Source organism: Agelaius phoeniceus, assembly GCF_051311805.1.
Source record: "Agelaius phoeniceus isolate bAgePho1 chromosome W unlocalized genomic scaffold, bAgePho1.hap1 SUPER_W_unloc_1, whole genome shotgun sequence".
In the NCBI taxonomy this organism is placed as follows: Eukaryota; Metazoa; Chordata; class Aves; order Passeriformes; family Icteridae; genus Agelaius; species Agelaius phoeniceus.
Genome location: NW_027509866.1, coordinates 8658850 through 8729185, shown reverse-complemented (window position 1 = coordinate 8729185; position 70336 = coordinate 8658850). Strand labels below are relative to the sequence as shown.

General features: G+C 50.2%; 1 protein-coding gene across 1 annotated transcript; it reads left to right on the top strand.

The window, feature by feature from the left end:
* The first annotated feature begins 39259 nt into the window (after nucleotides 1-39259).
* Nucleotides 39260-69925, top strand: LOC129133776 (TOG array regulator of axonemal microtubules protein 2-like). The gene is made up of 17 exons (XM_077172728.1): nucleotides 39260-39315; nucleotides 48291-48337; nucleotides 52172-52260; nucleotides 53197-53374; nucleotides 54496-54657; nucleotides 55280-55412; nucleotides 57084-57189; nucleotides 57925-58160; nucleotides 59672-59824; nucleotides 61021-61138; nucleotides 62091-62194; nucleotides 63949-64153; nucleotides 65329-65545; nucleotides 66628-66714; nucleotides 68925-69120; nucleotides 69262-69337; nucleotides 69878-69925. Exons 1-17 carry the CDS (start codon nucleotides 39260-39262, stop codon nucleotides 69923-69925), a joined length of 2211 nt encoding a protein of 736 aa, XP_077028843.1.
* The last annotated feature ends 411 nt before the right edge of the window (nucleotides 69926-70336 follow it).

The window sequence follows — 70336 nt, the reverse complement described above, 5'->3', positions numbered from 1 at the left end:
TGGAAACTGAGCATAGCAACAGGGGGCTGGGGATGGTTGCCATGGAAACTGACCATAGCAACAGTGAATTTGTGATGGTTTCCGGCTAAGCATCAGATTTGTCACAGGCCTAAGAGTGGACTTTCCCTCATGGGGACTTTCCAAGAGTCTCCAGGCTGTTCCAGAGCTGGAATGTCACACTCACAAACAGGGGCTCCATGGAGACCTCCCAGGGCTTTCTGGGGGTGGTAAAGAGCCCTGTGGTCAGAGGCAGTCACAGCCATTCCATGGTGACATCCCAGGGCACCTTGGGTTGCATAGGCACCGATCTCTCCCAGGCACTCACGGGGGCTCCACGGTGACATCCCAGGAGTCCCCAGGCTGCCAAAGAGCTGGGATGTCCCAGACACTCACAGGGGTTCCTGTCATGGGCACAGTGGGAGCTTCAGGCAAAAGCTTTATTTCTTTATTGGAGAAACTCCTGCTGAGATGTGAGATGGAAAAATGACACCCAACAGCCACCATCGATCCTCAAACTCCTGCAGGGCCCCTCGATTTCTAAATTCCTCCTAAGAGCAGAGACTGGGAATGGCTATTCCAGTCCCAGCTCCAGAATTTGTCAAAGGTTTATGTGTAAAAGATTGGACAGGTGGAATTGAACATTAACCCAATTTTCCCACAGGACTAATGATCGATAAATTTATATGAATTCAGCTCTGATTGATTCGGATCATGATCGAACAGAAAGATCTTAACCAGAGTTATTTACTCCACAGTTCAGGAGCCATACCAATTATTAGAATATAGTACTGTAGGCAGCTATTTTGAAGTCAACAGGGCCTTGCTGGAGTTGTTGGAGCCCATTGCAGGCAGAGCCTCCTGCTCCAGCAGGAACTGCCTTTCCTGTGCCATCAGCAGGGCAGGTCCCGCTGCAGGAAAAGCCCCAGGCCAGCCCCAGCACAGGGAAGGCCTCAGGCACAAGGGCAGAGTGCCGTGCTGGGAGCTGTGCCAGGGAGAGCCTGAGGCACCAAAGGCACCTTGGCAGCAGCAGCTGCTTGCAGGCCATGGCCAGAAGCCTCCTTTGGCAGCCCGGCCTGGTGGCCACCACTGCAGAGCTGCTGTCTCAGGGCTCATTCCTGGCTGGCCTCTGAAAAGCCACTTGTGCTCCAGGAGCCTGACTGGGAAGCCATTGGCCCCAGTACCTTGGGGACAAGATATCAATGACAAAACTCTCCATGCCAGCAGAGCCAAGGCAGGGGCAGAGCAAAGGGCAGAGCCAGGCCCAGGGGACAGGGCTGCCATGGTGATGGCTGTGAGGTCACTGCCCCTGCAGCAGCCTGGCTGCCCTCGGCAGACATTCTGGCAAGAAGCGTTGTGAGGGCACCCAGCACATCAGAGAACCCACACTACAGGAATTCTGTCCTTGGGGATGAGAGGGTTTCACTGGGTCAGGTTGCACAAAGCTCCTACTCTTGGACAATTCCTGGGATGGGCAATCCACTTCTCTGGAAATACAGTTGCAGTTTTGTGCCACTCTCATCCTTGAAAAATATTTTCTCTTCTAACAAATGTAAATTCTCCCTCATTCAGTTTAAAGGTATTGACCCTTTTATCACTGCAAGATTTGGGAGAAAATAACTTTGATCACTATTTTTCCATTTTCACAGACCTTGGAGAGGACGAAAAATCTCGCAATATGAGCTTTGGAGGCCTCATCACAAAATCAGGAGGTAGAGGCTGAGGGCTCCGTGCTCAGTGGTGTGGAGACTGAGGACAGAACAGGAATAGCCTGGGAGGGATGGAAGGGTGGTTTCAGAGAGGCTGGAGCTTTTCTTCCTAGAGCATATAAGCATGAGAAGTAAATAATGGCAGCAAGGGCAGCTGGGGAGGCCCAGAGTGGACACCAGGAGAAAGGAATTTCCCTGCCAGGGCAGGGCTGTGGTGCAGCACGTCCCCCAGCAGGAGCCTGGAGCAGCCCAAGGCTTTGTGTGGGCAGGCAGAGGCAGGCAGGAGGCAGAGCTGTCAGCAAAGGAAGGGGCCAGCCAGGTGGGGCAGCCGGGGGATGCCCACAGCCTGCAGGGACAGAGGCGCAGGTTTGCTCAGCACCAGAGACACCTTTGCCTTGCTTGTCCCCACCTGTCATCACTGCCACCAGTGTTCTGCTCGACCTGGAACCTGGGGACGCTTTCTCAGTCCTGTCCCTCAGATGGATCTATTTAAAATTTGAGAAACCTCAGTGTTTCACCCTATTTCTGAGTCCCTGAGAAGTTCTTTGAGCTCACTCTGAGAGACTGAGTCTGATGCAAAGAGCACCAAAGCTCCAGAGGGTCATTACAGTCCTTGTGCTGTGTCTGTGCTGCTGAGCTGGGCCAGGCTCCTGGCCCAGAGGCAGCTCCTGGCAAGGGCAGCAGAGCTGCAGAGATACAGCTCTGGCCAGGAGCAGCTCCTGTGCACAGCCCAGCAGGGCTGGGGCACTGCCAGGGCCCCTCAGGGACACCAGCAGGGCACAGACAGAGCTCCCAGGGGCTCAGCACTGGCAGGGGCTGTGGCATGTCCCAGAGGGGGCTGTGTCCCAGCAGCTCCTCTGGGGCTGTGTCATGGAGGCACAGAGCAGCTGTGATGTCAGCAAGGGGCTGTGTGACAGCACAGAGTGGGCTGTGTGAGGTCACAGATTGGGCCGTGACATCACTGTGTTTGTTTTGTGAGGTCATTGTGGTGACTGAGCATCATAGAGGGGACTGTGTGACATCACAGAGCAGATTGTTACATCAAGGCATGGCTGTATGACATCATAGAGCTGGCTGTGAGGTCAAAGTGTGTGCTGTGACATTTCAGAGTGGCAGTATGACATCACAGAGAGGGATTTGTGGCATCACTGAGGGGGTTGTGACATCACACAGCTGTCTGTGACATCACAGAGTAGGGTGTGTGGCCATAGAGCAGATCTTGCCATCATAGAGGGTGGCTCTGTGACATGAGGGAGTGGGTTGTGACATCACTAGGTGGCTGTGTAACATCACAGAAGAGGCTGTGACATCACAGAACAAACTGTGACATTGCAGTGTCACTCTTTGACATGAGAGTCTTCTGTGACATCACAGAGCAGCTGTGTAACATCACAGCTGACTGTGTGACATCACAGGGGCTGTGTGACATCACAGGGGCTGTGTGAGGTCACTGGGGAGGTCACTCTGCCCCGGCCCCCCTCACAGTTCCCCCCAGAGCAGTCCAACCCTGCTCGTGCACAGCAGGGTCCCCTGTCTCCTCGGGTCCCCCCGCCCCTGGCGCCGCAGCCTCCCCCAGAGGATGTTCCACGAGATCGACCCCAGAGCCTGACACGGGGACGGGGGGCCGGGGCCCTGGGGGTGGCCCTGGGGGACAGGGACCCCCCGGCAGCGTCCCTGTGTCCCCCAGGGCCAGAGCCTGGGCCAGGGCTCCTTCACCCTGGTACCAACGAGGCCTTGAGAGTGCTGAAAAAATCCCCAGCAAGGGATCAGCAAAAACCAGATTTAATATCAAGGGACAGCAGCACAAAGTTCCTTGGCAAGAGTCACTCTGCTCCTGACTGGACACTTCAGGCACAGCAGGGAAACAAAGCAACAACAATACCAAACCAAATCCAGGCAAGGAAACCAGAAATGAACTGAGAACTGTCCCTGTGTGTGTGTGTGACACAAGGACAGTGAGAGCAAGGATAAAAGGAATACAGCCCAAAAGCTTAAACAGAGCTCAATCTTAACAGGACTTAAGTTAAACCTTATCTTTAACTGATACCATCTACTTCATAATTTAGCAAAAGAACAGCACTTAAGAGTATTTAACCTAACTTATAACCTATCACATTGCAATTTAAAAAATCTAATAAACTTAAATAATAATTTAAATTAAACTTAACAACTTAGAAAAAGAACAACTCTTAGGAGCATTTAACTTAGTTTAGACCTTGTGTTTTAACCTTACTTACTGATGTTTGGATATCTGACTGACTCAGCTATCCAAGGCACTCAAACCCCTCAGAGAGCAGCATTTCTGCCACATTTCCCCAGCACAGGCACTCCTGTGTGCACACAGACACAAAGAGTCAGTGCAAGGCACCTGGGAGAAATTCCCCTGAGGGCAGGAAATGCTCCCTGAGGATCCTTTGGCATCTCCCCAGAGGGTGAAGGGTTGAGCCTGGAGGAGTGGGGGGATCGGCCCAGGCTCCATCATTGTTGGGGATCCCCGAGTGCAGCAAACGGGAGAGTTCCCGGCTGGGAGAGGCCCCACTCAGAGGGAGTCGCTGGCCCAGGAGAGCTCCAAGGGCTCCTTTTGGAGCGCTGTTTGCAGGGCCCCAAGAGAGGGGCTTCAGTCCCAGCAATGGTTCATCCTGGCCACACTTGGCACCAACAGCTTTCTTTGGCAGTGTGAGAACAGGGATGTTGTGCCATGGAGGGAACAAAACCAGTTCCCAGGGCTGCTCCTCCAGAAAGCAGGAGCTGGTTGGGCAGCAGCAGTGCCTGGAGCAGACAGTGTTTGTGATGAGCTGCAGAGGAGCTGAGCCCTGGGGCTGTTGGCCAAGGCTGAGCCCCAAGGAGCATTTCTCAGCTGGCAGGGCGGCCTGAGAAGGGGAGGGGGGAATGCAGCAGCACAGGGCCCATGGAACCAAGGGACCACTGTGACACTGTGGGGCCCTGTGAGACCAAGGGACCATTGTGACAGTGTGGGGACTCATGGAATCATGGAGTCCACTGTGACATTGCTGGGCCTCATGGAACCATGGGGACCATACTGACACTGTGTGGCTCCATGGAATGTAGGGATCATTGTGACACTGAGAGGCCCCATCAAACCAAGGGTCCATTGTGACACCACAGGGCCTCATGGAACTGTGGAGACCATTATGAGACTTTGGGGTGTCATGGGACCAAGGGGCCATTGTGACACTGCGAGACCCCATGGAGCCAAAGGTTCATGGTGACATTGCAAGGCCTCATGGAATAATGGAGACACCATTTAGACACTTGACAGCCTCATGGAACCAAGGAGCCATTGTGACACGCGAGGGCAGCATGGAACCAAAGGTCCAGGGTTATATTGCAGGGCCTTGTGTCATCAGTGGTCCATTGTGACACTGTGGAGCCAAAGGAGACCATTGTGACACTGCAGAGCTGCATAGAACCGAGGGGCCATGGTGACACAGGAGAACCCCATAGAACCAAGGGTTCATTGTGGCACTGCAGGGCTGCATGGAACCAAAGGTCCAGGGTGACACAGAGGGGCCTCCTGTCATCAATGGTCCATTGTGACACTGTGGAGCCAAAGGACACCATTGTGACACTGCAAACGCCCAGGGTCCAAAAGTCCATTGTGACATTGAAGGGCTCATGGAACAGAGGAGTCCCATGACACTGTGGGGCCTGGGGAACCATGGAGACCACTGTGACACTGCAAGGCCTCATTAAACCAAGGTGTCATTGTGACACTATAGGGCACCATAAAATTAAGGGAATATGGAAGAGGTCGGGCTACTTTGGCCTCCTGGGCTCCCTTACGGATCCAGCTATCCATGACATAGTGAGGGTCTCTTCTCATCTGCTGCTGAAACACTGGGGCTCAATGCTTTCCTTCCTATGGAAAAAAAGTGTCCTTTTCGGACAGATGCCCATGGCCAAATTTGGGTTCCACCTCCAACATTCCCTGTTGTGACAGACTTGAGGAGATTCTTGGCTCAAAACATTTCATGTATGGGGTATGAAAGGGCAGGTCCAGCCTTGCCCTGCCCTGGAACCCCAGCCCTGCCCTGCCCTGGAACCCCAATCCCCCCAGAGCCTCTATCCCAGCCCAGCAGTGGCTGCCAGTCCCTGGCACAGCACAGGCAATGCTCCACAGCCACCTCTGCAGCCCCAGCCCAGCTCCTGAGGGACCAAATGAGCCCAAGCCCCACCTGGGGGAAGGGCCCAGGGAGACCAAGGGGTATTGAAGGCTGAGCACAAGGCAAGCACACATCTTGCCCCTACATCCTCTTGGAATTTCCATCTGAACACCACTGGAATCCAGGAGTTGGTAGCTGTGTGTGTGCTTCTCTATATCACATTTCTCTCTCTTCCTGCATCTTCTTCTATTTTTGTCCCCTTGCAAATTTTGATTATTTTAAAATTGAACAAGCTATGAGTTTGTGAAGTTGAATGGGCCAAGTCAATGCTTTGAGAAGTGTTTTGTGTTGATTGAATGTTGTATTAAACCTTTTGCCAAAGTTTCTCTGATTTTCTAAATTTGCCAGTAAAGTCCGTTTTGTTGCTTTGAGCTCCTGACAATCCCTTGTTGGCATTTCTCCAGCACATCCAACTGAGAGGACACAAACAACTGTAAATTCCTTTCAAGTGTCTCATTGAGAGAGTTGTTTGGGGGATGAGAGTCAGGGCTTGTGTGTCCTGCTTGGCCCAGCCCAGGCAGGGCTTTCCCAGCCACATTCCACACTCCATTGCCCAGCTGGAGCCGCTGGTGCCTCTGAGTTGTGCTGCCCCAGCCCCAGGGACGCTCTCCTTGTCTGCCCATTCCCCCACGGTCTCTGGGCAGGGATGGCCTCACTGGGGGCTGCTGACATCCTCAGCAACTTGGAGGCTGCTGCTGAATTTCCCTGCTCCAGAGGCTTGTTCAGCCTTCAGCTCTTCAGTGCAGGAATTCAGTGTCCCAGGGCTCATGAACATTCAGAACACCTGAACAAGCCAAGCCTCTGGGAATCATTTGATTTCAGTTTCCATATCTTGTGTAGTTAATTCAACAGATTTCAAAAGCCTATTAAAAGTGAATGCATTATATTTAAAAAGACAGCAAGTAAATATTTTTAGATCCTGCAATTTATTTTTTTTTTCCTCTTAATTCATTGACATGTGCAATCTCCAATTGACACTGAATCCAAGTACCTCCTCATGAAGTTGGAATAGATATGAAAATCAAGACCCTTCCTGGCTGACAATCAATCAGACTCTGTCCCTACCCCCAGCCCACCATTTCCCCCATCCAAGCCCTGGCACTCAGAGCAGCCTTGGGCAAATCTGAGCTCCCTCCAGCCCAGGCTGCACCTGCAGCTTTCAGCTCCTTGGCTCCCACTCCCACCTGCTTTCCTTGGAGGAGAAGGAGCTGCCCGAGACACACAGGGATGTTCATTTCTTGTCAGCCAACAAAGCCAAGGGAAGGCACAGCTCCATCCAATGCCAAAGTCATTTTCCTCTGTGGCCCTGCCCTGCCCCTGATCCCCCCAGCCTGTCCTGTTTCCTTCATCCCTGCATTGCCAGGGACTCTCTGGGACAAGGGAGCTCTGCTCTGGGGATGGAGGGAGGTGCAAGTGCATCCACTGGAGTGGGAACCACAACTCATCAGGTTTGTGTCCTTTGGGGGTCAGGAACTGGTGAGACTCAGAGGCACAGAAAGTTTCTCTTCATGGCCAACAGACCATGGTTGAAGAGGACACAATTTAATAACAATCATACTCTTCCCAGAGCTAAGTGCAATGTCCCAGCAGCATCTGAGGAGTCCACCATCCACAAGTGATTTCCATACTAGAATTAATTTTAGACAAACGTGATCCTGTAGTAGATATAAACACAATTACATACTTGTATCAGGATGCTCATCCTGGAGTGGGTACAAAACAGCTCGAACAATTCCTGATTTGCAAAGCTGTCAGTGGTGGATGGAGAAGGGAGGTCAGGCTGCTCTTGGTGCTGAGGAAATGCTGAAACCAGCCTGACTCATTTCATCTCCTCCTGTCCTGGCTGATCTGCCCTCTTTCCCCTTCCACCCATTGGCTTTTGTCTCCCACCAGGCCCCCGGTGAAGAGCCTGGCTCTGTGTTCTCCATCCCCTCCTCGCTGGCACTGCCAGGCTGGGATGAGGAGCCCCTCAGCCTTCCCTGCTCTGGGCTGGACAAGCCCAGCTCCCTCAGCCTCTGCTCACAGCCCAAGGGCTCCAGCCCCACCTTGGAGGCCCTTCCCAGACCCTGCTCCAGCTGCCAGACATCTTTCCTGCCCTGGGCAACCCAACCCAGGCCACAGTGACCTGGATAATCCCCGTCCTTGATGTCCTGGGCACACAGCCCTGGCCCCTTGTCCCCATGTCAGGCTCTGGGGTGGATCCTGTGGAACATCCTTTGGTGGAGGCTGTGGCTCCAGGTGGGCCGGGGGGATCCTGGGGAACAGGGACCCCGCTGGGCATGGACAGCATTGGACTTGTTGGGAGAAACTGTGAGGGGGAGCTGGGGCCGAGTGACCAACCCAGTGACCTGACACAGCCCCTCTGGGATGTCACACAGCCCCTCTGGGATGTCACACAGCCCCTCTGGGATGTCACAGCCTGCTCTGTGAGGTCCCAGCCCCTTCTCTAAAGTCACACAGCTGGTCTCTGATGTCAGAGCTAACTCTGTGAGGTCATAGTCTGTTCTGTGATGTCACAGAGGCAGTCTATGATGTCATAGGTGATCAATGACCTCACATGACCCACTCTGTGATGTCATAGCCCACTCTGTGACCTCATGTTCCCAGATGATCAATTGCCTACACCAGGTGAGCTGACACCTGGAGCTTGTTCTCCACATCCCCAGGCCTATGGAAACCACACAAGGCCCATTGTGTGAGAAGGGGAACTGGAAGTTCAGCAGCCTCAGTGTCCTGCCAGCTCAGCCAGGCCCACTGGAACATTGGGGTCCACGACCACCAGGGACCACCAGAGAGACCCCCAGGACAGAAGAACACATGGGTAAAGGGAAGGGGAAATCTGTCAATGATTTTGGGGAAATGATTATCATATGTGTGTTTAGTCCAAGACAATCAATGAATGTGTGTGCAAAATACAGAAAATAAACACAAACTCTCCTGTACTCAGCATGCACAGCTTGGGGAGGAGCTCTCCCCCGTGCATCCAGCTGAATAAAGAATGCTGCTTCTTAATGCTACATTGGGGCTAAAAAGAGTTTTCTGTTTTACCGAATCTTTGGTAACGCTCCCACTGCCAATGAAAGCTCTGTCTGCTGCTGTTCACACACAGAGAAGGGCTGGGGGCAGATGTGGGGCTCAGAGGCTGCCTGGGGCACAGTGACCATGAAATAATCTAGTTTTCAATGTTCTGTGAAAGAAGGAGGGGCAGCAACAAAACCTCTACACTGGAATTAGGAAGGGCAGACTTTGGCCTGTTCAGGAAGCTGATTTGGGGAATATAAATCAGATACTGATTTTTTTAAAGAGAAGCAGCCCTTTAAATCAAAGGGGTCCAGGAAGGATGGACACATTTCAAGAAAGTAATCTTAAGGGAGAAGAGCAGAATGTCCCAGTGTGGCAAAAGATGAGCTGGTGATGAAAGTGACTGGCCTGGCTGCCCATGGAGCTTTGGTGGGAAGTCAAGGGAAGGAAGAGTGAGCATCACCTTTGGACAAAAAGTCAGGACACTTAGGCAGTGTTTAAGGATGTTATTAGGTTATGCAGAAAGAAAAGGAAATACTTCAAAGCTCAATTACAGCTTAACCTGTCCACTTGTGTGAAAAGTAATAGAAAATGTGTCTATAAATAAATTAAAAGCGAAACATGGGATAAGGAGTACCTCTACTCTTTATTGGATAAAGTGGAGAATAGAGTAATTAAGATAAAGAAAAGGCTGAGCTACTTAACACCTTGTTTGTCTCAATTTTCAATATTCGGACAGGTTTCCTTTCAGGACAAGTGCTCTCCTGAGCTGGTAGATGGGCACAGGGAGCAGAACAGCCCCCTGGAATCCAGGAGGAAGCAGCTGCTGACCTGCTGAGCCACTCAGATGCTCACAGGTGTATGGGATCAGATGGGATCCATCCCAGGGGGATGAGGGAGCTGTGGATGAGCTCCCCAGGCTGCTCTCCATCATTTACCATCAGTCCTGGCTCAGCAGGGAGGTCCCAGAGCACTGGAGGTGCCAGTGTGAGCCCATCCCCAGGAAGGGCTGGAAGGAGGAGCTGGGGAACTCCAGGCCTGTCAGCCTGACCTGGGTGCCTGGCAAGGTTATGGAACAGATCACCTTGAGTGCCATCACAGGGCACCCACAGGATGGCCCAGGGATCAGAGCCAGCCAGCGTGGATTTAGGGCTGGCAGGTCCTGCCTGACCAACCTGGTCTCCTTTTATGCCCAGGTGACCCACCTGTGGATGGGGGAAAGGCTGTGGATGTTGTGTGCCTGGACTCCAGCAGAGCCTTTGACTCTGTCTCTGACAGCATTCCCTGGAAAAGCTGCAGCCCACGGCTTGGGCAGGTTCCCTCCTGGCTGGGAGATTTAAGAGCTGGCTGGAGGCTGGGCCCAGAGAGTGGTGGGGATGGTGCTGCACCCAGCTGGTGTCCAGGCACTGGTGCTGTCCCCAGGGATCTGTGCTGGGCCCAGTCCTGTTTAATATCTTCACTGATGATCTGGGTGAGGGGATCGAGTCCAGCATTCACAAACTGCAGATGGCACCAAGCTGGGTGTGAGTGTGGATCTGCTGGAGGGCAGGACAAGAAGACCCAGCCTTAAGCTGCACCAGGGGAGGCACAGGCTGGACAATAGGAAGGAGTTCTTCACAGAAAGGGTGAGTGGGAACTGGAATGGGCTGGCCAGGGGGGAGGTGGCAGAGTCACTGTCCCTCTCCAGTGGCACTCAGTGGCATGGTCTGGGTGACAAGGCAGTATTAGGGCATGGGTTGGACTTGATGATCCCAAAGGTCTTTTCCAGCCTATTTGATTCTGTCATTCTCTGATGATTGGGACACTCTGGGGCCATTGTGACACTGCAGGGCCTCCTGGAACTAAGAGGACCATGGTGACACTGTGCAGCCCCACAGAACCAGGGCTCCATTGTGGTGCCGTGGGGCCAAATGGAACCAGGGAGTGCCCCGTGACACCCTGGGCCCTTGTGGAAACACAGAGGCTATTGTGACACTGCAGGGCCTCGTGTAACCAAGGGGTTTCACCATTTTGACACTGCAAAACCAAGGACACCATTGGGAGACTGCAGGGCCCAGTGGAACCAAGGGGCCGTTCTGACACTGCGAGGCCTCATGGAACCAAGGGGACATTGTGACACTGCAGGATCCTGTGTAACCAAGGGGCCACTGCGACACGATGGGGCCTCAAGGAATCTGGAAGAATGCTGTGACACTGTGTGGCCTTGTGGAAACAAGGAGTCCGTTGTGACACTGAGGGGACTTGTGGAACGACAGAGACCATGGTGACAGGGTGGGACCTCCTGTGACCATGGAGCCATTGTGACACCCTGGGGCCCAATGGAATCAAGGGGACCATTGTCACATTTTGAGGCACCATGGAACCAAGGAGACCAGTGTGACAGTGCAGGGCCTGGTGTAACCAAGAGGCCATTGTGACACTGAGGGGGCCCAAAGAACCAAGGAGATCTTTGCAGATGACACCAAGCTGGATATATCTGCTGGAGAGTTGGAGGGCTCTGCACAGTGACTTAGACAGGCTGGATCCAGGGGATGAATCCAACAAGGTGAGGTTTAACAAATCCAAGGGCCAGGCCCTCATACTTGGCCCCAGTGCTACAGGCTGGGGACAGAGTGGCTGGAGAGCAGCCAGGCAGAAAGGGACCTGCAGGGACTGATGGACAGCGGGCTGGACATGAGGCAGCAGTGTGCCCAGGTGGCCAAGAAGGCCAAAGGCTCCTGGCCTGGATCAGGAATGGTGTGGCCAGCAGGAGCAGAGCTGCTGTGCTCAGCACTGATCTGCCCCAGCTCTGCACACAGACATTGCTGCTGCAGCTCTAGAGAAGGGAACGCAAGGGCATCTCTGGAAAAAAACTTTCCTGGGAGATGCTTTAGTTCCTTTAAAGCCACACGGAGTGCAGCCCCTCATTGACACAGTCTGTGGCCACAGGGAAGATGGAGAGAAAGAAAATGAGAAATGGCAAAGCCAATGGCTCTTCTTTGTGCACAATATTAAAAAACTGAAACATTTGGAAAAAAAGAACAAACCCACAACCAAACCCAAAGGAATCATCAAAGGTGATTTATATTACATGGCCTGTCCCTGCTGCAGCCCCGGCACTGCCACCCCCAGGGCTGTGCCCGGCCCCGAGAGCACTCAGGCCCTGCAGCAACACCAGGGCCACCAGGGCAGCGGGGCAGGGCCACGGCAGCAGCACTGGCAACACCAAGTGCTGCTGCTGCTGCTGCTGCTGGGCACAGCTGCTGGGCCAGCACTGATCTGCCCCAGCTCTGCACACAGACATTGCTGCTGCAGCTCCAGAGAAGGCAACACAAGGGCATCTCTGCAGAAAACTCTGCTGGGACATCCTTTAGTTCCTTTAAAGCCACCAAGAGCACAACCCCTCACTGACACAGTGTGTGGCCACAGGGAAGGTGGAGAGAAACAAAATGAGAAATAGCACAAAAAATGACATTTCTTTGTGGACAATATGAAAAACCTAAAAAAAAAAGGGGAAAAAAACCAACAACCAAACCAACAAGAAATATCAAAAATTACTTTTATTACAAGTGATTTGCAAACACTGGCCAGCAGTTTAATGTTTCTGAAAGCATCCAGTCATCAGTCTCCACACTTCAGCCTTGAGCTCCTGGTTCCTCAGGCTGTAGATGAGGGCGTTCAGGGCTGGAGACACCACCGAGTACAGAACTGACACTGATAGATCCAGGGACGGGGAGGACATGGAGGGGGGCTTGAAGTAGGCAAATGTGCCAGTAGTGAGAAACAGGGAGACCACAGCCAGGTGAGGGAGGCAGGTGGAAAAGGCTTTGTGCTGCCCCTGCTCAGAGGGGATCCTCAGCACAGCCCTGAAGATCTGCACATAGGAGAAAACAATGAACACAAAACAACCAAGTGCTAAACAGGCACTGACAGCAATGAGCCCAAGTTCCCTAAGGAGGGATTTGGAGCAGGAGAGTTTGAGGATCTGTGGGATTTCACAGAAGAACTGGCCCAGGGCATTGCCATGGCACGGGGGCAGGGAAAATGTATTGGCTGTGTGCAGCAATTAATAGAGAAAGGCACTGGCCCAGGCAGCTGCTGCCATGTGGGCACAAGCTCTGCTGCCCAGGAGGGTCCCGTAGTGCAGGGGTTTGCAGATGGACACGCAGTGGTCATAGCTCATGATGGTCAGGAGGGAAAGCTCTGCTGAGAGGAAGAACATAAAGAAAAAGAGCAGCACATGCAGTGTAGGAGATGTTGCTGGTGTCCCAGAGGGAATTGTGCATGGCTTTGGGGACAGTGGTGCAGATGGAGCCCAGGTCAGCGAGGGCCAGGTTGAGCAGGAAGAAGAACATGGGCGTGTGCAGGTGGTGGCCGCAGGCTACGGCGCTGATGATGAGGCCGTTGCCCAGGAGGGCAGCCAGGGAGATGCCCAGCAAGAGGCAGAAGTGCAGGAGCTGCAGCTGCCGCGTGTCTGCCAATGCCAGCAGGAGGAACTGCCTGATGGAGCTGCTGTTGGACATTTGCTGGGGCTGCACATGGGCACCTGTTCATGGAGAAAAGGAAAGTGACGTGTTAGAGGAGATAGCTGCACCCAAAATCAAAGCCATTTCCCATATACCATCCCTATAACATACATGGACATGCTTTTGTGTTTAAGAGTTCTGAGGTTTTCTTTTTAATCTCCCGCCATGACTTTCCTCGTATTCTTGGATAGCAGAAACCCTCAGCAATTCCTCTGCCCTCTGGTAGAACAGAGTGGGTTCCCTGATGTAAGATGATGAGTGGAGAGTGAGGGGAGATGCTCTGTCCCTTTATTCTCTTTGGAGTTTCTGTGGGCTTTCACTTTTCTGAAATGGAGAATGTGCACACTCACATGTTTCTCTTAAAAACCCCCAAGCACTGCTGAGAGCAGATGTTCACCACAGCCCAGCTCCACATTTGTAGCCAAGGACTCACATAGCTCATTTCACCAAACAAACAGCATTTTCAGGGTCACAACACCAATGCTTATTCACATCAATCTTATAACTCAGAGATTCTCTGGGACAGGTTTGCACCCTGGATTGAAGCTCCCAGCTTGGACTGAAATCTCAGGGAGACTCCCAAGTGTCCTTCTGATGGCATTGGATTGAGGGAGATGCAGCTCCTTCCCTGGCTGCCCTGACAGCATTGCCCAGAGCCGGGCCCTGGGGACAGCGTCACCCTGAGCCAGCTGTGCCCCCTGCCAGAGCCCCCAGGGCCGGGCAGCTGCTCCCAGCCCTGTGCTCTGCAGAGGGAACTGGGCCCGGGGCTGCAGAGCTGCCCCACGGCTCTGCTGCAGCTCTGCCTGCACAGGAGGGGCTGCACGCCTTGGAGCCCCGGCCCTGAGGGCAGAGGCTTGGCTGGGGCACAGGAGGGAGGGGGCTTGTTCAGAGGGAGGGGCTGCACTGCAGGGGCTCCTGTGGGCATCTCTCAACTCTCCCTGCCACAGCATTGCTGAGTTTGTTTTCTCTCATTGCCTGATCTTCTCTCTGCTTCCTGCAGATTTCGCTCCTGCAGGTGTTTCCCTGTGCCTGATCTCTCCCTGCCAGCACTCACAGACCCCAAATCTCTGTGCACTCTCCTTGGCCTGACAGAACCCTGCCTGTTTGCAGGGCACTGGCTGGGGGCAGGTTCTGTTTGCAGCTTGGAGAAAGGACAGCTCAGACTGAGCCTGATGGCTCCAGCAAAGGTGATGCTGCTGCTGTCCATGGGCAGAGTGGCAGAAAGCACATTAGGGATCTCCTACCGTTCACTAAAAGAAACATTTGGATGTCTCAGGCACTTGTCAAAATTAATAATTATAATTCATAATCAACCTTTATACTTATCCCCCCTTCTCTGCCATTGTCCAATAGTAGGAAACTGAATACAAAGTCTTTAAAAGTTTCCTCATTTTTTACAAAGTCCTTGTCTTGGAAATATTCTGTGAATGATCAGAACCCCTCAGCATGTCAGATCTTCATGATCATTTCACCTCCCCTGCACCAGAAATACCCAGAGTTGTACTCACAGGCTCTGCAGGCATTGGGATGTTCCAGCTGCAGGAGATGGCTCCAGGAGCTGCAGCTGCATTGTCCTGCAGCCAGAGGTTCCTGTGCCAAGGGCTGGCAGTGATTGTGCCCCAGGCACTTCTCAGCCCCTTCCCAGCCCTGACTGATTGAAGCTCTCTGTGCCTCTGGGCTGTGCCCAGGCTGGCTGCAGGCAGTGCCCCAGCCCTGCTGGGCTGGCACAAGAGCTGTTCATCAAGAGAAATGTGCTTTTGAAGCTCTTCTTGGTGAGCAGGAGCTGCCTCTGTGCCAGGAGCCCAGCCCAGCTCAGCAGCACAGACACAGCACAAGGACTTTAATCAGCCTCTGGGGCTTTGTGCTCAGGTCCTGAACATCAGTCCCTGAGAGGGAGCTGAAGAAACCTCTCCAGAACTCCAAGGCAGAATCCAACTCCAAACTTTCTTGAACTTTTAATGGGTCCCAGAGAGGGACACGACTGAGCAAGTGTCCCCAGGCCCCAGGCAGAGCAGAGAACTGCAGGCAGTGATGACAGGTGGGGACAAAGAGAAGCCAAGTCTTGGTGCCCTGGGGCACAGCAGGGTCTGTGCCAGCAAGGGCTGGGAGGAGACACCTTGTCCTGAGGCCCTGGGGCCTCCTGGCACAGCCCCAGCCAGGCTGGGCACTGTCAGCCCCTTGTGCTGCCCTCAGCATCCCCCCCTAGCCCACATCCCAGTGGCCTCAAGGATCTGCTGCAAGGAGTCCCTGGGGAGCCTTGCTCAGCAATGGCCCTGGGGGCTCCTGAATGCTCCCTGCAGGGACTGCAGCTTTTTCAAAGGACTTTGGGCTTGGCTTTTGCCTTGGAGTCTCTGAGAGGTTTGTGCAATCATGGCCTCCAATTATCTGCTGTAATTAGTCCCTGGAGAGTCTTTGTCAGTAACAACACTCAGTGGGGATCATTAATACTTCAAGGTACTTCAGTTATTTTAAGGTACTTGGTGTTTCCATTTTGATACAGACTGTGTGAGAGGTTTGTGCAATCATGGCCCCAATTATCTGCTTTAATGAGTCCCTGGAGATCTTTGTACTGACACTCAGTGGGGCTCATTAATGCCTTTAGATACTCAAGGTTTTTAAGGTACTTTGGATGTTCCTTTCCACTCTGAATCTCTGAGAGGTTTTTGTCCAATTCTGGCCTCCAATTCTCTCTTCCAGGAGTCCATGAGGATCCTGTGTTGGGGATGGACCTCAGTGGGACCCACTCATTCCTGGAGACACTTTGGGTGTTTCCTCTGACTTTGATTCCTGGAAAGGTTTGTGCAATCCCCTTTTAGGCCCTGAGGTTCCAGGGCTCAGTTCCAAATGCACCTCAGGGCTCATTAGGATCAAGCAAGTTCTGACAAACCATGGCTCTGCCTTGATTTCCCTCTGCTTTTGTGCAGTTCATCGGGAAGTTTTCCTTTTACAGTTATGGAGAAATATTTCAAAGAGCTTCTAAGAAATATGTATTCCTATCTTAATGGGTGCCTTTATTGCTGTTCATATTATCAAAGAGCTGATTGCAGCATTCTGTGATTGATATTGATCCAGGGTCTCTCCTAAGGAGGTCTGGCCAGGTCAGAGAAGTTGTACTTTGAGAGCTGATATAGCATAGACAACCTTATCCCACATTCCCCAACCCCATGGGAGAAATTATTTCTGGTTTCAAAAATTTAAATGGTTTATTAAGACCTTATCAAAATACAACAGAAGACTGAATCAAGAAAAGAATACAGCACTTGGAGCAAAGAATTCAGTCACTCTGTGCTCATCTACAAAATGGATGTTCTGTCTTTTACACCTCTAGCCCCTCCCAAAGTCTTGTCAATCTACTCCTTCTTCTCTGTCCAGTGGTGGAGATCACTGTCTCACACCTTGATTGGAGGTCAGGTGCTGCCATAGGAACAAGCCAACCCTCCCAAATGCCCCAACTACTGAGGCCCTCCTGTGATAGCAATGCAAGGGGGAGGGGAAGGATAACTGTACATCTACAAAACTTCTCTTAACATAGATTTAATATGCACCCCTTAATTGTGAGAGTCAACCATAGGATTACTCATCTATAATAAACCCCCCTTTTCTTTATCTATAAGTAATTTTGCTTGAACAATTGAGTAAAAACATTTTTCTCTCTCTCTTGAATGAGTCATACCAGCATCTGTTGATGTGGGCAAGGACAGTGGGAACAGGAGAAAAAATCTCAGGTTTTCCTTAGACACACTTATTTGGAATGGACAAAAGGGCATCCCAGAGGTCCAGTGTGGCTTTGACTCCCATCTACCGTGCCTGTGTGGCTGCTACCCATAGTTAGTGCATCTTAGGGGTGAGTACAGAGGCCAACTCAGTCCTGCCCTCCAGTCCCTGTTGAATTAAAAGACAACTGAGGAATTACAGAGGTCTGGAATGGCCTTTTGTCCCTACCTTACCATGCCTACAGGGTTGCTACCCACAGCAGGGCTATGGAGACTTCTTGGTAGCAAACAAAGGGGCCAACCTGGTCTTGCCCTCCTTCCTTTGTCTTATTTTCTTGAAGAAGCTGCCCCATTACCTTTTACAGTCCCTTGTGTACTCCAGATGCTGGTAATTCTCTCCCATGAAAACGGGAAGACAGTTCTTGAGCTGGTTGGTGGAAGCTTGACTCTGCTTTTTGGGCATCTTGGTGTTTTTCTGGTTGTCTCTCAGTCTGTTTTAGAGTCAATCTTGTTTCACCCAGCCTGGATGTTACAGTCCACTCTTTGGGTTCTTCTCCTGGGCCTTTGACTCTGTTGCCATGAGTCCATCCCCGCTCTGCAGCTCACACGGCCGATTCGGTGGTGAGCAGTGCCTGAAAGGGACCTTCCCACTGAGGAGTTAGAGGCTGATCTCTCCATGGCTTAATCATCACCCAATCCCCGGGATTAATATTATGGATTCTGAAATCCAGGGTGGTAGCTTGAGGAATTGCCCCTTTATGTCTTAGCCCTTCTAAGGTTTGTGCTATAGACATCACTTATTTCTTGGCATTGGCTTCCCCTTCCTCATAGGTGGCAACCTTCTGGGGTGAGGTCAGGAAGGGAAACCCAAACATCATTTCATAGGGTGACAGCCCCAGATCTGACTGGGGTTGGGTTCTAATTCTTGATAAGGCCAAAGGGAGACATTTTATCCATGACATTTGGGTTTCAATCATTAGCTTCACTAGAGCTCTTTAGAGAGTTTGATTCATTCTCTCAACCTGACCAGAACTCTGTGGATGCCATGGAGTGTGTAATTCCCATTTTACTCCTGGGCGTGAACAACTTTCTGCAATATCTTTGATGTGAAGTGAGTTCCCCAGTCTGAATCAATCCTTTTGTCATCCCATATTGGGGAATGATTGATTCTAGAAGTGTTTTACTCACAACATTGTCATTGGCTTTCACAGTGGGTACCACCTCTACCCAATGAGTCACGTGATCTACTATCACTGGCAAAACTTCCACTGTTGTACCTGGGGAAGCTCAGTAAAGTCTACTTGGATGTTTTGGAAGGGCTGTAAGGCCAGTTCTTGCCCTCCTCTGGGTGTTCTCCTCATGATTTTCTTATTCAGTTGTTGACATATCACATGCTGTTCAGTTACTTGCTTAGCTATTTTGAAAATTCCTGTGCATCCCCAATTCCTTAGAAATTGGTCACTGAGCACTTCTGTACCCAAGTGTGTTGTTCCATGTATGCCTTCTAGCATTTTCCTGGCAAAGGGTTTATTCAACATTTGCCTCCCATCTGCTCATCTCCACTTCCCTTCATTATCTTTCTTGGCTCCTGTTTTGAGGAGTTCTTTGTCTTCTGTCCCACTGAATACGGGGACTTTTTGCATATCTCTCATGGGTGTTAATACTATTATTAGTTATTCTGTCTCTGATTCAGTTGCATTTTTAGCTTCTAAATTGACTAAATTGTTCTCTTGCTCCCTTCTTGATGTCCTTCAACATATACCACCACTACTTCCTCTGGTAATTGTAAGGTTTCTAACTCTTCTAAGACAAATTATTCATGAATCAGTCACTTTCCCTTTGAATTTAATAGTCCCCTCTCTTCCCAAATTTTTCCAAAGATATGCACTGTTTCAAAAGCATATTTTCAGTCTGTATATTTTGTTCCCCTTTTCTGTTCTAATATTTCAAGAGCTCACTTTAGGGCATACAACTCACACCTTGGGCTGACCAGTTGGAAGGTAACTTTCCCTTTTCTATGGCCACCAACCCTTCATGCACTGTAGCGTACCCCGATACCCTGTGCCCCTTTATTACCCATAAAGATCCATCGATGTACAATCGTTTTCCACCCTGGAGTGGTTGATCTGTTAGGTCCTCTCTTCCTTTAGTTTGATAGTTTATAACCTCTAGGCAATTATGTATTAGTTCCTCATGTGGTTCTCCATATAAAAACTGGGCAGGGTTGAGTTGGTTACTCAGAATTAGCTCTAAATCATTAGCTATTAAGATCGCTTCATAATTTAACATACAGGAATCAGTGAGCCATTTCTCAGCCTTTTGGCTTAGGATACTTCTAACTGAGTGTGGGGTATATATTTTCAATTTTCCCGTAAAGGTTAATGTCTTGGTTTGAAAAGACAAGTGTCCACTAAGGAAGGCAGGAGCTTCCCTTGAAATGGAAAATGTAAACCCCCTCCCTCTGAATTATTATAATTTTGAAATTAAGAGGCTCTCAGGCAAAGATATTGGAATATGACTAACAGTTCTTTACTAGGAAAACTAAAAATACAAATGTAATAGTACAAATAAAAAAATAACAACCTACTGACAGAGTCAGAATACGTGTTGGTCGGGTGTTGGTAGCAGTCCCATTCAATGGTGGCTGCAGTGCTCCTGCAGTGACAGGTGTGGTTCTGTTGGAGCAGGGATCCTGCAGAAGGGTGGAGTTTTCCTCTGAAGGTCGAGTGGTGGTGTAGATGGGCCTGGTCTTCCTCTGGGAATCCAGTGGGGAAGAAAGCTGCTCCTCTGGGAATCCGGTGGGGAAAAGGCTGCTCCTCTGAGAATCCAGTGGAAAAGCTGTACTGGTGTCCCAAAATCTCAGATTATATCTCAGTAGGAATGCTTGGCTCCTCACTCTGGGCAGAGCATCTCACGATGAGATGATGTAATTTTTATCAGTCATACAGTGAGACTCAATGGCCCATTGACAGAAGATACCTCCCCAGAGGGGGATTGATTGAGGCAAAGATAAAAAAAAACTGCCCAATTAACAGAAAAACTGCCCCATCTCTAAGAGGTAGGAATAGGATATACACCCAGCTACATCTTTCAACTTAAGACATTTACAAAAGTTGCCATTTTAAGTACTAACTGAGTTTGGCCTCCCTAGGTTTTTTCCTTCATGCTCTCGCAGCCCCCTTAAAAACTACCTGAGAAACCTGACCCTCCTTCCAAAGATGATACATCCTCTTTTTATTCTTAAGTTCCTCCAAAACCTCCTTGCCCATCCAGGCTGGGCATTTGCCTCATCGACTTGTCTTTTGGCACACAGGGACAGTCTGTTCCTGTGCCCTCAAGATCTCTGTTTTGAAGCATGCCCACCCTTCCTGAACTCCTTTGTTTTTAAGGAACTCTCTGAATAAGTCTCCCAAACAGGCCAAAGTCTGTCCTCTGGAAATCCAATGTAAAAGCCTTATTGATGTTCCTCCTGACTTCACCGAATATTTAGAACTCTGTGATTTCATGATAGCTATCCCCCAAGCAGCCTCCGACCACCACATCTCCCACCAGCTCATCTCTACTTGCAAACAACAGATCTAACACAGTCCCTTCCATGGTGGGTTTACCCATCAGCTGCAACAAAAAGTTGTCCTCCACAAACTCAAAAAATTTTTTGGACTGCCTTTTTTCAGCTGTATGAATAACATATGTATATGTATATATATATATATATAATAATAATGTATATGTATATATATATATATATAATATGTATAACAAATGTCTGGCAGGTTGAAATCACCAACAAGAACAAGAGCTGATGATCCAGAAACTTTCTCTAGCTGTTTATAGAATAAGTTGTCCATCTCTTCTTCCTGGTTGGGTGGACAATAACAGACTCCCAGTAGGATGCCAGCCTTGTTGGCCTTCCCCCTAATTCTCACCCACAGGCATTCAACTTCATCATCATTAGTTTCAATACCTATGGTGTCCAAAGCCTCCCTAATATAAAGGGCCACCCTTCCACCTCTTCTCCCTTTCCTGTCTCTCCTGAAGAGCTTGTAGCCATCCAGTGCAGCGCTCCAGCCATGTGAGTCATCCCACCACGTTTCCCTGATGCCAATTACATCACAGCTTTGCTGCTGCACCATGGCCTCCAGCACTTCTTGTTTGTTACCCATGCTGCATGTGCTGGTATACATGCACCTCAGCTGATTTCAGCCCTAACTCAGGCTTGCCACCCTTGGGCCTGCTTCCAGACAGCCAGATGCATCCCCTTCCCCCTTCAAACCTAATTTAAAGCCCTCTCAACGAGTTCTGCCGTTCATGAGCAAAAAATTTTCTGCCCTTAACAGAGAGATGGATCCCATCTGGTTCCAGTAGAGCAGGTGCTGTAAAAGTTGCCCCGTGATCAATGAATCCAAAATTCTGCTGATGACACCAACCATTGAGCCACTTGTTAATAATGTGAGCTCTCCTATTCCTTTCACCGTTTTTCTCAGCCACCAAAGGGCCTGAGGAAAAGGCTACCTGTGTCCCTGTCCTATCAACCACTTGTCCCAGCGCCCTAAAGTCCCTTTTAACTGTCCTGACATTCCCCTTTTCAATCTCATCACTGCCAGCCTGGAATATCAGTAGTGGGTAATAATCAGAGGGCTGAATCACCCCAGGCAGTCTCTCAGTAATATCCCGTAACCAGGCCCCAGGGAGGCAGCAGACCTCTCTGTGGGGTGGGTCTGGTCGACACATGGGGCCCTCTGTTCCCCTCAGAAGGGAGTCACCCACCATGATTACCCTTCTTTCCTTTTGGATGTTAGAGGTGGCAATCCCTCTCACAGATCAATCATAATTGGGATGCTCAATGGGCAGATACTTTTCTTCTAAATAATTTGGCTGATGCTCCAGATCCAGGGGCTCGTACCTATTCTGAAGTGGACCTGGCTAGGGGATGGGGGTTGGGAGGAGTTTTTATTAATACTTATTGATAAAAGGAGTTTTTTGTTAATACTATAATTATTAAGGGCCCCTTTCCTCAAGCAGGGACCCAGTTCCAGTCCTCTTCATCTACCAAGCGTTCTTCTGTTGCCTGACAGTGGAAGGCAGAGGAGTCCTCTGACCCTTGGTGGGCCTCCCTCAAGGCTGGAAGGGCAATCCACTGATCTATTTCCCTTTCACTTTCCCTGATACTTTCAACTTCCTCTCTACGGTCAGCCACCAATGTGAGAAGATCATCCACCTATTCACACATCAGGCAAGTTCTGTCCTCAACCTCCCTGAAACCACAGAGAAGCTCAAACACTCCGCACAGGAATGAGTCTGTGCAGACACATCCTTTTTGGAGGGTTCCATTTGGTTACACAGATTTGCACCAACTAGGGGTTTTGATCATGTGAGGACCATTACTAACAGAAACCCTGGAACCAAACAACAAAAACACCAACAGCAACACACAGCAAACCTTTTGAACAGGGGACTCCTGGAAACCTGCAACCCTGCCGGTGTGAACTGCTGCACAAATACCATGCCACACCCTCAGAGCCGTGCCAGGCCCCTGTTTGCCCACAAACTGCTGTGCCACACCCTCAGAGCCGTGCCAGGCCCCTGTTTGCCCACAAACTGCCCTGCCACGCCCGCAGAGCTGTGCCACGCCCCTGTTTGCCCACAAACTGCCCTGCCACGCCCTCAGAGCTGTGCCACACCCCTGTTTGCCCACAAACTGCCCTGCCACGCCCTCAGAGCTGTGCCACGCCCCTGTTTGCCCACAAACTGCCCTGCCATGCCCCTGTTTGCCCACTCTGGGTCACCCTGCTCCCCAGAGGCCTCTTTTAAAGCCCCCATCTCATGCTGCAGCCAAGAAAAACGCCTCTGAGCACCTGTGTGGACTAACAAGCACAACCCAACCCACCTGCTAAGTGACACTATGGGGGTGCAGCCCCATCCTGCCCCCAGGGAGGGGGGTTTAGGAGCTTAGAAATGCTCCTTGGGCCTCAGCATTGCAGGTAAATTAAGGCAAACCCATTCTCTCTTCACATGGCAAAGAGGAAAACAGTTCCCTGGATACCCACAGCATGGACCAGAGAAAGATGTTAACCCCAGGTGAATGACCTTGTTTCCCCACCTCCACAAGAACCAGCGGGACCCCATTGCAGAGAAGCACAGGGTCACCAAGGACAGATGGGACACTGCTGGAGCCAAGAGTCTTGTACTCTGTTTGGTCTCTTTCCCACCCCAGTCCTGATCTTCCCCACACCCGTGCACCCCTACTCTTTCCTTCCCCACCCCATCCTCCATCTTCCCCTTTTTCCTTCTCACTCTCCTGTTTCCTATCCCTTTCTATCTGTCTCCTGCCCATTTATTGTTCAATAAATTCCTTGTTGTTGACATGAGCTCCTGGATTGCTCATCATTCTCAAAGGAGAACCCAAAATACACATCAACCACAGCTTGAATCACATGCTGAGGAGCCTCACTTTATTTATGCCAACTGATAAGCATAAATCATAATAAATAGAACTTTAGTTAAATTCTACACCATGCACCACATGTCTTTCTCAGATGTGGTTGCAATCTGCTGTAATAGCAATTAAAAGGGAAAGCAATGAGGGCACCTTGACCACTGATAAACAAAAGGTAATTTGGGATTATCACACTCTCTTGGAAAGTGTTTCCAATCTTGGTGACATCTTGTTAATGACACTTCTTATCCCATTGATGGTAAAGCCACAGCTTTTCTTTTAACAATACTCTATGCCTTATACCTAATTATAGTGCTGATTAAATCCCAATGGAACTGTCCTCTATCTGTTAGAACATACAAGTGTGAGCCCCAAATGGGAGCAAATGGCCAGCTGTGGATGTTGATGCCTGATTGACAGGAACAGCAAGGATTTAGTTGTGAAAATAATACTATTAACAACTAAGACATTTGCCTTGACTCTTAAGAAAACGTCAAGATCCTGTTGAAACCCCAGTGACTGTACTTGCATATGCTGGAAATGGATGTATCTGTATGAGAACTTGGTGTGATTCTATGTTTACAGAAAACACCACCTGAGAGACATCTGATCGCTCTAATAGCGATCTGTAGTTTTAGCAAAATGATGGGATGCAGCTCCCTCACAACTCAGCAATTGCTACAATCCAACTGCACACTGTGTCAAGTTTCATTGCCTGGAGTGAATCTGGCATTAGCAAGAACCTATTGCAATATGATGATATGAGTCCACGCTGAAATGGATTACAGCATAACAAAGAAACTGCATTACCACCCATCGTCAGGCAGAGAAGATGCACCATGTCCTAGAAAGAGGGAAGAAAGATAGAGAGCATTGCTGGTGGGAAACCAGTTTTGGATGGCCACCTAGAGCAACTGGAATTTTGAATTTAATGTTGCATCCAACTGTAGTTTTGTTAGTTTTGGCTTTATTGTGTTCACTGCTTATAATCATCCTGTATACCCTGACAGAAGATAAACCAAAGTATATCTATCAAACATGTAAACCACCTACAATGAACTCACCACATGTAATGTTACATAATTTCACTACTTCTGACCCATAAATGAGAAAACCTATCAATTAATTGTACCCTTACCTCTAACCTGCAATATGCCACATAGTTATGACAAAGACACAAGAGTTTCTTACCACTCAAGGAGATGGTAATGTTTATTAAATGTAGGCACAGGGTAAAGAGACTCAAAGCTGGGCACAGGATATGAGGTGTGACCTCACCACTGCCCAGCACAGAGGGACAGTCAGAGCCCTGGTCCTGCTGGCCACACTATGGCTGACACAGAACACCAGGATGCCCCTGGCATATGCCTGACCATAATTCCACCCTTTCCCACCCACCCTATGAAATAAAGAATGGGCATTTTCCTTGGCCCTCCTTCGTTATTAATATTTTTTAAAAAACACACTTTCTATAGTCTTTTCTTTCCTTTCTATAGTACCATCCAGATTTCCTTTCCTTTCTATAGTACCCTCCAGATTAAGTTCAAATGGAGCTTTTGCCTTCCTGATGGTCTTTCTACAGGAGGTCAGGGCTGAGGGCTGGGACCCAGGGTGGGCTGGGTGGGAAAAGCCCTTTGGCACTTTGGCTCAGGGCTTCCTTGGGGATGTTAAGGGGAGGAACACAAGGTGGGACAAGAGAGAGCTGCAGAACATTGAGAGAGGAACAAGAGCAGGCAAAGTTGAGGGGCAAAGTCATTAAAAAAGCCTTTGTGCCCAGGGGCATCAGCATGGAAACCACCAGGCCTCTGGGAGAAAGGGTGGCCATGCCCACCAGGCCTTTGTGACCTGCGGTGACATCGGGCCCAGAGGCCATTGTGACCCGGGTGCATGTCATGGGCCTTGGGGCTGCCAATCCCTGCAGCGGCCACTCCCAGGAGAGCAGCTCTCTGAGGAGGCAGCAGCTTCTCTGGAGGCAGCAGCTCCCCTGGGTGGTTGTGGCCAGTGTTCACCACAATGTGGAAGAAGGAGGAGATGAATGCCCATGGCCAGCCCCGTGAGGGGCAGCCACTGCTGTACCGGCGGCGACAGGTGAGGGACAGGGATGGAGGGAGAGTCTGCAGTGGGACCTGGGGGAAGCCCTGGGACAGAGACAGCCAGGCCTGGCACCAGGCCATGCTCTGCGGAGGGGACAGCGCTGGGATGGCCCAGGCACAGCAATGCCCAGAGGCAGCGAGCCCAGCTGGGAACCTGGCCTGGCCTGGCTGCGGTGGCCAGCACCTGCCTTGGGGCCAGGCCTGGGCTTGATGAGGGACACCGTGCCCACACAGCCAACTCCATCCTGTGCCTCCTCCTGCTTCCCACAGGTGACCCACAGGCAGCCACAGGCGGCACCTCAGGTCACCTGGACGACCATCACGCCCATCCCTGGGCCCACTCTGTTCCCCAAACCCATCCGGTCACGGAGCCCCACCTGGTCCTGCACACGCAGGGGCAGCCAGGAGGGCAGGCGCTCAGTGCCCCACAGCCGTGTCACAGGGCCACAGAGATTGTCCGTGTTGGACTTGCCACCTCTCCACGGCCCTAAGGTGACACTGGCACCTCCAGGCCAGCTCAGTGGTCAAATGTCCAGCGTGTCCACTGGCAGTGCCAAGCTGCCCACTCTGCCAGCAGCACCTGCAGCAGCAGCCTCTGGATCCTCTCCCAGAGGCACAGCCCATGCTGTGGGCCCCATGGCCTGGGGCCAGCCAGAGTGTGTGCCACCTTCTCCATGGGGCACTCTGGCTGCAGGCAGAGCCCAGGGAACGCCTTCCCTGGGGAGCAGAACGGAAGGGCTCTGGCAGGGGTCAGCGGCAAGGCAGGGCCACCGCCTGCCCCCCGTGACACCTGCACGTGGCGCGCCGCTCCGCACTGGGGCCCGGCCGGCCTGGAAGCACCTGGGGCGCTCTGGGAAAGAGGGGGGCATTGAGGTGCAGGAAGGGCATGGTGGCCACATCTACAAAGACCTTTTTGGAGGCCTCAGCCCACACCCATCAGAAGACAGGTCCATTGTGTCCACCTGCAGTCACAAACAGTCAAGCGCCCACCAAGAGGTGGATGCAGAGCCCCAGGAGCTGCCCAGTGCTTCCAGCTCAACCAAAGGCTCCGCAGAAGAGGCAGCAAAGTGCTCTGAGCTCCCTTCCCCTGCCCAGTTGGCAGAGCAGAGCTCTGTCTCTGGAAACTCACAGCCCTGGGACACTCCTGTCAAGGGGCTGGAGGAAAAGCGAGAGGAGGAAGAGCTCCCAGAAGCACAGGCAGCAGGACAGTGGGACAGCGACCTGCAGAGTTTGTGGCTGGCCCTGTTCTTGAAGGAGAATGAGGTAGAGGCAGAAGCTCCTGCCCTGGCTGGAGATCCCTGGGACGGGGGCCACAGCAAGCTCCTCCTCACATCAGTGCCTGAGGAAAGCTCAGGCTTCTCAGCTTCTCCTTTCTCTGGAGGCTCCTGTGAGCACAGGGCAACTCGTCGGCCAGCCAAGCATGCTGCACTTCGCAAGCAGCTGTGCATGGGGCCTGAGGATTTGCTACAACTTAGGAGCAAAAAGAGAGAGGAGCTGGAGAAGCTGGAGGAAGAGAAAATGCATGCAGAGCTCTTTGGAGACATCTCCTCCTCCATGAGCAATGAAGAAAGCCCCATGACATCCAGCTACAGCCTCAGGGATCCATCAGGTGCCACCTTGGAACCAGTTGCAGACTCCTTGGTGCCACTCAGCTCTTGCTGTGTGACCAGAGATGTCACAGCAGAGACACAAAACTGCTCAGAGCCTGTGTCTCCTGAGCTGTTTGCAGACTTGGGCTCTGACTCTGAGGACTCACTGTGCCTGGAAACTCTGCTGAAAGAGCTCCTGGAGAAGAGGGAGCAAGAAGTGGCAAGAGAGAGGGCCAGAGAGGTAGAGAGCCCGTTGTCACTCCCACCGCGAGACCGAGAGTTAGAGCCAGTGCCTACGTCTCCAGACAGTGACCTCAGCGACCAGGGGCACGGCGAGCCTCTCCGCAGGGCTTTGCTCAAAGACCCGAATGTGTCTGTGGGTTGTGCCCTGCCTGCTGACCCTGCGGAGGAGGCAGAAGAAGCAGGCATGGAGGCCGGCCGTGCCCAGGCCGCCCCTGCCCAGGCAAAGCCCTGCGGGCAGGAGCCGCCGGCAGGAGCTTGCCCGGAGCCTGCCCAGCCCCTGGCACGCAGCGTTCCTGCCCGCCCCGCTGGCAGCGCAGCCGCCCCGCAGCCCCCGGCCCCGCGGCCACGGCGCTCCATGGCCAGGACGGCCCGGCGGGCTCTGCGCCGCCTTTTCTCCTTCAGCTGCCTCAGGGGGCAGCCAGAGCAGTGAGCCCGGGGCCCGCACCAGGACGATGCCCAGAGACGCCGGCTCCCCTGAGCACGCCCAGCTCCCGGGGGCAGCGGCCGGTCCCAGAGCCGCCGGCAGCAGGGACAGACCAACCCTGGGCACACAGCCATGGATGGGTGGGTGGTGGCCAAGGCAAACACTTGCCAAAGGTAGGTCCTGCTGCCGGCCCCAGCCCCTCAGCCCCAAGCCAACAGCAAGGCAGCCTGGTCAGGCAGAGCCGGCTGAGGAAGGATGACAGCGCTGCCTCGTGCACTCCACAGAAGCTGACTTTAGGCCTGGGCTGCATTGTGGGGGTGCATCCCCACCCTGCCCCCAGGGAGGGGGGTTTGGGAGCTGAGAAATGCTCCTTGGGCCTCAGCATTGCAGGTAAATGAAGGCAAACCCATTCTCCTTTCACAGGGCAACTAGGAAAGTGCCTCCCTGGGTACCCTTAAAATAGAGTGGAGAAAGGTGTAAACCCTGGATGGATGGCCTGGGGTCCTCACCTCCACAAGAACCACCGGGACCCCAGTGCAGAGAAGCAAAGGGTGAGGAGGGACTGACGGGACACTGCTGGAGACAAGTCTTGTACTGTCCACTGTTTGATCTCTTCCCCAATCCACCCCACCCTCACTTTTCCCTCTCTTTCCTTCTCACTCTCCTGTTTCCAATCTGCTTCAATTTCTCTACCCCACATTTATTGTTAAATAAAATCCCTCGTTTTGACTTTGGTAGATGATCTCCTTGGCACCTTAATTCAATCAGAGCCATCTCTCCATAATCGAATCTTCAATGCTGGTGAAGAGTGGAAGGGTCTGGACTTTAGGCTGAACTTGGAGCCCAGCCTGACCCAGTGTGTGGATTTATATTTTGTGCTGCATGTCATGACAGATTTTAGTTCCTCAGGGAAATGCCCCTACCTAAAAAAATCCCTCTTGGAGCCATGCTCAAAGCCATTTGGAAGACAGCTGGAGATAGAATTGTCTTTAGAGATCATGTGGCAACCCCCAAATGTGAGAGGATCTGCTCTTCCTGTGCTCCACTCTCCTCATTAGGCAGTTTCTCCTGGAGATGCACAGCTGCATTTTTGGTGTCTGTGGCTCCTGACAATTCTCCTCCAGAAGATGGCAGGAGGCTGGATTTGCTCTGCAATGTCTTTTGGCACTGACAGCAAGCTGGGCATGTTATTTCCAGAGGTTTATTGTGGCAGTGCAGGGAGGGCTGAGGGACATTTGCCTGTGAATAGCAGCAAAATTTAAGACTCTGCTGTATTTTATTTATGGCGTGTTTCCAGATGCTGGGCACAGAAATAATTTGCTTAAGAAATAATACAAATAAACAGACATCCAACGCCTCGTGCTCGCAGCCCAGACAGCCACACACAGAGGCACAGCCTGCCAGGGAGCTGGAGGCTTTGCAGCAGTTCTGCTTTCATGGAATCCTTCAGGTTGGAAAAGACCTTCAAGATCATTGGGTCCAATTTTTGAATGAATCCCACCACATCCACCAAACCAAGTGCAATTCCTACTCATTTTTGAGCACTTGAGGGATGATATCTCCACCATTTTCCTGGGCAGTCCATTCCAATGCTTAACCATCATTTCAGTGTAGAAATTTTTCATAATATCCAACCTGGACCTGCTGTGTCACAGCTTGAGGCCCTTTCTCCATGTGCTATTCTTTCCTGGGAGAAGAAACCAACCCTGACCTCACTCACCTCCTTTCAGTGGCTGTAGAGAGCAATAAGGTCTCCCCTGAGCCTCATTTTCTCCTTTTTAAGGTCTTCCTCAAGCCATTACTGTAATGAGTGACCAAGGGCTGGACAATTCCTTTTCCAGCTGTTTTCCTCTCTTACCAGAGCCCCATCAAGTATCCCAGGGCACAGTGAACAGCTCGTGACCCCCAGTGCTGGATGATGTGATTTCAGTATCTTTAGGTATCAGAGTTAACCTTGGGGAAATTATTCCAGGCACTAAAATCTGGGAATTTTAATTTACATTATCAGGCATTGGAACAGGCTTCCCAGAGTAGTGGTGGAGTCACCATCCCTGGAAGTGTTCAGAGGGGGTGTGGATGAGGACAGGGTTTAATGGTGTTGACAGTTGGACTGGATGAACTTGGAGCCCTTTTCCAACCTTTGCAATTCTGCAATTCCATGATTTGGGGGATCTCCCAGGTCCCTCCGCCCTGGCTGCAGAAGTGATGTGTGGAGTCACCTCGTTGGCCTGGTCTTTGGTTCCTGGAGCTATTTTAGGTGTCCCAAAGTGTCCAATGGGCTGTAGGAGGGAATGGGGCTCCTCTTGGCTCCCTGTCCTGTTGACCAGCAATATGTAAATGCATAGATTGGTTGACTAAAGTTTCAATAAATTCAGTGCCAAGGCAGCTGGATCACACTCAGGCTGTAGAGAACTGGATGATCTCGAAGGGTTTTTCCAACCCAACCCATTCTGTGATTTATTTCACCCTAAACCAGACGTGCACTTTGTTAGGTGATTCACACTCTAAACTCTATTCAGTTTGTTGATTAGATTGTCTTTAATTGATGATAATTAAATCAAGATGAATTTATGAAAAATGAAAAATACAGACACCCCAAATTATGCAGATGAATCCCAGTCTTCTCCTGTGCCTTCTCCACAGGAAGAATTTAATTAATTTTTATCTTGTAAGGCTAAATAAAAATATCACCATATTCAACAGTAGAGAAAATGAGGTCAATATTCCTCTCTTATGTCTTCATGGATTGAAATGACTGGTTGGGAGAAGACACCAGGCCTGGCTAAGATTGGACAGATAAAAAACATATTTCAGGCATTTTTTCCTCCTCATAGGCACATTCTGGCTGGAGTTCCAGAGCAGTTTTTATTCCCTCCTATCCCTTGGAGAGAGCACATTTTCTCCATCCATAAGGATGAAGAAAGAATCGTGTCAAGAGCAGAGGGACAGTGGTAAATGGATAATAAATATTTTTACATGAACTGTTCCAGCTATGGCTGGGGTGAAATCATTCCAGGAGACAGCAGGAACAGCACAAAGTAATCTGGAATCTTCAAGAGTGCATGTCCTGGGATACCCAAACCCAAAACACATGTTACACCAGGACAGGAAACTTCAAATGCTGCTGTTTAAAGTTTAAAGGCGTGTTGGATAGAAAAAGGAGACAGAGGGTGCTGAGAAATTCCTAGGAAAATGAAGAATAGTAGAGAGAAAGTATGGAGACTGGAGAAACAAAGAAAAAGAGAATAATTCCTTTTTTAAACATTTGGTGTCTATTCTGGAGCCTTTCTTCTTCTATTTGAGGTAAATATTTAAAAAGATCTAAAAAATGGAGGAATATTCAGCATTGCCACGGGCTGGCACAGGAGGGGAGATTTCCCCTGGAGAGAGGCTCCTATTGCAGGCAGCTGCAGATCCCTCAGCTTTGGCTGCCCAGCAGCTGGAAATGCAGGTCCAGGAGCTCTGTCCATGGCCAGCCCCAGCAGGTGACAGCAAGGACAGGGCCCTGGCAGCTCCAGGACATTTGCAGGGAGCACCTTCAGCAAGTGCTGGGGGCTGGGACTGGGTGCAAAAAAGGCCCTGGGGGTCTCTGCAGCCAGGTTAAAGGAACAAAGTTTTGTTATGAATAAGAAGCTTGACTAGGCCAATATTTCAATTTATTATTTAATATGGTAAAGTATGAGCAATACAGCGCTGGGTACAGTGGGGGAAGTTTTCCCTCCAACTGCACACCGATAATTGAGGGTTACAGGTATTTATAGGGGTACTCATTGTTACAAGTTGCAGTGAGGAACCAACCACCAACAAGTGAGTCCAAATAAAATGTAATTTATTAATTGATAGAGCAAGCGGTAATAGGCAAATTACAGCACTGGGTGCAGCCAACAAAAGGCTTGCACCCACCCGGGAGTCACCGCTCCACCATCGGCCCACGCCACTCGGCAGTTCAGTCCTCCTTTTTATCTGTTGTTGTTGGGTGTCCTTCTGGCATTCTCTGCGTCTGCACCAAGAGTTGCTAGGGGGTCTTATTCTGCCTTCTGGTGGTCATCTGGATGAAGGCTCCGGTCCTTTTCCTCGAGGTCTTACAATAGCCTTTACCATATATAGGCACATAGCTACTTATAGTTACACATTTGCTTAGTTAGCCTTTCAACATATTAGCTTCTGACAGTTTGTGGTTTAAGCCTTATGACAGTTATTTTGCAATATATTAGCCCGTTATATTCATCTTGCAACATATTAGCTGGTTACGTCTATCCTTGCGTTTTTTTCTATTACTGGCTTTTCCCCCTCTTAGAGTCTTTTTAGACACTTGATGAACAAACTAAGACATTAACTCATTACACTCGTCAGCTTTTTCAGCAGTTTCTATTTCCAGTTTTTTTACTCATCAGCAATTTTTATTCCAAATTATTACATCACAATTCTATACACTATTGTGATTTTAATTTCTCAGGATGTATTTTCAAAGGAGTATCCCCAGATGGTGGCGGTCCAGTTTCCAAAAGAAGAAAGACGAATTCCATCTGGTGGAGTCCAGCTCCCCAGATGTGGGTCCACCTTTTAATTGCAGAGACTATAAATCTAACAACAGTGATGTCCAGCTTCCCTTTGGTCAAAACCATAAATCCTTGAGGTGATGGTCATCTTCCTTTCTCAAACTGTTTTTCTCTGCTTCAATAAGGTGTGAGATAAGCATATTTCCTATATATAAATTCCAAAGCTATAGTTTCAAGGATACAAGTAATATTCTAAAATTATACTTCAAAAGGTTATTATTGCAGAGCTTTTTTATGGATTAAATGCAAGCAAAAAGCAACATCCTTAACACCTTAATTCCAATGCTCCTAAATCAACCAGGGTTAATTGCAAACAAAAGATAGGTTCAAATGCCTTTTTCCATGCTTTATTTTCCTCAATTATTATTAGAATTCACAGCTCTCCCATTGTTGGGGTCCACGCATTTTGCATTCACAAATACACATGTCGCCTGTTTGTACCTGACACGAAACACAGCTTTGCATCTCACAATGGTAGCAGCCAAAGAGGATCCACTCTGGTGGGCTGTACTCCAGTGTTCCTATGGGACACGGGTGCAGCTCATCAGGCCCATGCTGCTCCCTCCCTCCCAGCCAGCTCCCGTTGCACAACAGCCAGCCCCTGCCCTGCCAAAAAGCAACTTGGCTGCAGCTGGCTGAAGAAGGATTCCCCCTCCTTCCTTCCCTCCCTCTTTCCCCTGTGCCAGCCAAAAGGGGAACCTCTGCTGCCTGTCTGGGTGCCAGCTTCGGGCTCACCTGACATGCGGGTGTAGAATGTGTCCTGGAGGATCGTGCCGCACCCGAAGTCGATGACCTTCGCCTTGCCCATGGCCAGGTTGACGAGGACGTTCTCGGCCTTGATGTGGCAGTGCAGGACACCACGGCCGCTGCAGTGCCGCACGGCCTCCAGCACCTGGCGGAACAGCCCCCGTGCCACGGGCTCCGTCAGGAACCGCCACTCGTGCAGGAAGTACCAGAGGTCCTGACAGCGCTGCGGATGCTCCGTGACCAGCACGAAGCCCTCGGGCACCGTGAACCAGTCCAGGAGCTGCATGACGCTGCGGAAGCCAGGCCGTGACACCATCCACAGCAGCGCCAGCTCCAGGGGCACAAAGGCGCCCTTGCGCTGCGGGGGGACTGCAATGCCACCAGTGGGGCCGATGTTGCACCGTGCCTAGGGCAGCCCCTGCCCGGCCCCACCGCAGCTTGCCATGGCCTGGCCCGGGGCGCTGCGTGGCCCCCACTCACTCCATGCTTGCTCCCCTCGCAGCGTTCCAGCTGCCGCCCTGCCGGGCCTCGCCTCAGCCCCGCCTGTCACGCCCCACTGGCTCTGCCCGATGGCCCCGCTCACTCACCAGCCGTGCCCACTCCGAGATGCACTCCTGGGACACTCGCTTGCTGGCCGCCACCCTCTGACCTGGCCCCGTCTCTTACCGGGGCGCCGTCGGCAAGCTGGGTTCTGGAGTAAACGCTGCCACAGCCGCCGCTGCCCAGCAGCAGGCTCTCCTGCTAGAGCTGCTCTAGAAGAGGCCTCTCCGCCTGTGCGGGTGGCACCGTGCTCCCGCTCTTCTGCCCGGGGCACCCGCCCGCCAGGCGCGCTGCTGCTTGCCGAGCCGCCCCGGGCTACGGCGGCTCGGGGCCGGCGGCCGAGCTGGCGAGCGGTGGAGCTTGGAGCGGGGAAGCTGCCGGCCACGCTGTTGGCCATGGGGCGGGAGCCGGGCGGCAGCGGAGCGGCTGTGGGCAGAGCCGCGGCAGGGGCTTCGTTGGGGGCCAGGGCCCTCACCAGGTGCAGCCAAAAAACCGTGCTGCTCCGCCAGCACCAGAGCGAGCGGCTCTTCCAGCAGCGCCACAGCCAGGATGGAGAGACCCCGGCTGAGGCGGAACAACAGCGGGCTGGGCAGGGGCGGGCACGGGGCGGCCTTGCGGGACTTGGCATCGTCTGGGCTGGGAGAGGCGGAACACGGACGGCATGGGATGGGATGGGATGGCACGGGATGGGAGTAGAGTGAGTGTGAGAGGGAGAAGGGGCTGGGGAGCGAGTGAAAAGTTGAGCGGAAAATCAATCGAGAGAAGCACTGCTAATGCTGCTGCTGCTGCTGCTGCAGAGCCTCCGGAGCTTGTGGCCGTTCCTCCGTTGCCCCCACAAATCCAACGGAGGAGCCGCCACGCGCCCCAAGGAAGGAGAGAGAGAAACAAACAAATCACACCCCAAAGTAATTCCTATTAGAGAAGTAACCAAATAAAACAATGTAGCAGTAAAGAAGAGTGTTGGCTTGTGGCTTCTTTCTTCTTTGTGTGAGACGAAGCATTTCATGGGGAAGAATTTCCTCTTCTGACAATTTTGCCAGAGTGGACAGGAGCAGAGCAATTAATTTTCAAGTAGAAAAGGGAAATTGTGTCAGTAACGTCATCTCTTTTCATCCTCTGTTGACACAGTTGCAGGCTGCCAAAAGACATGGTCTGCAGTGTGGAACTTGGGGCCAAGTTTCTTTTTCTGCCCGAGGATGAGGAGAGGAAGAATCCCAGAATCATGGACTTGTGGCATGGTTTGGCTTGGAAGCGATCTGAAAAATCCCATGGCTGCAACCCCCCTGCTGTGGGCTGGGGACCCCTTGCACTAGACCGACTTCTCTAGAGCTCCATGCAGCCTGGCCTTGAACACTGTCAGGGATGGGACACGCACACCATCTCTGAGCAACCTGTTCCAGGAGAGTATTTTTTTGGAATCCCTTACCTAAACCGACTCTCTCCATTTGAGTCCATTCTCCCTTGTCCTGTCTTTGCCTGCCCTCATACTAAGTCCCTGTCCAACTTTCTTGTGGGTTGCCCTCAGGTACTGGAAGGCCACAGCTCAATCAAGTCTAAATCTCTTTCCCAGGCTGAAGAAGCCGAGCTGTGTCAGCCTTTCCTTGCAGGAGAGGAGCTGCAGCCCTGGCACCATCTGGGTGTCCCTGCTGGGCCCCTGCTGCAGCGTGTCCATGTCCTTGCCGTCCGTGCCGGGGAGCCCGGCAGAGCCGGAGGCAGCGCTGCAGGTGCAGGGTCAGCGGCGGGGAGGAGACCCGGCCCTGGCAGCGGCTCCGGGAGCAGCGATTGGCGCTGGGCCGCCCGCACTGCAGAGAGCCGGGGCCCTTGTGCCTGCCCTTGTGCCCAGGGCGCCTTTCCCCGCCGCCCGCCCGCCCGCCCGCTCGGGGGAAATGCCCCCTGTGCCGCCCCTCAGGGCCGCCCCTTGCTGCTGCCCCAGGGGCTCCCGGCGCCGCCTGGAGGGGCCCAGGCCTCGGCCTCACTCTGCTCAGCCCAAGGCCTGGAAAAGCAGATTCAAACACCCACCCAGAAAGTGCCCCAGGATGCCAAGGTCAATCTTTTCTCTACAGCACGGGTTTGCTATCAGAGTCTGCATGGGATTATAAAATCATCAGGAGGAAAGAGCATGAACAAGTTCTGTTTTGGCAGTACCTCAGGGCTTTGAGGGAGAGGGTTTGTGGTGCTTACTCGCTCACAGGGACGCACAGAAAGTATGAAATGGTAAAAATAGTCCAAACCCCTTAGAACTTGGAAGGAAAACCTGCGGCACTGGAAGCTAGCACCTCAGAAACACCTGGTTTTGCTCCTCTCTTGCACCTGAGATCTTCCTGGGCAGGGGCAATTCTTCCAATTGCATCAGCGTGGCCATGGCTAGAAAGGGCAGCGAGCAGATGGATTTAGCTTCTCCTGCCAGCCCTGAAATGCCAGTTGTCATTTGTGTGCACTGAGGATTCCGTTTCAGACTCTGAACTGGCGCAGCTGCTCCTTGGGCGCTGCTTGCACACAGGCGCGGCAGTGCTGCAGCAGCTGTCCCACACTGTTGCAGGGTGATGCCATTTCCTGTTTCACCTATCCCAACCCCTCAGGTGTTCCAACCTTTCCTTTCCCCTTTGCCCTCCTGCTAAGAGCTGCCCATCAATCTTAACATTCCAGCAAGGGCGTTGTGTGGTTGGCAAAAGTTCAAAAGATGCCCCTCAGGTCTGGGCTCATTGGCCTGTCCAAGTGTCTTTTTCCCTTGAGCCTTCCCCTCCTCCCACCTGGTTGGCCCTCACCTGTCCCTTTCCCTCCCCCTGTCCCCGGGGCTTAAAAGGACACAAGACCATGTGGCCGGGATTCTATTGGGAGCTGTTACAAGATTCAGAGGTCTACCATCCTGGAATAAAACTCTGGATTAAAACTCTACGATAGAATCCTCTCCTTTCTCTTCACCAACACCTGAACCTTTTCCACCAGAGGTAAACTGAGTTCCTACTATGCCTGGATTTGTTCCAAGTGCCTAGCTGCAGCACCCAGCCGGCCAAAGGTATCTCTGAGGTGAAACACCACAGCTGCTGCCTTTGGTCCAGCAGCAAGGGTCAGACGAGGCCAGGCACGACCCACCCGGAAATATTGGGATTAATATTCCATACCGCACACAGAGAGGGCTCTGGAGCCTCCCCGGGGCCACCAAGGAGCACAGGAGGGAATGTGCCCGGGATCTGGTGCAGAACCGTGGGGTTGGGGGGATCCTTCGGTCTCTTTGATGGGGGTGGGAGCGGGGCAGATGGAATCAAGATGAGACAGGGATCAGACAGCCCCACACCAGGCAGCGTTTTCTCCTCTGACAGCTCCTCTGAGCTGAGCGAGCTGGTGAAGCCTGTGGAGCAAATGAGACCCAGGAGTGAGGGAAGGGCTGGCTGGGAAGGAATCAGATAAAGCCTGTGTAGGCATTTCTCTTTCCTAGGGGCTCCTGGGGAGACAAAGGAGACAAGAAGGATGTCCCATCCCACGACATTTCCTGGGATATGCTTTGGTGGTGACCTTGGCAGTGTTAGTGGTCTCAGGTTATTGGGAGGACTCTATGATCTTGAAGGTCTTTTCCAGTGGAAATAGTTCTGCAATTCTAAACTTCCATTCCTGCTTTTGAAGGATGCACTCCCAAATAGACCCACATTTGTGTTTTTAAGGAATTTAGCATCTACCTTTCCTTGAAAGTAATAGGAATCAGGCTTTAAATGCTCTCGAAACACTTGAATTCCTTGATCTTAAGCTGTGTGTTTGAATTGAGGTGCTTTTGTATAGAAAGCTCTGACCATGGGATAAATGCAGACAATTCAGCCACAATGGCACTTGTTTCATCTGCTTTTCTTCTTCCTTTCCCCATGGGTGGCCGATTTGGGAGTATTTGTCTTGTACTTTGAGTTCCTGCTCAGACTTGCTCCTGCATGTGCTGTAAAGTCTTCTCTACCCCTTTCTGCTGAAACATGCTTGCAGACTGGTGGGAATTGCTAGAGACAAAGTATTGGAATATTATCCCAATATTACCAGGTGGAATGTGCCTGGGCTCGTCTGAGCCTGGCTGCTGGGCCAAAGGCAGCAGCTGTGGTGTTTCACCTCAGAGACACCTTTGGCTGGCTGGAAGTTGCAGTCTGGCACTCGGAACAAGTCCAGGCATGGTAAAACTCAGTTTACCTCTGATGGAAAGGCTCCGGGCTAGTTGAAGAGGAAAAGGAGATGGATTCTGCAGAGGTTTTAATCCAGAGTTTTATTCCAGGGTCACAGATGTCTGAATCTTGGTAACAGCTCCACAGAATCCCAACCGCATGGTCCCGTCTCTTTTTAAGCCTGGGGAAAGGGGGAGGGGAAGGGGTAGGTGAGCCACCAACCAGGTGGGAGGGGGGGAAGGCTCAGGGGACAATGACACTTGGACCAGCCAATGACCCCAGGGCTGAGGGGCATCTTTTGAACTGCACCAACCAGACCTTGCTGGAATGTTAAGATCGACTGACAGCACTTAGCAAGGAGGCAAGGGGGAGGGGAAGGGAGAAGGTATTGCCACACCTGGGAGCTGAAACAGGAAATGGCATCACACTGCAACAACAAAGCTTACAAACCAGGCCCCAGTATGATTAGCCCAGTGTCCCTGCCTAAATCCAGATATGCTTGTATTAAAAAGGAGCAAACTATTCTAACTCACTTGCCTCCTCACTTGTGCTGCCATGGGGGAGCAAAGGGGGTGAGGGGCTCTTTGCAGATGAGGGTCTCCTCCATGTGCTCCTCTTTTTTTTTTTTTTTTTTTTTTGTAGCTCATGGGGAATCCTGTGTGCCATTCCAACTCTTTGTTATCAAATGTGTGAAGGCATGGTGCTGCTGTAGCAGCAGCCTGAGTTCAGTGGGAACATGTCCAAAGCACTGGGTCCCACAGCAGTGGGAACAGTGAGAGACTTGCCTCTGCTGCCATGGCCATCCAGCCTGGGGAGAGCAGCTGCTGGGGCTTCCCCCATTCTGCCAACAGTAGTCTGCCTCCAGCATGTGGCCTGTATGGCCATGATTTTGCCAGAGTGTGGAAAATGCGTTGTTTGAATGTGTTTTGATGGTGTCTGACATCACCTGACTGGAGCAGTTTGGTGGGCAGGACGCCCTGTGGGCAGGGCCATGGCAGGGATGGGTGGCTGGCACTGGCACTGGCACTGGCACTGGCAGTGTTATTTTCCCAGGCAGGCTCCTGGTACAGCTGTGGGGGAGGGCACCAGCAGCTGTATCAGCCCAGCGAGCAGCAGCACATGGAGGAGACCCTCATCTGCAAAGAGCCCCTCACCCCCTTTGCTCCCCCATGGCAGCACAAGATGATTCCCCGCAGGGGAAGGGCTGCTGCAGGCTGGAGACTCCTGCAGCCAGGCCTTGTTGCAATCTCCTTGCTGCAGCTGTGCCTGGAGGATGTTGGCCTGCAGCAGCACTGCTGATGCCCGGGAATGCTGCTGGGCTCAGAGAGGCAGAGTGTGTGCAAAAGCTGCATTCAAAGCGCTGATGGCGAGACCCCGGAGCCGCTGGCAAGGGCAGCAGCTCTTCTTCATTCCGTGCAGGTGAGAGCCCAGCCTTGGAGCCTGTCCCTGGGGACAGGGAAACGCTCTGAGCGTAGGTTTGAATTTTCAGGGACAGTCCAAATGAGAATTGCTTTGAGGCAGGTGTTGTAATGTTGGTTTTGGGTCTGTCTGCAGGAAAGAAAGCAGGAAGAAACCCCTTGAGCAACAAAGGAGAACTCTGCATGGCAAATTTACACCCTACAGATACACTGATCATATCAGCCCTCTGAATACTGGGGGCATCTAATGCAGAGAGCAAAGCTTCTTTGAATAGATAGGAGAGATAAGACTTGAAGAAATGATTTTGCAGATGCAGAAAAGGGGATCAGACCCACGGGTCCCATGGCTCAGGCTTACTTCTGCCAAATCAAGCATGATCAGTTTTATCTTTTCTGTTGGAGTGTATTTCAGAATGACCTGCCTATTGTGATATTACTGCTAAGAAATTTGGAATTGTCAGGAACCGCCAAGATCAGAAATATTTTGAAGCAGATCATGTCTATGTTGGGCTTGGGTGTCTCTGCAATAAAGAAAGCAGGGAATAAAGCCATGGAACAATGAAGCAGAGCAAAAGTGGAACGTTTGGATGGTCAATTTGTTCCCTACAGCTATTGGCCAGCTGAATTACGGGGTCATCTACTGGGAAGTGCAAAGCTTCTTTAACTTCCACCTCCTGGTGCCATTGTTTGTGTCCCAGCACTTGGTTTGATGTGAAGACAAATAAACAAAATCCCACACCAACAAGCTGCAACCCAGAACTGAGTGGGAATTACAGAAATAAAGGCCTTGAAAAGTAGCTTTGGAAAGGGTCTATATCCTAGACAGTGTGAAAGCCTCAGGCCTGGCCTGGCTGGGCTTAGGGCTGGCTGCCCTTGGGAGGGGAATGGAAGGGGATGGAGTCGGGGTGGGGTTTTGCAGCCATGGAAACGAGAGAACCATGGTGAGCGTGTCACAAAGGGGCAGCCCCAGGCTGGGCTGGTGCAGGTTGTGTTGACACAGCCCCAGCGGCAGCAGACGCGTCCGGCTCTGCCTCTCTGTGCCGAGCGCTGGCGATTGGAGCCACCTGGCCTTGTTCAAAGGCTGGCACCAAGCTCCCGGTGCTGACTGCTCTGAGACCGTTCCCAAATTCCAACCCAGGCACTTCTGCCAGGCAGAAACACGGGTTCAAACATGGATTTCACTGGAAAAGGAAAGACCCCTGAAGGAAAAGGTGAGGATAGAAAGGAGCTGAAAGGCTGAAGCCAAATGGAAAACAAATCCCACCAGATTTCAGAGAAAACTGGTCTGTGGTGGTCAGTGCTGTCTCTGTGTCAGAGTAGGTGGCTGACAGCTACAGATGATCCTGAAAGGATGCCCTGAGGCATCACAACATTCTGTCATTAGTTTACTCTGCTTTCTCCTTTTTGACAGTGGCCAAATCACTCATACTGTCAGCCAGGATAGGGACTGTGGCCACAGCTGACCACAGATTGGACACGGTCATGAGATGCAAGTCCTGTTGCTTTCTTTGCCATCAATGCCATCAACGTTAGGTCTCACTACAGATAAATTTCCTGTTCTTCCTCTGCTTGCTAGTTGGGCCCAACCCTGAGGATGGTATTACAGTGCACTAGAAACACCAATAATGCCTGCCTGCTTGTGGGAAGGTTTTTGTGGTTTGCAGAACTAGCAGTCACAGCTAGTGTGGGTTTTTCCAGTGGATTCACAGGCCAGCCTTAAGAAAGAATCTTTTTTTCTTTTTTCCCCTCTTATCATTGGAGCTTTCCACCTTTACCTTCAGACTTGCTAACTCAATACTCTTCAGAAAAATTAAATGCAGGCCAGTTCCATGAGAAATAAAACCAAATAAATTTTCTCAATAATTAGAAATTATTCCCCTCGAGTGCCACACCCATTAGATTTGCTGATGATAAAGGTGGGAGTTCACCTAACTCACTTCTTCCCTTGTGAGCATGGCTGAGCCTCACACCGAGGTGAGGGGGGAGCTGGGCCAGTCTCTGTTGGGAGGAAGGGTCCTGTGTCAGCGCAGAGAGGCTGTGCACATTGCCAGGGAACAGCTGTGCCCTGCATGTGCCCCTGCAAGGAGCTGTGCTGCTGCCAGTGCCCCTGGAGCTGCAGGGCTGCTGAGCTGTGGGGCAGGCAGAGGAGCAGGAGGGTGCAGGTGCAGCTGAGCCATTTCTGGAGAGCACAGGGCTCTGGGCTCCCTGCTGTCCCAGGGCAGCCCAGAGGCCAGGCTGTGCCTGTGCTAGCTCTGGGCAAGTGGCTCAGGGTTTTGCCCTGGCCTGCCTCAAGTGTCTGCCAGCAGGAGCATGTTTCCCTGTGCAGCTGTTTAGAAGTTGGCAGGAAATGTGTCCCATGAAATACGGAGCTTCAGATGCTTTAGGTTTGCATGGTGGCCTCTGTTCTATTTTGTGTCTCCACTTTGCAGGCCTGACTGGCTGCCCTCTTGCCAAGAGGTTTTCCCTGGCAAGTCCCTCCATGCTCCTTCCCTCCAAGCCATTGCCTCCCATCCAGAAGAGCTCTCCTTCTACCGAGCCAGGCCCAACATGCAGCGGAGAGCAGGAGAATGGGGAAAATGGCACCAGCTGGGATGGGTCCTGGGTAAAAAAACAGGAGCTGATTTCAGAGGGAAAAGGATGTAAGGTAAGGAGACCAAAGTAAGTGCAGTGTGGTAAATGTTCAGGTGATGTGCTGTGGGCAGAGCTCTGAGACCTTTTCCCTGACAGGAACTGACCCTCTCACTGAAGGTGAACAGGTCCTGGTTTGGCTCTTTAGCTGGGCCAGAAATGATGGGATATGAAGGAAGGGTGTGCACCTGCCCCTGCTGCCTCCAGCCCCATTCCTGGCCATGGCATGGGGGCCCTGGAGCAATGTGGGCAGGCAGAGAGCTTGCAGAGAGCAGCAGGGCAGGGAGCTCTGCTGAACTTCCTCAGTGCCAGGGAGCCTGAGATGATGGATGTGTGGGAGCTGGAGAGCAGCCAGCATCCCGAGAGCTCAGCAGCATCTGGGCTCCAAGGCTGCTGGGGAAGTGCAGGAGGGAAGGGCAGCAGCAGGAGAAATGAGGGGCCTGAGAAAACCAGGTTTGGACATCCTGCAGAATGGTTTTGTGGGGACGTGGCTGGAGATCAGCAGTGGCTGTGAGACACCTCAGGGGCAGGGAGAGAACAGTGATCTAAAGCCACTGCCATGCCATCCAAAAGGGCAGTGGAGGCAGGGGCACCTCAGAACATCTTGATGTCAAACATGTGAATGCCAGCTAGGAATGCAGCCACACTTGGAGAAACCTGAGCAGAAGGGGAGAGGTGGCAAATGTGTGACATGGGCTGACCCTCACCTCCTCCCTTTACTAGGTCACCCTTCCTCATCCTGGGCCAAGCTGCTTCATCAGTTTGTCTTTTCTGCCAGGTCCCAGTTAAATGCATGGCTAAATGTCTTGAAGCATGAATGGGGGCAAGGCTGGATGCTTGACCTGAGCACTGTGTTCTACTCTTTCCAGACTTCCTTGCTCTATTCCAGTGGTGGGGATATGAAGAAGGGGTCACTGGCACCACCTTTGATCCCCCCCATAGGCAAGGCAGTGAGTCCCCCTGTGGGCAGCGCTGCAGGGTCTCTGCCAAGCTCTCCCCAGCTGGAATTCCAGGAGTCCCAGGAGATGAGGTGAGCCAAGGTGTCTGCTGCTGCAGTGTGCTGTTCAGCTCTCGCTTCCCATCTTGTGTGGGTTTTTTGCCCAGTCAGATATCCCATGTATTTAGGCAAGCCTCTGTGTATTCACCATTATGCCCATCTATGATGATCCAGCACAATGTCAAAGGCAACAGCAATGTCCCAAGAGCAGAGGTGGTGGTGGGGAAGAGGAGGCAGGGCTTCAAAGCACCTCCTGATGGGTCCTCTGCTGGACTTGGCTATTGTTTCACACAGAACTTGGTCAACTCTGTGTGACTCCAGCATCTGAAAGCTTAAGGACAATGAATCAGCTTTGCATCCTGTTGGTTTATGAGTTGCATTTCCTCCTTCATCAGAGTGACCATGCTAAGAAGTTTTGCCTCCTTTCATGGTACACCCATTCCCTCCCTTCTCTTTCTACCTCCTCACATGTTCTTTTGTCCTCCATTTTCTCCAGGCCAAGACCCAGCAGCATAAACAAAGAGAACTTTGAACATGCAGGTGGGTACAGGGCATGTCTGTCCTAAAATGACCATTGTAGTCTTGACTCAGAGGTGATATTTGGAAAGCCTAGTTAAAACCCATTGTTTTAAAAATTTCTTTAAATTCATTTCAATTCCTTGATGGGCTCACTGGACTCTCCCAGAGCCCAGTCCCTGGGACTGTGCTCCAGTGGTGCAGTGAAAATTCCTCCAGTTTGAAGTGTTGAGTGGCAGGAGCTGGAGTGGTGCCTTGGGGCCCTGGAGATGCAGTGCAGGGCAAGGAAACATTCCTTTCCATCCTGCACATGCCTTTTATCTCCTGCAGCCTTTCTAGTGTCACAATTAGGGTAAAGAAAGCATTTATCATGAAATGAGAGATGTTCCCACTCCTTCCTCCTGCTTTTGAAGCAGAAAACCTTTCCTTGGGGCAGTTTCTGAGCTGAACCCTTTGAGATCTGAAGAGGATTCATGGACATTGCCTGGTTTTGCACTGGCAGAAATAGGGAAACTTCCTATGATAGAAAGTCCTTTTGAATTTTCCAATGAAGGAGAAGGTGGCTTCCAAATGGATGCAGCCTATGCAGGGTGTGAGTTTGTCATGCTGTGACAGCACAAGCCCACAGCCACCCATGGCAGGTTCACAGTGACAAATCTCTTCCCTGGCTCTCTCTGCCTGTGTCAGTGTTGCAGGCTGAGGCTGGGGCAGGAGATGCCTTCTGCCTTGTCCCTGTCCCTGCCTTGCCTGATCCCTGACAATTGGAATTGTGCCAGACAAAATGCAGTCCCTGGTGCATCTGGGTCAGGCAATGCTTTCAAGTTGAAAGCCCCAATGACACTGTTGTTGTTCCTGTGTCATCTCTGGGTGTGTAATGATAGGAGAGATGAGACTTGGAGAAATAATTCTGCTGATGCAGAAAAAGGGATCAGATCCCCTGGTTCCTTTGGGGATCAGGGTTAGTTCTGCCAAATCCTGGCTGTGGCCCCTTTGGAATGACTCTTTACTCGCTCATATGCAGCTGGAATGCTTAATGCAGCTAGGGAATAGTATTTCTCACTAAGTAAGGTGACAATTTTTCTGGATCAATTCTGTACTAGAAATTATCTATTTCATTAAACCTTACCTGTTATGGTTTTAAAAATGATCAGGCCATTCTACAGGGATAAAAAAATACAGATTGGAGAATGGTCTTTTTTTAATGATCTGCCCTTTGTAATCTCCACTAAAATTTTTTTAATTGTTATGAACTGCCATGATCAGAAATGTTTTCAACCAGGTCATGATTATGTGGGGTTTGGGTCTGTGCAGCAAAGAAAGCAGGAAATAAAGCCATGGAGCAATGAAGCTGAGCAAAAGCAAAATATTTGAAAGCTAATTAGTTCCCTGCAGATTTGGGTCCTTGAATACTGGGGACTTGAAATGGGTATGCAAAGCTTCTTTTACTTCTGACATGGGGTGCCATTGTTCACGTACCAGCACTTCCTTCCTTGTGAAGAGAAATGGAATGAGTTTTGGAACCAACCAAACCCAACCCAGAACTGAGTGGGAGTTACAGAAACAAAGGCCATGAAAACTAGCTTTGGAAACCAATTATTTCCTAGGTGTAATTGTCAAATTCTGGAGACCACTGTGGGTTGCCAACTGTTTGGAAGGAAAGGGATTTCAAAGTAGTGGATGGGCAATGAGTAACACCTAAGCAAAGCAGTAGAAGCTTTGTCTCTTGGCGTCCCTGCTCCATACAGTTAGAGGAATTCTAGTGATGCTAGTTTCATGAAATAAAAAAACAGAGTGATCTTCTGAATAGTAAAAACACCTTGGACGCCTCATCAATCTTTGGATGGATTGATTGTAAGGGTGGGAGTTCACCTAACTCACTTCTTCCCTTGTGAGCACGGCTGAGCCTCACACAGAGGTGAGGGGGGAGCTGGGCCAGTCTCTGTTGGGAGGAAGGGTCTTGTGTCAGCCCAGAGAGGCTGTGCACATTGGCAGGGAACAGCTGTGCCCTGCATGTGCCCATGCAAGGAGCTGTGCTGCTGCCAGTGCCCCTGGAGCTGCAGGGCTGCTGAGCTGTGGGGCAGGCAGAGGAGCAGGAGGGTGCAGGTGCAGCTGAGCCATTCCTGGAGAGCACAGGGCTCTGGGCTCCCTGCTGTCCCAGGCAGCCCAGAGGCCAGGCTGTGCCTGTGCTAGCTCTGGGCAGGTGGCTCAGGGTTTTGCCCTGGCCTGCCTCAAGTGTCTGCCAGCAGGAGCATGTTTCCCTGTGCAGCTGTTTAGAAGTTTGCAGGAAATGTGTCCCATGAAATATGGAGCTTCTGATGCTTTAGGTTTGCATGGTGGCCTCTGTTATATTTTGTGTCTCCACTTTGCAGGCCTGACTGGCTGCCCTCTTGCCAAGAGGTTTTCCCTGGCAAGTCCCTCCATGCTCCTTCCCTCCAAGCCGTTGCCTCCCATCCAGAAGAGCTCTCCTTCTACCAAGCCAGGCCCAACATGCAGCAGAGAGCAGGAGAATGGGGAAAATGGCACCGGCTGGGATGGGTCCTGGGTAAAAAAACAGGAGCTGATTTCAGAGGGAAAAGGATGTAAGGTAAGGAGACCAAAGTAAGTGCAGTGTGGTAAATGTTCAGGTGATGTGCTGTGGGCAGAGCTCTGAGACCTTTTCCCTGACAGGAACTGACCCCCTCACTGAAGTTTGAACAGGTCCTGCTTTGGCTCTTTAGCTGGGCCAGAAATGATGGGATATGAAGGAAGGGTGTGCACCTGCCCCTGCTGCCCCCAGCCCCATTCCTGGCCATGGCATGGGGGCCCTGGAGCAATGTGGGCAGGCAGAGAGCTTGCAGAGAGCAGCAGGGCAGGGAGCTCTGCTGAACTTCCTCAGTGCCAGGGAGCCTGAGATGATGGATGTGTGGGAGCTGGAGAGCAGCCAGCATCCCGAGAGCTCAGCAGCATCTGGGCTCCAAGGCTGCTGGGGAAGTGCAGGAGGGAAGGGCAGCAGCAGGAGAAATGAGGGGCTTGAGAAAAGCAGGTTTTGGCATCCTGCAGAATGGCTTTGTGGGGACGTGGCTGGAGATCAGCACTGGCTGTGAGACACCTCAGGGGCAGGGAGAGAACAGTGATCTAAAGCCACTGCCATGCCATCCAAAAGGGCAGTGGAGGCAGGGGCACCTCAGAGCATCTTCATGTCCAAAACCTGGATGCCAGCTGGGAATGTAGGAACCCTTAGTGAAAAGTGAGCATGAGGGGAGAGGTGGCAAATCTGGGACATGGTCTCTCCCTCACCTCCTCCATTTTCATTCCCTATCCTGGTCCAAGCTGCTTCATCAGTTTGGCTTTTCCTGCCAGGTCCCAATTGAGGGCATATCTAAATGTCTTGAGGCATGAATGAGGGCAAGTCTGGATGCTTGATCTGAGCACTGTATTCTACTCTTTCCAGACTTCCTTGCTCTATTCCAGTGGTGGGGATATGAAGAAGGGGTCACTGGCACTGCCTTTGATCCCCCCCATACGCAGGGCAGGCAGTCCCCCTGTGGGCAGCACTGCAGGGTCTCTGCCAAGCTCTCCCCAGCTGGAATTCCAGGAGTCCCAGGAGATGAGGTGAGCCAAGGTGTCTGCTGCTGCAGTGTGCTGTTCACCTTACTCTTCCTTTCTTGTTGGGTTATTTTTCACAGCAATCTGTCTCCTGTATTTTGGCAAACTTCTGTGTATTCAATATTTTGCCCATCCATGATGATCCAGCACAATGTCAAACCCAACACCATATGCCCCAAGAGCAGAGGTGGTGGTGGGGAAGAGGAGGCAGGGCTTTAAAGCACCCCCTGATGGGTCCTCTGCTGGGCTTGGCTATTGAATCTCTCTGTAATTGTTGTGGTGACATTTGGGAACTGAATTGCATGGGTCGGATCCTGCAGATGTTTGAATGCTGTCATCCTTGACTGTCAAATTCTGCAACCAGGAGAATGTGCTTGGGCAAATATTGGCTACTGGAAAGGTGTCTGCAAATTCAGGTGCTGCTTCTGTAAATGTCAGGTGTAATGTGACTGTGCCTGGGTGTCCACAGTGAAATGAGATGCCAGATAAATTTTTCAGTATAGATGTAAAATCTGATGTATAATCCAATTGATGTTTAATATTTTGATCTGGGCTTAATATCAAAGAGGTCAAGGTGGTAGAGAAGAGGCATAGGACTGTACCTGATGGAAAAATATTGGCTTGGATATGCAAGAGAAAATGTCGCTGTTACCCTTATCCAAGTGTTATCAATAAAGAGAGAGTCACAGAAGTATCATGCCAATTGAGAATCTTCGGTGGGGCTTTTAAGGTGTGCAATCTGAATATCCTCCCCTAGCAGCTGAGTTGGAAACAGCCTTTTTGTTCTTGAAAGAGCCAGCAGGTGTAATATCATTCTCAGGAGACAGCAGTGCTCTGATCCCATGTAGCATGAGGCTGTCACCAGGGTAAGGAACGAGCAAGCAAAGTCAAGCTTTGGCAGCTGTACAAAAGTAGCTGCCCTCCATACGGACTCGTGTCTCAGCTCAGCAGCTCTTGCTGCTTCAGAGAGGCTGTAGGAGCCACTTGGCTCCAAAAGGAGAGGCAGCAGAACTGGGGAGTTCTGATGCAAGTTGAAGAATGACTGCTGTGTTTGGCCAGCTCTGTGTGACTCCAGCAACGTAAATCTTAAGGACAATGAATCAACTCTGCATCCTGTTGGTTTATGGGTTGCATTTCCTCCTTCATCAGAGTGACCATGCTAAGTAGGTTTGCCTCCTTTCATGGTACACCCATTCCCTCCCTTCTCTTTCTACCTCCTCACATGTTCTTTTGTCCTCCATTTTCTCCAGGCCAAGACCCAGCAACATAAACAAAGAGAAGAACTCTGAACTTGCAGGTAGGTACAGGGCATGTCTGTCCTAAAATGACCATTGTAGTCTTGACTCAGAGGTGATATTTGGAAATCTTGGTTAAAACCAATTATTTTCAAAATTTCTTTAAATTCATTTCAATTCTTTTGTGGGCTCAGTGGACTCTCCCAGAGCCCTGTCAGTGGGAGTGTTCTCTGGTGGTGTAGTGAAAATTCCACCAGTGTGAAGTGTTGAGTGGTACCTGTTGGCCCCTGAAATGCTGAGCTGGAAGAGGATACCTTCCTCTCCATCCTGCACATGTCTTTTATCTCCTGCAGCCTTTCTAGTGTCACAATTAGGGTAAAGAAAGCATTTATCATGAAATAAGAGATGTTCCCACTCCTTCCTCCTGCTTTTGAAGAAGAAAACCTTTCCTTGGGGCAGTTTCTGAGCTGAACCCTTTGAGATCTGAAGAGGATTCATGGACATTGCCTGGTTTTGCACTGGCAGAAATCTGGAAATTTCCTATGATAGAAAGTCCTGTTGAATTTTCCAATGAAGGAGAAAGAGCCTTCCAAATGGATGCAGCCTATGCAGGGTGTGAGTTTGTCATGCTGTGACAGCACAAGCCCACAGCCACCCATGGCAGGTTCACAGTGACAAATCTCTTGCCCAGCTCTCTCTGCCTGTGTCAGTGTTGCAGGCTGAGGCTGGGGCAGGAGATGCCTTCTGCCTTGTCCCTGTCCCTGCCTTGCCTGATCCTTGACAATTGGAATTGTGCCAGACAAAATGCAGTCCCTGGTGCATCTGGGTCAGGCAATGCTTTCAAGTTGAAAGCCCCAATGACACTGTTGTTGTTCCTGTGTCATCTCTGGGTGTGTAATGATAGGAGAGATGAGACTTGGAGAAATAATTCTGCTGATGCAGAAAAAGGGATCAGATCCCCTGGTTCCTTTGGGGATCAGGGTTAGTTCTGCCAAATCCTGGCTGTGGCCCCTTTGGAATGACTCCTTACTTGCTGATATGCAGCTGGAGTGCTTAATGCTCAGTAAGTAAGGTGACATTTTTGCTGGATCAATTCTGGACTAGAAATGACCTATCTCATTAAATCTTACCTGTCTCACTTTTATTACTGACCACAGCAGTGGTCAGGGTGAAGGAATCCAGGTTTAAGACACTCATCCTCCTTGGCTGCCATATGATTTTATTCTCTGTGTAGCCATGTAAAGAACTATTTCTCTTAATTCTAACTGCTCTGTTGGAGAGTATTTCAAAATGACCTACCCTCTGCTATTTCCATTAGGAATATTTTGAGTTGACAGTATTAGCCAAGATCAGAAATGTTTTGAGGCAGGTCATGTTTATGTTGTGTTTGGGTGTCTCTGCTGAAAAGACAGCAGGGGATAATAAACCCCTGGAACAAGTAAGTAGAGCAAAAATGGAACTTTGGGATGAACACTTTGTTCCCTACAAAGCCAGGCTCACAGAATACTGGGCACATCTAATGGAGAAAGCAAAGCTTCTTTTGCATCTAAAACGTGGTGCCATTGTTTGTGTCCCAGCACTTCTTTTGTTGTAAAGAGTAATATAAAATCCCAGAAATGCAAAACCTGACCTGGAATTCAGTGGGACCTACAGAAACAAAGGCCTTGAAAATTACTTTTGAAAACAATTACTTCCTTGCCAGTGTCAGATTCTAGAGAGCACAGTGAATTTCCAACTGTTTGGAAGGAAAGGGGTCCTGTAGTAGTGGGGAGGCAATGGGCACCACATGAACTAGTAGAGCCCTTCTCTCTTGGCTTGCCAGCTCCATATTGTTCAGAGAAATTAAACTGATGCTCATTTCATGAAAAATAAAAAAAACAAGCAATCTTTTCAGTAGCTAAAATATGCTTTGAATTCCTCACCCATTAGATGGGTTGATTGTAAAGGCATGAATTCAATTAACTCACTTCTTCTCTTGTACCTGAATGTCAGCTTCTTCTGAGCCTACAGCAAACACCCAGAGGAAGAAGGGAAAGAGCTCTTGGTGCAAGATAGGAGCTGGGATGGCTCTGTTCCCAGGGGAACTGGCTGACCTGTTGGGCTTGGAGCCTCCTGTGCCGCAGCCCGGCCTTGGGAATGGAGGTTGGGGCTCCCGGACGGCTCAGGGGCCTGGGCCCAGGAGCCCCGGCAGAGGCCGCGGAGCCGCGCAGGCCCCAGGGGCACTGCCAGGGAGGACAAGGACAGAGGGGAGGGGGGAGCTGGGCTGCTTGCTGGCAGCAGGAAGGGTCTTGTGGCAGCGCAGAGAGGCTGTGCACATTGCCAGGGAACAGCTGTGCCCTGCATGTGCCCCTGCAAGGAGCTGTGCTGCTGCCCCTGGAGCTGCAGGGCTGCTGAGCTGTGGGGCAGGCAGAGGAGCAGGAGGGTGCAGGTGCAGCTGAGCCATTCCTGGAGAGCACAGGGCTCTGGGCTCCCTGCTGTCCCAGGCAGCCCAGAGGCCAGGCTGTGCCTGTGCTAGCTCTGGGCAAGTGGCTCAGGGTTTTGCCCTGGCCTGCCTCAAGTGTCTGCCAGCAGGAGCATGTTTCCCTGTGCAGCTGTTTAGAAGTTTGCAGGAAATGTGTCCCATGAAATATGGAGCTTCAGATGCTTTAGATTGCATCGTCGCCTCTGTTATATTTTGTGTGTCCATTTTGCTGGCCTGACTGACAGCAGTGGTCCCAAGGAGATTACCTTGGGATCTGTAGTTTCCCTGCCAATATCCCAAAGGCTTTTACCTTCCAAGGCCCTCCTTTGAAAGAGCCACTAGTTAAGTCTCCTTTTTTTTATTATGCTGACCATTCTGCAGGGGCAAAAAGTCCTGATTTAAGACATTGCTTTTTTTCTACTGCGTTGCCACTTAATTTATCCTCTGTGAAGCTGTTGTATAGAATTGCAACTAGAAAATTATGATGGTGTTCACAGGGGTCTCAGGTTGAGGGAAGAGATGAGGATTTGACTCCATTGTTCAGAAGGCTTGATTTATTATTTTATGATATATATTACATTAAAACTATACTAAAAGAATAGAAGAAAAACTATACTAAAAGAATAGAAGAAAGGATTTCCTCAGAAGGATTTCCTCTGTGTCCGAGCCAGCTGACTGTGATTGGCCATAAATTAGAAACAACAACATGGGCCAATCACAGATCCACCTGTTGCATTCCACAGCAGCAGATAACCATTGTTTACATTTTGTTCCTGAGGCCTCTCAGCTTCTCAGGAGGAAAAATCCTAAGGAAAGGCTTTTTCATAAAAGATGTCTGTGACAGAAAATCAGCCTTTAGTCAGGCTGGCCCAAAAGTGGCCCAAGCTCATACAGTTTAGAATGAAAATCCTTGGGGAAAATGAAATATCTAGTGTCAAGAACACAGTTCACATTTGGGTAACACTCCTGCAATGCTCAGATTTTCTTTGAATGTCCTCTAAAATATTCCAACAAAAAGAAGACAATGTTGATCTAAATGCATCCAGGTATTAGAACCTGGGGCTTCTTTCAGGAACCAGAAAGATGATGCTTACTAAAATCAGTGTGAAAAAGGGCAGAAAAGAATCTCTGTCAAGAGCAATCTCTGTCTCTGCCCTTCTCTGTCAGACACAGAGGCTCTCCAGCCTGCAGGGGCTGAGGCCTTCACCATGCAGCAGGTTTCAGTCTGCTGGCCAACAGAGCCATGTCATGTCTGCTGCCAGTAGTCCTTCCCTTGGGAGAGGTTCCAGGCATTGTACCTTGCTGCTCTCAGTCACAATCTCTGTGTCTTGAGAGCTCTGCACTCTGGAACCTGTCTTGCCTGTTGCCCAGCATTGCATTTTTGGGGGCTTGAAGTCTGCCAGAGATTGACACAAAGCTTTGCTTCCATTCCCAGGCCGCCCACTGAGCCAGGCCAAGGAGACAGATCATCCCACCAGTCCTGGTCTAACGAGGGACAAAGAGCTGAGGGATGGCTTTGGAAAGGTAAGGGATAAGGACAGGGATGAGCAGACTTCCTTTCCTGTGGCTGTTTGGTGCTTGGCCCAAAATGTCACTGAAAATCATCATCTGCCACTCTTGGGGGATGGGGATTCCCTTGGGAATATATTGGACAGCTACAGAACCATTGCTTGGCTATTTCCAGTGGTGCCAAGGTCCCTGGTTTGGAGATGGTGCTAAGGTCATGCCAGAAGCATTCTTTATGTGCAAAGGCTGTTTTAGAGAAGTTCTGAATGACAGAGCAAGCTACACATCAGTGCACGTGGGCAAAGTGCACCCTCGAAAGCAGAGAAGCAAAGATTCTAATGTTGGGTGTAAGCAAGGCTGCAAAAGAAAATGGGAGAGGTTGATTTTTCCTGGTTACCTTTGTGGCTGTATCTCACAGCCCTCTCATTCTCAAGTTTTCTGCTCATTATCATCAGTGTTTCTGCAACTTGTTTTCACATGAATTCTCCTTTTGGTCTCCTGGTCTGAGAGACCAAGTCCTTCAGAGCCCTTCAGAGCTGAGTTGTTCAGAAGCCAGGAAGTGAGAAACAGCTGCAATTCCTGGCCATGAGTGTTAAGCAACAGCTCATTAGCCCTCCTTGCTGGGTATTGCACATGGTTTTTATTCTCCTGCCATGGCCTGTAGGAACTGAACTGCCTGCTCACTGGCCATGTCAGCTCTTCCTGTGTCTTGAAGCACTCCTATGACTTTGATGCTTCAAGCAGGGCTTCCTGACATAGGTTGCATTTGCAGCAGTGGAAGGTTGTGGCACTGAAGTGTTCCCCCTCACTGTGTGTAATTGCCAAGGTGAGGACAGGAGACATTCCTCTGAAACTATTGGAATGTGGCTGGAGCTGCACTGAAGCCTATGGCACTCTGTGGACTCTGTGCTCCTGATGAGATGTTGTGTGTGGTTTGTGTGTCTCTGCTTGCAGTCTATGATGTATTTCCATTGCACCCAGATCCGTGCTGCTTTGTGCATGTTGGCTCAAAAGAACTTGGAGCAGAAGGACGCAGAGCTTTTCAAGAGAGAGATGAAGAATAGGAGACAAAGGAAAACATCCTTGCAGCCTATTCCTGAGACAGTCGAGCCTGGGGATGCAGCTGAAGCAAGTAAGTGGTGGCTACACTTGTGGTGGTCCTTTTTGACCACTTGCTTGCCCTTTGCACAGCGTTGCAATCAGACTGGGGAGCTGTTCTGCTTGCATCTGAGTGGAAGCTTGCTTGGGATTTAATTCTGTTTCTCAAAGGAAAATACAGAGGCATGAAGTGTCTTGCCCATGACCTCACTGAGTCAGTAACAGAATATCAGCTTCCTCCCTTGACCTCTAAAGTCTTTTAGAGTAGAAAACTCTGTCTTGCAAAGTACACTGGGGCTTCAGACTCTCTCCTGGAGAGCAGCCTCCAGGGAAGGGGAGTCCAAAAGAATGCTTTTCAACCGGGGTGCAGCCTGGAAGAAACAAAATTCAGCTCCTTGTAATGAAGACACCAGAGATCCTTCTCCTGCCACTGCCTGCTGAGGAGCTGGTGCTGTAGAGCTGTGCTGAAGCCCCAGCCAGGGCTTCTGCTGTAGCCCCAGGAGGCAGCAGCGTTCCCGACTGAATCCCGGCTGAGGGGCTCTGCCTGCAGGGCTGTGAGCGCTGCCCGAGGGCGGCAGCGGGGCCCTGAGGAGGCAGCACTCAGCCCGAGGCCATCACGCAAGGTTATCTGCACTTTCCTTTGGCAACTGCCCCTGCCAGCCTCTGCAACAGGAGAACAAAGGCAAAGCAATGCTGGGTTTCATTGTTTCTTAGGGAAAGCATCACTGCAGTTTGGCTTTAAGCTAGAATAGGGTAGATTTAGATTAGACATAAGGGAGAAATTTTTTTATAATGAAGGGAATGAAAAGCTGGAAGGGTTTTCCCAGAGAAGCTGTTGTTGGTCCATCCTTGAAGGTGTTCAAGGCCATCTTACATGGGGCTCTGAGGAACCTGATCAGGATGAAGATGTCCCTGCTCACAGGAGCTGGACTAGATAGTGCTTAAAGGTGCCTTCCAACCCAAAATCTTCTAGGACTCTGTGCTCATTGTCCCATGTTAGTGTTATACTTGGTATAAAGTGGTATTTCATTGTTATACTTGAAGTTCTTTGGGATAACAAAGAGATGTTACGCAGCTCCAGCAAGTTTTCTGGCCCTTTCCATCATCGCCCTGTCCAGCATTCTCCCCTTACAAGCTCCTCTTTGGTCCCTGCAGCCTTTAGCCTACCACCTGTTGATGGCACAGCTTCTAGAGTGCAGAGAACACACCCTGGTGGTGCCTTGAAGAAGGAGGTCGTGAGGAAGCAGGACAATGTTCCCTTACTGCCCAATACACCCATCATCCATGGGGATGGCAGCTTCCCGCACAGCTCCTCAGGTAAGCCTGCTCCGTGGCAGCTTTTTCCACACGAGTTTGTCCTTGCACAAGGAGCACAAACTGCCTCCTGCCTCAGCCAGCACTGCTGGGATCTTGGCTTCATAGTCTGTCCTGAGAGTGAACAGCAAATCTACTTTTGAGTGACTCCAGCTTGGAAGTACTGGAGCAGTTGGTTCTTAGAGATCCATTGGAAAGTTGAGCTGAATAAAGTAGTGGTAAAGGCCTAAGCTCTGGCTTTTGCCCATCCTGATCATCCAAACTACAGCACTGGTGCCAGGAGGCAGCTGGGACTGCAGGGATGAGCTGCAGGGCAGTCTGCCAGGCTGTGCTCACTGTGCTTGTATGAGAACCACCAGGATCAGTTGTTCACTCACCATCTGGGCACCTGTGGCACTTGGGAGCTGGCGCTGCGGGGGCAATTGTCAGCTTCAGCCTGGAGCTGGGCCCAGCTGGGGGAGGCTGGGAGCAAGCAAGGAGCCCCAGGAGCCAGACAGCAGGGAAGCCTCTGAGCCAGCGCCAGTTTGTAGCACACGGAGCCCTGGCTGGGAGATGGGGCTGAGGCCGCTCCATGGCGGGGCCTTGCCCGGGGCTGCAGTGCCCATGGCCGACCCTCTCCTCACAGTGACCTCGCAGACGGCCCCTGGTGCCAAGCGCCGAGAGGAGCCGCTCCGTGGGCGTGGGCAGAAGGACAGAGCCTCTTCAGACCCACAGCAGTCCTTGCAGGAGGCGCTCTCCTTGCTGGGCAGCGATGACTGGTAAGAAAGGCCCCGTTCCCTCTGTGTCCCTCTCGGCGTTAAGGTCGGTCAGAAGCGTGTCTTGCTCGTGCCTCGGAGCCCCGAGAGCCCAGAGGGCCAAAGGGCACTGGTGAAACCCCTGCAGAGCAGGGAGAGGATGAAGATTGGAGAGCAGCCTTTTCTTGGCCTTGCTCTGCAGCAGTGCTGCAGCTGCAGCAGGCCCGTGCTGTTTCCTTGCTTTGCCTGCTGCTCCATGGAGCTGCAAAGGAAACCTTGAGGGAAGAGAGAAAGCTCTGGAAGGAGATGATTTGCTGGCTGAAGGCAGAAGCAGGATGGCAGCAGTTTTGAGTGTAGAGATTTGGGTGCCTTGGGCCACTGGCCTAGTGGGACTGAGTAAGATTCCTCTCTGCTCCCACTGCTGACAGCAATGGCAGGTGACAGGGTCTCCCTGTGACCTCCTGCATGGGAGTCCCAGAAGCAGCTCCAGGGAGTTCCTTTTTCTGAGAAATGGACTGAGTTGTGCTTTCAAGTCCCTCAGCCTGCCATTACTCCTGAAGGGCTCATGGCAGAAGAGAAGGAAAAAGAAAGAAAACCCTCTAGGAATCTTGCACTTTTGGAATTCAACTTTTTACCTCTCACTGCTTCATATGGACCTGAGATGTTTTGTCAATACTCCCAATGTGTCCCAAAATTATACACAGGCAGAAGGAGGCCCAGAGGTGATAACCCTACAAATTTTAGCTGATACTGGTTTTCTTTTTGATGTCTTTTTTTATCACTCCCTGGTGGATGCTTCATTCACACAGGGGTAAGGACTCCATTCACACTGGGATAAGCATGAAAAATCTGCCATGATGCATCTCCTTGTGGAATCACCTTTGTTTTGCCCTTTCACTTCTGCTTTCTCTTCCCCATTTCTCTTTGGTGCCCTGTGAGGTGCAGAGAGCTTCTGCAGGTGTGGGGGGTCTGGATGGCACTCAGGGGTGCCTGTGGGATCGGTCACCAGCCCTGGGCTGCAGCCCTGATGCCTCACAGACCTTCCTGTAGCTGAGGGCTTGCACAAAGCAAGTGCTCAGAGACAGAGTTGTTTGCCCCTTTTAAATAACTTGTTGCTGTTGTGGGGGTTGTTTTAGGTAGGGGGTTTTGGGAAAAGCCAGAGTTTGCCCAGAGTTTGCCCAGGGGTGGAATCTCCTGGGTCATCCTGCTGCTTTTTTGGGGAATGTGTGAGGTGGAGTGGAGGGGGTGACAGGGAGGCTGAGATTGTAGAGTGGAAACTCAGCTCCAGAGTGGCAGTGCAGACTCTCCCTGCTGAATGCCTGCTGGGGCTGACAAAGAAGGAAAATGCCCCAATAACAGCCCGGTGGCACTGTGCCTCAGGGACAGGTACAGGGAGGTGACAAGAAACAGCAGCATGGCCCGGTCTCACAGCTTCTAGGAAGCAGTGACAGAGGGGCCTCATGTGCCAGAGATTTCAGAAGGGCTGTCTTCTTAAATGGCCACTCTGAAACCCCTCTCTTTGCCTCTTGGGTTTGTGAATGCTTTTGACAGCCACAGCATCCTGGGGCAACGCGTTCCAGGATTTCAATAAGCACTCCTTGAAAAGCACCTCCCATTGTTCAACTGAGCTGCCAGCCTGGTCATTTCAGAGGGTGCTGCCTTGGTGGAGAGAAAAATCAATCTTCTGCCTTTCAGGGAGCTGAAGGAGAAGGGACTCTTCACCATCAAACACCTGGCTGGGTCCCATTCAGAGGTCCTGCTTTGTAGACTTCGTGACATTTGCTTGGCAGTTACCAGCGAGGTGAGAACATTGTTCTGAATTGTCCTCCATACTTCATACACGGTGTGTAGAGTAGGTATGTGCTTGCTCATCTCCATGTGTGCTCAAGGTCTGCCTTCATTTCTGGTTTTAGACCTGATATTTCTAATGTCTGTCAGCTATCTGTAGGATCCGTGGGTACATGCAGCTGTATCTACTGGCAGGTCAGGTATCTGACACTCATCTTTGATTGTGGTGCCTTTATAATGAAATGTGCAAAGGCAGAAACTGAGACACTAATAACATTATTTTCCAGAGTCCCAATCTCTGCCCAAACTGTAATTCAACACTGCAAATTATTCTGTAGACCAGAGCCTGTGTTTTCTGTTTCCTGGCTGAGTGCTTCAGCTGCTGGTGTTGCTTTTTTGAACAGGAGCACCTGACTCTTTTATCTTTATGACTTGTGCCTTTATGATCTGAAAGCAGCTCTTGCTTTAATTTTCTAGTAAAAGGGCCTAAAATCAAAGCTGTGGACATTTTAGAAGGGTTAAGTAGAACACTTTGGTCAAATTATTTTAGGCCTGCAGTAAGCAGGTCTGAGGCCAGAAATTGGTGCCAGAGTGAGTGCCTTTCTGTGCTTGTGCTCTCCTGCTCTTCATGTACTTTTATGTTCCTCTGGACACAGTGGGATGTGTTGTCATTTCCTGGGACTTCTGTTGAAGGCAACTGGTTTTCTTTTCAAGGTGATTCTTATACTTCCCCTCATGACTTCCCCAGGTGACCAACCTCCGTTCCAAGGTGTCCTACTCTGCCATTGTCACTCTGGGAGAACTCTTTGTGACCTTGAAGAAGGACATGGACTCTGAGGTGGATGAGGTTGCTCGGGTCCTTCTCCAGATGGTGTCCAACTCGCCAGAATTTGTTCAGAAAGCAGCCAGTCAGACCCTGGGGATCATGGTGGAGAATGTGACTCCTGCACGAGCAATGGCTGCTCTCATGGACATGGGAGTCAAGTAGGTTCTTCTTCTTTTAGTGATGTTCTTCACCTTCGTGTGTGTGGGAGGGAGAAGGGATGAGACAGAGAATGGGAATGGTGGGAGGGAAGGGTCCTGTATCCTGCATCTTCTGTGGACTCAGTGACTTGATTCTCCGACCACCCTCACTTCTTTCCTCTTGTCACCTATTTCTGCCCTCCTGCAGCCTATTATTAGTTCTCAGAATCACAGAACTGTAGAATATGGGGAGTCGGAAGGGGCCCATCAGGACCATCAAGTCCAGCTCCTGGCCTTGCACAGAACAGCCCAAGGGTCACACCAAGTGCCTGAGATTGTTGTCCAAATGCTTCTTCAACCCTGTCACCACTGTGACCACTGCCCTGGGGAGCCTGTTCCAGTGCCCAGCCACCCTCTGGGTGAAAAACCCTTTTTCCTGATATCCAAACTAAAGCTCCTCTGACTCAGCTTCCTGCTGCTTCCTGGAGTTCTCCCAGTCTGTCAGATTTTCCTAGATATGGTGACTGGTGGAGAAGGGAAAGTGCCTGCAAGGGCCAAGGATAGAGCCTTGTGCTTTTGTGGGAAGAGGGACAATTGCAATTGCAGCTGTGGGCAGTGTTTGGTATTTCACAGCACTAACCACAGAGGCCCTGGGGAAAACCACCTATCCTCATGATGCCATTAACTTGAGAAATGAGGAGGGTCCTTGCTGGGGCATGGAGCACATGGGGGACAATCTGCTGGGTGTGGCACAGCCTGCACAGCAGGGGCAGCTCCTGCCAAAGGAGTCTTGTATGACTTTCCTGGCCTTAGAGCTCTACTTTCCATTCAAACTGATGTTTCGTGTTAGCCTTGAGATGATGAATCACTCTAAAGGCACCTTCACAGGCTGAGTGCCATGGGACAGTTGAAGCAAATGCTGCCTTAAATGTTGGTGATAGTTCCCAAGAGACACTCTCTAGAACAGGACAGCCTGGCTAAACTGCCTGCCACCCTTTCCTCAGCTTTGGAATAGGGAAGAACATTCAGATGGATCCATTTCCAAGCCTCACAGAAGAAACAGGCTGCATTGCTGGATATTCTGCAACTTCATGGCCCACAATGTGTTTTCCCTGCATTTGTTATTTTCCAAAGTTCTGCAGATTTGGGGATAAATGGGTGGAAAGAGCCTCAATCCTGCTGCAGCTCTGTGTACTGGGTGCCCTCTGATGGGTCAGCATCAATTGTCCTTAATTTCTAAATTATTCATATGTCACCTATTTCTTTAATCTTTCTCAGAATAAATACTGAGAAAGAAATTGAGTATCAGACCGTGCAGGGAGGCTGAATTCCTCCCTCTTCTGTGCAGGCAGGCCTTGTGTACCATGCTAACTTTGTGTTTACCTGAGGACAGAACCTTCTGCAGGTGTCTGAAGGTGCAGGGAGAGCCCAGGCTCCTTCCCCCAGCAAGGGCAGGGAGCAGGCTCTGGCCAAGGCCTGTGCTGCTGCTGCTCCTGGTCCCTGTGGCCCAGGGTTTGCTCTCTCCTCCCCAGCAGCCGCCACGCCCCGGTGCGGAAGCGTGCGGCCGAACTCCTCCTGTCCCTGATGCAGAGAATTGGAGCCACCAAGCTCGCAGGCACAGCCAGGGCTGAGAGGCTGGCACACGTGGCAGGGAAGCTTGCTCAGGACTGTCACAAGGACACAAGGTAATGATCTTCATTTCACCTCCTAAAACAGCAAAACTGTTTTGTGTCTGGCTATAAAGGTGAAACCACAAAAGAGTGGAAACTAAAGGGAATATGAAGTTTCCTCATGGTGTGAATAATGGAATATGCTGAGTTGGAAGGGACCCTGATGGGGTCAAGTCCAGCTCCTGGCCATGTGCAGTGACCCCAAGAGTCACTCCATGTGCTTGAGAGCATTGTCCAAACACTTCTTGAGCTCTGTTAGCCTTGGCACTGTGACCACTGCTCTGTGTTGCCTGGGCAAATGGCTGTACTGGGAAACCTGAGGTTGGCCAGCAAAAAAGAACATTGCCAACTTTTTCCTGTGGTTTGAAGGATTCTTTAGTGAGATGAAAAGAGCTCAGATCAGCCAGTCCAACACTTTTGTTTGGCCTTAGGTGCACAACACAAAGCCAAAGTGTTGGCTAATGTTCATCACTGAAGGATCCCAAACATCCATTTCTCATTAACTTCAGACTTTCCTAGAAATATTTCAGGGGTCTTCAGCCAACATATTCAGTCTTTCTAAACCTGTTCTGCAGATTTCTAGAATGCTGTTATCTGTGGCTCAGTGAACTCCACATTTCTTCTTGAAGAAAACTGTGGCAAAATCAACCCAAACCACCAAAATCCCCTTCCTTTGATGATGAAATCCCCATTAATAGCTGCCAAGAACACCAGAGCAACTAGCTGCCCCTGTGCAAACACATAGTATAGAATAATCAATAGGATGCATGAGGTGTTTTGTTCTGGCTTCCCTGCCAGTTAAAGAAAGGCAAAATATTGTGCAATGGCAGCAAGACACTGCTAATAGGCTCTGACAACAAAGCAGATGTGTTTTGCTTGTTCCCTGAGATCCTTTGATGCCACAGAAGCACACCCACAGTTTCAGAGTGAAATGGTATTTTTCTGTTGCCCCACATTCTCCTCTTGCCTCTTGTGTTCAGCTGACAGCACTGTGCAGTGTCAAGTGAGGTAAATCTCCCTCTTTGCTGAGCAGGTAATGCCTTCTTGTGCAAGGATTGCACCTGATGAGTTTAAGGTATCAGCCTTTTCTGTTAACACTCTTCCTGTGTTTGTTCACTTTTCTTTTGTTTCCTTTCTTCCTTCATGCCTTCCTGCCTTCCTTTTTGCCTCCTTCCTTCCTTTCTTCTGTCCTCCCTTCCTTCCTTCCTTAGGCATTATGGACAGGAGATGGTGAAGATGTTGCTCAATCATCAACAATTTAAAAAGCTTTTGGAACAATCTCTTTCCACCTGTGACCTGGAAGATATTCTGACAAGAATTAAGAAGAAAGTAAGTGCTTGGCAGGAGAAATGTCTCCTTTGTGCAAGTATTGCTACTGCTAATATGAGATCAAACATACCCAATCTGTCTTTAGCTCATTCCTCTTCTGCTGAATCATTTTTCTCCTGGGAATGAGCTGTTAATCCTCAGCCTGTTCATCTGCAGATCACAAAGGAATTGATATTATTAGGGAAAAAGTGGGGTTTTGAATATTTTCAATATCGGTCACAAAGAGGAAAGGGAAAGAGGAGAAAATGGGTTTACATTTAAGCGTAAGCCTCCACCATGCTCTCCCTACTCTGCCCCTGTAAAGGAATTAAGTGAGAATTGTGCTCCTGAACATAACAGAGTCTTTGCAAAGGACACTGGAAATAGTAGTACCAAGAAAATTTGCAAATATACAAAAGATGTCCAAGTCAATCCTAGTTACTACAATTACTGTCTGTCTTTTGGGAATGCTGCCCTGCTGTCAAGCCCTGTGGAGCTGGAAGAAGCTTGGTGAATTCAGCAGCATCCAGTGGAAAATCCTTTGTTTGTTTGATGGGATTTTTCTATCGACATTACAGAAGGGAGCCTGCCTTTGTGCAGGCACAGGGAGAGTGACTGTTGAACCAAATCGACTTCCAACACAATGGGCCAACCCCCAAAGAGTCCAGTTTGTTCTGCTGCTTCCTTCACGAACACTCGTTGCCTGCCAGTTTGCATTATTCCCATTTATGCTCAAGACTAAGGAATTTGGGATTTTATATTGCTGCTCAGTCTGGTAGCACCCATAACCTGCCTTGGGCTACTGAAAACAAAGAGTTGGCATCACTGAATCTCTGGTCTGTTTCCATCTGTAAGTTAGGAAATGTTTCCCTAAGCCTTGGTAGCAGTGATCCTGGTTCTAATTTGTGTTTTCAACAGGGAATTTCCAATTTTATACTCCAAAGATTGATGGGGTTTCTCTATGTCTTTGTAGGGGATGGCAAACCAGAAGGGTGAAGGCCCATCTGTCAAGGAGCCGGTGAAGGAGAGGAACAGTGGCTCAAAGAAGCCCCAGGCCACGTTGTCTTCTAGCAAACGGTACTGAGCACTTTTGTTAGATGAGACAAAGCACATGACAAGCTTTACATGTCTCTTCCTCAGGAAAAACTTTCTGGCAGAGATGACCAGTGCCAGAGATTGTTTCCTTTCCCTACAAATGCTCTAGGATAAAAAATATCTACTTCTGCATTGTGCTGAACACAACTTCTCTGGAGGGGTTTCCACAAAAATGGAGAGACAAAAAGACACCCATTGGTTGCAGCTCAGACGATGCAGTGCAGTGGCAAGGGCAGTGTTGTGGAGGCTGGGAGAGGGCCAAGTTTCTGCTGCCTGACTTGGGACAAGTAAATTCAAACAGGGCTTTGTTTTCATCTGAGTGGAGTCTTTTTCAGATGGGTGTTTTGATGAGAAATCTCAGTCTGGAAGCAAGATGCCATTCCACAAAGATGCAGTTCTCATCCATGTGGTTTGGTCTGGCTGAATCATGGTTTTCTTACACTCAAACAGTATCAAGTTTGAGTAGTAAGGAGCAAGGCAATTCCTGAACAACTTCAGCCAACAGGTGTCTCAATGTGGACTTTTTGTCTTGATATTCCTGTCCTTCATGTAATTTGCTTGATGGACAGCATGTTTGGTTTATTTCCCCCTGTGCTGCAATCAGCATTTAAGACAGGAATTGCTCCTTGCTGTCTCTTTCATGGCAGTTGCAGAGCTGCTTGTACCTCTCCTCTGATAACAGAATTTAGCTCTGTCCTGCTCAGCAGTGGCAGGAAAGTGACCACATGCCTCAATAGCACAGCTAGCATCTTCCTGTGCTCATGGAAGAGACAGGTTGATCCAGGAGAATTGTTCCCAGTGGGTTTGTTAACCTGTGCATCTAGGCTCTAGGGAAGCAAATGAAATGTGAGTGGAGTGTAGTTCTGGGATGTCTGGCTTCCATTTTTATCTCTCTTACTGATTTTCTGAATCCTTCAAATATAGCCCTGTTTATCTGTTCAGATGCATCTGAGCTACTTTTCCAGATTGTCATGCCTGGTGTAGAGACACTTCTCCAGAGTTATGAGTTTCCTTATTCTAAGACACACATGTCCCTTATGAGGAAGCATTTAGACTTGGAAGCAGTGTCTCTCTTTCTCCACAAAGCAATGTGACCTGTGTGCCCTGGCAGCCATCTGAAGATAGATCAGATGCATCTCATCCTTGGTTTTCCTCAGTGAGCTCTGGCAAGAACATTACTTGCAGATTGTCTCCGGTAATCATTGTCATGAGGTCCACATTGTTCTTCAGACCCTCATGACTTTCCAGCTTGAAATCACATAAATTAGGAAAGCTGCTCAAGATGTTTTGCTCACAATTAACTGAAGGTATTGTCTGTGGCTGCAGCTCTCTCCATAGAGAGCAGCAGGCACAACTTTCCCAGGCATTGTCCTGGGGAAGGCTGTGAGAAGATCAGAGAAAAGAATCAGAAACAATTCTTATCTGCCCTTGCTGCGCCTGTTGTTGTGAACATGTGGAATGTGTTATAGAGATTTGTTTACTAAAGGGTAATTTCTTAATTGGCTACTGGTGATGGTGTTTTGGATTCAATTGACTAATCTGGTCTGTCTGTATCAGACTGTCTGTAAGGGTGATGAGTTTCTGTATAGTATAGTATAGTATAGTATAGTGTAATAAAGTGATTGATCAGCCTCAGCTTTCTGGAATCATGGAGTCAATGCTAATTATTTCCACGACGGGGATGCCATGCTACAATAATTATCACCAACAGGTCCTCATTTGGTTTTATTTTCCAGGGTGAAATCTCCCTCTGATGGACACCTCCTACACCGTGCAAAAGCCCAGGTCACGTCACCTCCAGCTGTGGAAGAAACGGAGCTGCTCCAGAAGCTTTACCATCTCCTGGAAGCCAAGGGGTTTCAGACAAGGATGGAAGGAGTGGAGCTCCTCCAAGACCTGTGCAAAACCAGCCCCCAGCTCATCTCCACCAACATTGTCCAAGTACGTAGGGTATCTTCACTGCTCCTTTCCTTTAGCTCCTTTCCTAAGCCTGTAGCAGTAAAGTTAATTCAGTGTGTCTTGGCACTCTGTCCTGGCTGTTTGGGACATGCTGGTCCCTCTTACCCAGACAAATGTAATTCAGGTCCAGTCTTCAGGACAAGTTATTTCAGTGCAGCTGTATTTGTCTGGCAGGTGCCTATTGATGCTGTTCATCAGATGATGGCAGAATTTTCTGCTGGTGTAACTGCTGCTGTCTCCTACTCCCAGTTGGGTTAAGTGAAGGAAATCCAGCCCCTGAAAGCATGGCAATTGTTCTCTAGACCAAAAATGGGTTTGCATAGGGAAGAGAAGTATCAGGCTGGGTTGGTTTAAACCCATTTGGTTTTTCAAAAACAACACTTCTATATACTCCATCTTGTCTTACACAGGCACAACTCTGGCTACTCATTTCCATCCTTGTTCCTATTCCTCTTGGTAAAGACAGTGCTCACCCTTCTTGGGGGGTCTTTTTTTCTCTTTGGAAAAGGATGGAAACAGCTAAGGACTCATCTCTGCCTTCTCCTCCCAGTAGCTGCTTTTTCCCTTTTTCCAGGAAAAGGTGCCTGATAATGTGGCTGTCAAGGGACTGAACCTGCTCTAATGAGAGCTGTACAGCACATTCCATTTCAGAAGTCCACCTGTTACTTAGAGAAATGGTCTGGATCCTGGAAGAGTTGATCAGAGCCCTGCACTTCTCCAGACACTGGCTCTGAGACAAACAAAATAAAACTTAGATCTTCTCCAGCCATGGTTTTGGCAAAATCATAACTGCCCTCAGTACTTGAGGCAACTGTATAGAAAACCAGGCATTGTAAACATCTGCTTCCATTCAAAGCAAAGGTACTCTTTAGCATTAATAAATGGAATTGATTTAATGATTTATAGATGGAGAGAAATACCATAGGGGCTACTCTGTCCCCAGCCCAACCTCTTAAAAACAGAAGAAAATCTTTCAACCAGCATGAGGTTGCGCCACTATTCCAGTGAGTGGCCCACAGGAAAACAGTGAAATTGTGCAAGCGAGTGCTGACCTGACAGAAAGGATCACTTTCATCTTTGACATTGCTGACTGCTACAGCCACTCTTCAGAGAAGGACATTTGAATCCAGCTTTCATGTTGCTTGTTCTCTTCACAGATTTTTGATTATTTTATCCTGAGAATATCTGACAGCCACAAGAAAGTGAAGCAGAGGGCGCTGGATGTGCTGGCTGAAATCACAGGAGTCCTGAAAGATGCCTTGAACCCAGTGATCATTGGTTTGGTGGAAGGAATAACAAAGAACCTGAACTCAAAGGATCCCAGGGTTCGTGGGGCAGCTGTGAAAGCACTGGAAGAATCCATTGCTCATTTGGGTAAGGCTGAGCCCTGGCAGGGACTCTCCTCAACTTCGTCTCTGTCTCTCCTGCACAAGAGAGCGCTGAGTGCCTTGACAGCTGCTCTTGTCTGTGGAACACTCCAGCTGACACCCACCAGAAGCTGTGCAGCTGCAGTCCTTATGCACCATCCCCAACAGGCTGGAATGTGCAGCAGCATTTCCCAACAGTCCCAGGAGCCCTTGGCTCTGTGCTGCTTGTCTGAAGAGCAAGTCCTGGGCTACAGCTTTGCTACAGTTCAGAGGCAAAGGGGGTTTGGAGTGTGCTTGGGCCCTGTCTGACTTCCCAAATGAACAGCTTTGCTGTTGGCATGAAGGGACACTGGCCCATCAGAGCTTCTGCAGAGCAGCCACCTGGGAGGCTCTACATTAGAGGCATCAGCTGCCTATTTTCCACTTTTCTTCTTTGTCTTCCATGTTCAAAGGGGAACTTATGATTCACCAAGTTCATTTCATTAGAACAAACAGGTATAAACCCAGCTGTCAATGATGCCTTGTTCCACATGTTGTTTTGCATGGGGCAAGATGGCCACAGCAATTAACTACATAGGCAAGGGCTGCTCTAAATTCCTCTGCCACACAGATTTATGTCAGCTCTGAGAATGCTCACTGGGGAAATATGCCTGAAAAAAGGAGTGTTGAAGAGGCAGGTCTTCAAGAGGAGTTTCCACTTTCTCCTCCCCAGCTGCTCTGTAAACTCAGGAACTGCCTGACTCAGTGCCTTTCTGTGACCCAAGTATGGGCTTCTTCCTTTTTGCTCTGGGATGCAAAACCTTTTCACTGCTTCCATGTGACTGAACTCTTGAGGTCCCTGATGTGAAATGTTTTAACATAGCTCCCGCTATAGCAGACAAGTTTGGATTTACAAATGTGAAAGGAGAGCTTTTCTTTTGGAATTTTAAACCCTGCCAAGCAGGCTGGAAGGAAAGAAGAAAAGGATTCAAAAATCCATAGAAATGTACTTTATTTTATAAAATGGGGTTGGCCCTGCCCTTTCCCTCCTCACTGTCCTTTCTCCTATGACCTGAGAAAAGTGAGCAGAACCATGTGTTTCCCTTGTAGATCAAGTGTCACTGCTGAAAGAGTTCAGCTACCAATGGAATCACCTGAGTGGCCAAGCTCTGCTGGATGTCACCGAGTGTATCACAGGTATGGCCTCCCCTTCTGAGCCAAGAGCTCTGCCCAGGGAGTATTGACAGGGAATGCCTGTGAACAGACAGCAGAGCAGCTCCTCCACATCAGGAGGTGCTGAGCTTGTCCCTGCTGCCCAATAGCCCAGGCAGGTGGATTTGGCAGGATTTCCCTGGCTGCTGCAGAGCTGGGCAGCATCTGAGATGGGGGCAGCGCTCGGCCTCAGGGCTGAGCTCTCACTGGGGCATCTCAGAACCACCTCCAGCAAAGGGAGGGGCTACAAATACCCCAGCTGGCTCCTCTCTGGGAAGCTCAGGGACATCTGTGATCTTTGAGGGGAAATGGTGACAAATGCTGTTTCAGGGCATCAGTTTGTTCTGTCCTCACAAAATTCTTGTTTTTCTGTTGGAAAGTTTTGAGGCTGAACCATGCAGAGCCTGGGGGTCACAGCTCAGGTCAAAACTCAACAGAGGTATCAGAGGCACGGGTTTAGTGCAAGGCAGCCTCTGGGGCACAGGGACAGAAGCAGAGTGCTGAGGCTCCCTGCCTGTGCTGTCCAAGTGGCTTGGACTGAGCCTTTCAGGGTGTGCAAACAGTGTCTGCCTGTGCCAGCGCTGTCCAAAAGCTACAAATGCAGCTGATAATTGATTCCTCAGAGGAGCTTGCTATGTCAGCAAGAGACAAGGAATGGAAAAAGGATAATCTCAATATATAGTAGAGAGGAGAATTGATCACCTTGCTTTACCTGGGGCTAAATCCACTGCTAATTATGCCAACATCATTGAATGCAAGGTTTAATACACTTTGTGTCTCCATTAGGAATCTCAAAAGGGCATGTTCAGTGACTGGGAATGTCAAAGGCCCTTTAAAGAGCATTTGAATAAAGTAGATCTCCAGCAATAGGGAATTTAGTTTAGCAGTTCTTTTGATCTCTTTTTCAAATAAAGGAATTAACCATAAATTAGGATTACTTTAGAAAGAGCAGATGTTGTCTCTGAGATTTAGTAGGAACAGACAGCTGTTCCTCACGTTCAGTAGTCACCGATGTCTTTAACTGCATTTAAACTCAAATTAATTCCCATTTTAAAATGGGTACCATAAAGGGTACCATAAACCTTTCCTGCTTAGCAAAATTGGTTTTGGGTACTTGCAGGAACTCTTTCAATGTTGATGACTGGTGGTGGATTAACAGCATTGAGAAAATGAAGTCTCTTCCACCACAGAATATTAAATGGCTGCTAGATAACATTTTGTCTGATCAGAAAATAAGAATGGTCTCCAGAGCCATTCAGGTTTTGGTCTCTCAGCCAAATCTGCCATGCAAGAAGCCTGTTGGTAGTAAATTTTTGTCTGTGTTTGATATAGTTCAGTTCAAAAAATGGGCAGAGAGCACATTTCAGAGACAATATGAGAAAACATTCGTGTTTTGGTTGCATTTCAGTCCCCTGTGTAGCATTTTTCTTTCTCTATGCCCCTATTTCAGTGGACATTAAAAGAAAAAATGCCATTAACATTGGGAGGGGAAGTGGCAATAAAATGTGGAGATGCTCAAATGCCACAGCAATGGGATCTGGGTAATTCTCTAAGACACCCTGAGGTTTGAAACAGCTGTTTCTTGGAAGCCCCAAAAGCATTCTGCCAAAGACACCAGCTGGTCACTGATGTTTCTAATCCAGCTGTCAAGGAGCAGCCATCTCTGGTGGGCTGGAGTTTTGAGGTGTGTTCTAATCCTGCCCTTTGCTGTGTGCCACTGAGCACAGGGAAGAGCCAGATTAGACATTTGGAACTTGACATCAAAGTTACAAAAATGGAATCATCCCTTTATTAGAAATCTCTCCATTTCCTCTCTATGGTGCATTTCCAAATCTTCAGTGTGGATTTAGACAAGTTCTTAATGGAAATAAAAGGCAGTTGGACGTTTCATTCATTGTTTATGCAGAAAGAGATTGTGAAATAATTTAATAAATGTGCAAAGTCTGCACAGGGACAAGGCTCTGGTTGGAGCAATTAGTCCTGAGGGGTTGGTGGTTCTGTTTCCAGGATGATCAGCTGCTTTGCCCGTTTCTGGATCAAGGGGCTCTGTGTGCTGTTTTGCTGATCTTGGCCAGAGAGGCTTGCCAGAAGCAAAAGCAGAGGTAGATCCTTGTTTGCATTGAGGTTGTGGCTAAGGAGCTGTGTCTCTGTCCCGGCAGTGCTTGTGCAGTGGGTCCATGCCAGGAGCCCTGCAGTCGTCCAGCGCGACGCCCTGCCCGTGCTCTGGTCCTTCCTGGAGAACAAGGCGCTGCCCGTGCGGAGCGCCAGTGTCCGCACCGTGGCCACCAAGCTCGCCTCTGCCCTCTACAAGGTGATGGGCACCCAGCTGAAGAAATGTGCTGCCAGCAAGCCTGCACACGTGCGGGAAAACCTCTCCAAAATGCTGGGCTGGTGAGGGCGAGATGTTATCCAGAAGGCTGAGGAAGCGCTGAGTTGGACACCTCCGGATTTGCCTTTTTAGCTGTGCCAAAAAAGATGAAATCCAAAGGAAGGGTTTGCATCTGCCCCTGCTCTCTCCATTGCCCTTCCTAGTCATGGCATGGGGGGCCTGAAGCAGCTCCAGGTGGAGGACAAGGTGAAGGGAATCATGGCTCAGCCTCACACAGAGGTGAGGGGGGAGCTGGGCCAGTCTCTGTTGGGAGGAAGGGTCCTGTGGCAGCGCAGAGAGGCTGTGCACATTGCCAGGGAACAGCTGTGCCCTGCATGTGCCCCTGCAAGGAGCTGTGCTGCTGCCAGTGCCCCTGGAGCTGCAGGGCTGCTGAGCTGTGGGGCAGGCAGAGGAGCAGGAGGGTGCAGGTGCAGCTGAGCCATTCCTGGAGAGCACAGGGCTCTGGGCTCCCTGCTGTCCCAGGGCAGCCCAGAGGCCAGGCTGTGCCTGTGCTAGCTCTGGGCAAGTGGCTCAGGGTTTTGCCCTGGCCTGCCTCAAGTGTCTGCCAGCAGGAGCATGTTTCCCTGTGCAGCTGTTTAGAAGTTGGCAGGAAATGTGTCCCATGAAATATGGAGCTTCTGATGCTTTAGGTTTGCATGGTGGCCGCTGCTAAGTTTGTGTCTCCATTTTGCAGATCTGGCTGGTTACAGTCTTACCGAGAAGTTTTCTCCAGACACTTCCGATGTTCCCTCACCCACAAAGTCCTTGCCTCCCGTCCAGAAGAGCTCTCTTTCCTCCAAGCTCAGGAAGAAGCTGCTGCCTGCATGAAGAGTGTTTGAAGAATAGGATTGATGCCTTAGGCTTCATAGTTACAGCTGTACATATGTTCTGATCTTTAGATGTAGTTTTGAATTAATGTGTTTTGATTGTATCTTTAAAATTTTTGACATATTTTTAACTATATATATTTTTGATGATGAAAAAAGTAAATAAACAAATAAAACTTAAATAAACCAAGAGGAGAATGTGAGACCAGGACCTGCTAGCCTAGGGATTATGGGAGTGCAGCTCACTCAATGTGCCAGTGTCTCACCACATCCTTTCCTCATTGGGCCTCTCCTCTTCCTCTTTGGCCATGTTTTCTTTGTGTCATTTGTGCTGCTCTTTGTTACTTGGCATTACAATGGGGCCACCATTGACCTGTTTGGGGACAATGGATCCAAAAGATCCTGTCTAGTC

Excerpts from the sequence above, each read along its gene's own strand:
- LOC129133776 (XM_077172728.1), top strand. The coding sequence starts at position 39,260 with ATGGCGAGACCCCGGAGCCGCTGGCAAGGGCAGCAGCTCTTCTTCATT. Across the intron at positions 39,316-48,290 it reads CTCTTCTTCATTCCGTGCAG|GCCAAGACCCAGCAACATAA; the intron begins GTGAGAGCCCAG and ends CATTTTCTCCAG. Across the intron at positions 64,154-65,328 it reads TCTCCACCAACATTGTCCAA|ATTTTTGATTATTTTATCCT; the intron begins GTACGTAGGGTA and ends TTCTCTTCACAG.